Below are 72,089 nucleotides of genomic sequence, written 5' to 3'. Positions count from 1 at the left end.
TCCTCCTTCACTTGGTTCTTATCGTCTACACCTCTTACAAGCACACATACTGAAGAAGGCTATTGTTTCTAATTGCTGTAAAATGTATTGAGCTATATATAATTCATGGTTTAAAAACAAATTAGCTGGAGTTCCTTTTGTTCAACATCTGGAAGAAAACTATTATCTTTATTCTAGACTAACACTGTTGAATCAGCTTTCTGCAATGGTGGAAATATTCCACATCAGTGCAACCGAAACTGTAGCCACGAGCCACAGTGGGGCTCATGAGCGCTTGAAATGTGGCTAGATTTTAAAAATTTTATTTAATTATAATTGATTTAAATTTAAATACTCAAATGTGATTAATGGCTACTATATTGGAAAGCAGCTCTAAAGGTATGGTTTGGATTTAGAGATGAACAGGAGAGTGTGAGCCTTAGCTTGGCCACTGTTAGCTGTGTAATATAGGCAAGTTTTGTAGACTACAAGATTCATTCATTTTACTCTTAAAGTAGGAAAAATATTCATAGTTTCATACCTTTTAGGATACAATGTCTTGGATAAAATAAACACTATACATGTCAACTTTTCGTATAATTAACTTCTCCTTGCATGTCTAAAGCATAAAATTGTACAAATTCAGAAAGATGTGAATATTTAAAAAGAGCATCCTTGGTATGCAGGGAAAAATTACTTTGCTAATAGACAAATCTTCAACCTTCCCAAATCCAGAAGAATGGAAATAACATAACTATTTATTACAGGTGTCTGTGAATATAAGTTCATACCACTGGGAGGCAGTATAATACATTAGATTAAACAGGATTTTAGTACAGAAACAGATTTGGGTTCAAATCTCAGCTACATTATTCAATGATTCCGTGAACTCAAGCAAATTGTGTAAGCTCTCTAAGTCAAGTATAAAGTGGAAGTAATGATGTCTGTCTTGACTACATCACTTTAGAGCTAAGAGAATCACTTAAGAATGTGTTAAAGCATCTTCAATTTTACCATATTATACAGGAAGTCCCCATTCTCCAAACTTTCATTCACAGAATCATTGTAGTTATGAGGTTGTATAAGGAAGCAATAAATGTTAAAAGCAATAGAAGCCAAATTATTTACTGATGAGCTGACACTTGCAAATTGCCTGCCACTCACTCACCCTTCCTACCTGGCATTAGCCTTCCTTCATCTGTGTCATGACATCAAGGACATTGTGGACTGCCTTTCACCAGCTGTCAGACGCTAACACTTGATAATACTGAATACAGTGTGTACTATGGCAATTACATTTACTTTCAAAGTAATTCAGATTTTACGAAAGCCATGAAAGTAGTAGTAGAGATTTGTCTAAATCAAAGGCAAAGTTATTGACAAATGGGAGAACATCAGAATTAAACACGTTAATGATTTAAATATAGAAAATCAACAGGGACACTAAGAAGATTGGCAGGTGCTTCAAAGGAGAATGAATTGAAGCACGAAGTAGTAAGAGGTGCTCTTGGTAAAAATAAAATCCAAAAGTATTCTATTTTTTTTGCAAAAATGACACATTATACATGTTACAGAAGTCAAACAAGAGTTAGAGTCGTGCTACTCCGCTATTATAAAATTAGGTTGAGAAATAATGGCCCTCTCAACCCTTGATTCTTTCTCAGTCTAATAATTACTGCATATACACAATTGTAGCTTAAATCTTATTTATTGCTGCGTTGGGTCTTCATTGCTGCTTGCGGGGCTAGCGGGGGCTACTTTGTTGTGGTGCGCCGGCTTCTCATTGCCGTGGTTTTTCTTGTTGCGGAGCACGGGCTCTAGGCACGCGGGCTCAGTAGTTGTGGCTCGCGGGCTCTAGAGCGCAGGCTCAGTAGTTGTGGTGCACGGGCTTAGTTGCTCCGTGGCATGTGGGATCTTCCTGGACCAGGGCTCAAACCCATGTCCCCTGCACTGGCAGGGGGATTCTTAACCACTGCGCCACCAGGGAAGCCCCTTAAATCTTGGAAGTATAAGGTAAACTTATTTTCACAACGATTTTTTTTTCAAGATAAAGCTTACTGAACTCCCCTGCCTCACCATTTATTATGAAATATTGGTCTTTCTTTTACATTAGTTCGTACAACTGGACTTTATCTAATATCAGTTATACAATGAGGACTTCTAGTACATATTAAGGTGACTTATTTAGGAAAAAATAAAATAAGATTTGGAAATTGCTGAAATAATTTGATGTGGTTAGATACACACTTTGGTGGGTTTTTGTTTATGTTTTTATGTTTTATTTTGTGCCTTTGTATCAACTCTGCCTCTTCTCATAAACAAATGGAGAGACAGTCAATGCTCTCAGCTGGGCTATTTATTTATACAATTAAGAATTTTTTCAAATGTTATTGACAGCCTATTTTCTTTTTTCACATATTTTACTTCATGTTTTCTTCCACGTTTCTACTGCTGTTTTTTTTAAGCTGAAAAGAAAGAGCCCATTATATATCAAGGCTATAACTCCTTGTTTTACATATACATTGCAAATGTTTTCCATGTTATTTGTCTTTAAATTTTTGTTATGGTGTAAACGTATTTTACATATGATTGTCAATAAATCCATCCATTTCTTTCTTTATTGTTCCTGTCTTTTTTTGACAGTTATAGAAAATTATTCTCTATATAATTTATTTCTCTTTTTGAATGTTTTGGTCCAGTCTCTAGATGACTAAATTGTTCTATGGCTGTACAAAGACCACTTTGCTCTACTTTCTTGGTCTTGGAGACCCTAAATTTCCTAATGCTTCTTTTGATTGTTTTACCTATCAAAATGTTGCTTCCTCAGTAACAAGTAATTAGGAGAATATTATTCTTGGTTGAACCAAATTCACAGTAGGTGATTAAAAAGGATGATTATTCACACATTAATATTCATGGTAAAGTTTCTCACAGGATAAAGGAAAATTAAGTAAAGACACTTAGGTGGTATAGAATAAGTATCTTCGGGAAAATTTTTTTTCAAGAAATGATGTATTTGTCTCTCTCCGTCTGCTCTGTCTGATTTATTTCACTTAGCATAAGGTCCATCTGTGTTGTCACAGATGGCAAAGTTTCATTCTTTTTTATGGCTGAATTATATTCTATTGTGTATATACCACATTTTCTTATCTATTCAGCCATCAGTGGACACTTAGGTTGTTTCCATATCTTGGCTATTGTAAATAATGCTGCAGTGAATATGGGGGTGCATATTCAAGTTAGTGATTTTTTTCTTTCTTCTTTTGGCTGTGCTGCATGGCTTGTGGGATCTTAATTCCCCAACCAGGAATCGAACCCGGGCCCTCGGCAGTGAAAGTGCAGAGTCCTAACTACTGGACCACCAGGGAAGTCCCTCAAGTTAGTGTTTTCATTTTCTTTGGATAAACATCTAGAAGTGGGATTGCCAGATTGTATAGTAGTTGTATTTCTAATTTTTTGAGGAACTTCCATATTGTTTTCCATAGCGACTGCACTGATTTACATTCCCATCAACAGTGCACAAGGATTCTATTTCCTCTACATCCTTTCCTGCACTTGTTATTTCTTGACTTTTTGATAGTAGCCATTCTAACAGGTGTGAGGTGATAATCCTTGTGATTTTGACTTTCTTTTTCCCTGATGATTAGTGATGTTAAACATCTTTTTTTGTATCCATTGGCCATCTGTATATCTTCTTTGGAAAATGTCTACTTAGATTCTCTGCCCACTTATAAATCAGATTGGATTTTTTTTTTTTTTTTTTTTTTTTTTTGCTGTTGAGATGTATGAGTTCTTTATATATTTTGCATGTTAATCTCATATCAGGTATATAATTTGAAAATGTTTTCTCCCATTCAGTAGATCGCCTTTTTATTTTGCTGATGGTTTCCTTTGCTGTTCAGAGGCTTTTTAGTTTGATGTAGTCCCACTTGTTTTTTTTATTTCCTTTGCTTTTGGTGTCAAATCCAAAATATCATCACCAAGACTAATATTAAGGAGCTTATTGCCTATTTTTAACTCTAAGAGATTTTTGGTTTCAGGTCTTACATTCAAGTCTTTATTTCACTTTGAGTTAACTTTGTGTATGAGGTAATATAGTGGTTCGGTTTCATTAGTTTTTATGTGGCTGTCCAGTTTTCCCAACACCATTCACTGAAGAGATTGTCCTTTCCTCATTGTATATTCCTGGCTCCTTTGTCATGAATTAATTGACCATACATGTGTGGCTTTATTTCTGGGATCTCTATTATGTTCCATTGATCTGTGTGTCCATTTTTATGCCAATGTCATACTGTTTTGATTACTATAGCTTTGTAATAAAATTTGAAATCAGAGAGTATGATGTTTCCAGCTCTGCTCTGCTTTATCAAGATTGCTTTGGCTACTCAAGGTCTTTTGTGGTTCCATACAAATTTTAGGATTGTTTGTTCTATTTCTGAAAAATGACTTTGTAACTTTGACAGAGATTGCATTGAATCTGCACATTGCTTTAGTAGTAGGGACATTTTAACAGTATTTATTCTTCCAATCCATAAGCATGGATTATCTTTCCATTTATTTGTGTTCTTTAATTTCTTTCATCAATGTCTTATAATTTTCAGTGTATAGGTCTTTCAGCTCCTTGGTTAAATTTATTCCTAGGTATTTTATTCTTTATGATACAATTGTAAATGCAATTGTTTTCTTACTTTCTCTTTCTGATAGTTTGTTAATAGTGTATAGAAATGCAACAGATTTCTGTATATTGATTTTGTGTCCTGCAACTTTACTGAATTCATTTATTAGTCCTAACAGTTGGTAGAATCTTTAAGGTTTTCTGTGTACAATATCATGTCATCTGCAATAGTGTCAGTTTTACTTCTTCCTTTCCAGTTTGGATGTCTTTTCTTTCTTGTCTAACTTATCAGTTACTTATGTTGAGTTGCTCTCAATGTCTTGAGAGAAACAGAAAATTTTTCTAATGATGCTTTTTTTTTTTTTTTTTTTTTTGCGGTACGCGGGCCTCTCACTGCTGTGGCCTCTCCCGTTGCGGAGCACAGGCTCCAGACGTGCAGGCTCAGCGGCCATGGCTCACGGGCCTAGCCGCTCCGCGGCATGTGGGATCTTCCCAGACCGGGGCACGAACCCGTGTCCCTTAGCATCGGCAGGCAGACTCTCAACCACTGCACCACCAGGGAAGCCCCTAATGATGTTTTTAAAGAATGCCTTTGTATAATGGCTCCCTCTGCTGGAGAGAGTCTGCACTGCTTGTTGTTATCAGCTACAACTTGTGCAGGGACAAGCTAGCCAAGTTCCTAGAAATATCTGGAATTTTCCAGGAAATGAAATTTCCTGAAACCACTGCTAGCTGCATTGTGAGGGTGCTGGAGATAGGGTTGTTCTGCGCTTTCAACATTGCAGACATCTTCTGTTAAAATGAGGGCACTGATTAGGAAAGAACGAGATCTTGAAAACTAGAATGGGCACATAGGGGAAGACTCCAATCAAACTAGGGATATGAAACTAAATTCTATCGAGTCCTTTTTGCCATTAGAAGTATCCCCGTGACCCCTGTGTGAGGAAGTTAACTTTGTTTTGCCTGAAGAAACTGTAATGGCCTCCCTTAAGCAGAAGAGTCCTGAGGTGAGTGAACAGGGGGCTAACTTGAATCAACAGACCACTGTCCCCTCAATCAATTCCTAGACATGAGTCAGTTTACAGAGCCAGAACCTCCTTAATTAAGGGTTGGGGGGCAAGTCCCTTGAGGAAGGGCCCTGCTAAACTGACAAACTTTTTATAGTTAATCTTTTCCCCACGTTTCCCCAAAGAGATCTATGACAATTTACCTGGGTGACTGTGCATTGCGAAAAGAATCAGACTTTGGGGGAGTTATGGGCACTGACTCTGACCTGACATTAATTTCAGGAGACCAAAGACATCACTGTATTACACTAATCAGAGTAGGTCAATATAAGGAGATCAGATGATCAATGAAGTTGAGGCTTAGATCCACCTCACAGTGAGTCCAGTGGGTCCCAGAACCCATCATGTGGTTTTTCTCCAGAATCTGGAATGTAAAATTGGAATAGACCTACTGGACAACTGGAAGAATCCCCACATTGATTCAATGACCTGTGGGGTAAGAGTTGTTATGGTAGGAAAAACCAAGTGGAAGCCACTTAGAACTGCCTCTTTCAAGGAAAATAGTCAACCACAAAATACTGGAGGGAACACAGAGACTACTGCCACCATAAAGGACTGAAAGAAACCGGGGTGGTGATTTCCAACAAACCCTCATTCAACGCACCTATTTGTCCTGTGCAGAAAAAATGAATCTTGAAGAATGACAGTCAATTATTGTAAACTTAACCAGGTGGTGACTCTTATTGCAGCTGCTATTCCAGATGTGATTTCATTGCTTGAGGAAATTAACACATCCCCTGGTACCTGATATGCACCTACTGACCTGGTAAATGCTTTTTTCTCAATACCTGTTTGTTAGTAAAGACTACCAGAAGTTGAGATTACATAGCAAGACTTTAATGCCATTTGGGCAGGTAAGCTTTGCACCTCTGCTGTGCTCAGCTGTATTTTCTTCTTCCTCTCATTTCACCTTTGTCTTCTCTCTTTTCCTCTCCCCCTCCTCCTGCCTCCTTTGTGTTGGCCTCCTTTTATCTTTTCCTTTGTCAGATTATCCTTCCAGGTATTCACAATAAATTTATATTTTGTACAAGGATTTTGTTGTATCAGGCTTTGTTTTGTTTTGTTTTGTTTTTTGCAGTACGTGGGCCTCTCACTGTTGTGGCCTTTCCTGTTGCAGAGCACAGGCTCTGGACGCGCAGGCTCAGCGGCCATGGCTCACGGGCCCAGCCACTCCGCGGCATGTGGGATCTTCCCGGACCGGGGCACGAACCCGTGCCCCCTTCATCAGCAGGCGGACTCTCAACCACTGTGCCACCAGGGAAGCCCCGTGTTGGCCTCCTTTTATCTTTTCCTTTCTCAGATTATCCTTCCAGGTATTCATAATAAATTTATATTTTGTACAAGGATTTTGTTGTATCAGGTTTTGCATCCTCACTGAATCTGACTGGCTTTCATTTTCCTCTCCAAAATCAGGTTTTTGTTCCCAACGTCTTTCCCCATCACGTCCAGTCACTGTTTTGGTTTTGGCACCATCAATATCAATTGTACAAATGGTTTTTGCTAACCAACACCAGGTATACCTGATGTTCAGATGGGTTCCAATAAAAACAATAAACACAAAAGTTTGCTTTCAGCTGGCAAGGCCAGCAATACATCTTCACTGTCCTACCTCAGGGATATATCGCCTCTTCAGACTTATAATTTAGTCTGCAGAAATCTTGATCACCTTTCTGTTCTACAAGATATCACACCAGTCCATTTTAATGATGATGTTTTGCTGATTGGACCAAGAAGTCTCAGCTAATCTAGACATATTGGTAATTTGCATGTCAGAGGGTGGGAAATAAATCCAACAAAAATTCAGGGTTCTTTGACCTTAGTGAAATTTCTAGGAGTCTAGTAGTGAAGGGCATGTCAGGTTAACCCATCTAAGGTGAAGAAGTTGATGCATCTTGACCCTCCTACAACCAGTTTTGGAGGCAGTATATGTTTTAAATCAGAATACAAGATATCATTCTGTTTTTCCCATAGCCAGGATTCAAGAACCCAGGAATCAAGGAGTGGAAATGAGAGTGGCACCGCGCTATTACCTCTATCGATTCACTGGAAAACTTTTGCTTCCTATCCCTGTGACCTTAGTATGCTTTACTTGTCTATAGGTCTTAGTTCCAAAAGGAGGAATGTTTCCATCAGGACCACAGCAGTGATTCCATTAAACTGGAAGTGAATACTGCCACCCAAGCAGTTTGGGTTTCTCGTGCCTCTGAATCAATGAGTGAAAAAGGGAGTTACCATCCTGACTGGGTTAATTGATTCAGATTCTGAGGAAAAATTGGACTGCTACAACACATTAGAGGAAAGGAAAAGTATGTCTGGGATACGGGAAATTCCTTAGAACATCTCTTAGTACTACCATATCCTGTGATTAAACTCAAGGAAAATTACAACAGCTCAATTCAAGCAGAATTTGTGGAATGAATGTTTCAATCACTCTACCAGGTGAAGAATTACAACCAGCTGGGGTGCTTGCTGAGGGCCAAGGGAATATGGAATGCATAGTGGAAGAAGGTAGTTGTAAATACCAACTATGATCATGTGACCGGTTGCAAAATGAAGATTGTAATTGTTATACTGTAATATACTGTAATTGTTATAAGTATTTCTGCATTATTTTGCTATGAATATGTGAATGTATGTATATTTACACATAATATTTGTTGTTTTCCTCCCTTAGCTTCATATCCTATGTGAAATAAGATGTATTTATAGTAGTTAACTTTAATCTCAGTATTTAAATTCCATGATTGTCAAGGAGAAGACTGAACATTGCCCAAGGACTTTGCATCCTCTTCTGTGGAAAGCTTAACATGTTTTTAGTTGTAGGCAAGATAGTTGTATCATATTAGGCAGAAGCATAACTTTGTTATTGTCTTTATTTGGAGATGAAGTATGGTTTAAGAAGATTAAATATGGGTGCCAAATCGACAAAGCATGGGATGTGATGGTAAGTTTTGTGTGTCAGCTTGGCCATGGCTAAGGTATAGCACTCCGTCATTCAACAAACATTAATCCTGGTGCTGCTGTGAAGGTATTTTGTATATCTCATTATCATCTATAATAAACAGGCTTTAAGCTAAGAATATTATCCAGAGGTAACCTGGGTGAGCCTGATCCAGTCAGTTGAAAGGCCTTAAAAACGGAACTGAAGTTTCCTGAGGAAGAAGAAATTCCTTCTGTGGACTGAAGCATCAACTCCTGCTGGAGAGTTTTCAGCCTGTCCTTCCAATTGTCTGGTTATAAATTTTAGATTTGCCTAGCCGGCCGCCATAACTGTGTAACCTAATTCTTTGCAATCTATCTATCTATCATCTGTCTATCTATCTATCTATCTATCATCTATCTATATCTTAAATTATCTATCATCTGTCTATTTTTAGCTCCCACAGTGCATAAGCAAATTTCTTGCAATAAATTTCTCTGTTTCTGTATAGCTATCTATCTATCATCTATATCTATCCTACTAGTTTTGTTCCTCTGGTGGTACCCTGGCTAATTCAACTCTCTTCATTGAGAATTCAGGTGACCCTTCTTCACCACAAGAGGAATGTCTGCTGTCTAATGAGTGGCTCACGGATCCCTTCTGCTGCTTACACAGGGCCACCAATTGGGAACAAGTAAAACCCATACCTCATAGCAATCAGGCCCCATGAATCATGAGGTCCTGGCCATGGGGCCCCATGTATCCTTTCAGGCTGCCACTAGAGGGTGACATAGGGTCTTTGAATAAATCATATTTGATTGTTTATAGTAATCTTTTTATATATTAATAAATTAGTTGGGATTTTTTAATCTATGACTGAGGTTGACCTTTATTTCTTTTCTTTATTTATATCCTTTGGGGTTGAGTGTCACAATTTTTTTGATGTATAAAACAATTTGGGATATTTTGCTTCTCAAATAATCTCTGAAAGAGATTGTGGAAGATTTGCTTTACTTTTTTTTGTTTTCCAGGGCCTGGAATTTTGTAGAAAGTTATAATTTATAGATCCAATTTTATTATAGTTAAGAAAACAAAATTTAAGTTTCTTCTTGTATGAAGTTTTGTAAGTTGTGTTTATTTTTCTAGAAAATGTTCTAACTAAATTTTCAAGTTTATTGTCATAACATTGTTTATATTATCCTTTTATCTTTTTAACATGGACAAAATCTGCTGAAATGTACCCTTTTTATTTTTGAGATTGCTTATATGTGTTTCCATCTTCTTATCTTTATCAATCTAAAAGTAGCTTTAACAATTTAATTGGCTTTAAAAAATGCAACTGTATTTCATATCTCTATTTCATGTTCAATTTATTATTTTTGCTCTTAATTTGGTAATTTCTTTCTCCTTTATCTTGGATATAATTTGCTGCTTTTTATATTTTTGTACAAATGTTCAGATCATTGATATTCAGTATGTTCAGAATATGCATTTCTTATTTTTTTAATTTTTAAATTTAATTTAATTTATTTTTTTATACAGCAGGTTCTTATTAGTTATCCATTTTATACATCAGTGTATACATGTCAATCCCAATTGCCCAATTCATCACACCCCCACCCCATCCCCCGCCACTTTCCCCCCTTAGTGTCCATACGTTTGTTCTCTACTTCTGTGTCTCATTTTCTGCCCTGCAAACTGGTTCATCTGTACCATTTTTCTAGGTTCCACATATATGTGTTAATATACGATATTTGTTTTTCTCTTTCTGACTTACTTCACTCTATATGACAGTCCCTAGATCCATCCACGTCTCTACAACTGACCCAATTTCGTTCCTTCTTATGGCTAATATTCCATTGTATATATGTACCACATCTTCTTTATCCATTCGTCTGTCGATGGACATTTAGGTTGCTTCCATGACCTGGCTATTGTAAATAGTGCTGCAATGAACATTTGGGTGCATGTATTTTTTTGAATTATGGTTTTCTCTGGGTATATGTCCAGTAGTGGGATTGCTGGATCATATGCATTTCCTATAAGCATATATATTTTTATATATATATATATGCATATATATATGATATATATTTTCCTATAAGCACAACTTTAGATTTGACCTCCAAGTTTTGATATACATTATCACTCAGTTAAAATTATTTTGTAATTATTATTGTGATCTTTTAATATGATCCAGACTATTTTCAAGCAAGTAAATTTTTTCATATTATATTTTTGTTATTTTTTCCTTTTTTTTTGTGGTACGCGGGCCTCTCACTATTGTGGCCTCTCCCGTTGCGGAGCACAGGCTCTGGACGCGCAGGCTCAGTGGCCATGGCTCACGGGCCCAGCCGCTCCGTGACATGTGGGATCTTCCCGGACCGGGGCACGAACCTGTGTCCCCTGCATCGGGCATGTTCAGGCGGACTCTCAACCACTGTGCCATCAGGGAAGCCCTATTTTTTCCTTTCTTAATATTGTTTAGTGATATTGATAAGATATATATTTTATGATTTCAATCCTTTGTAATTTGTAGAGCTCTTTTCTTTTCTTTAATAGTCCAGCTGAAAGTCCATTTTATAAATGTCCTTTGTATAATTGAAAAGAAAACTGCAGTTGTTTCATGTACTGCTCTTGATAGGTCAATTCTGTTAGATTTGTTAATTTTTTTTCAAATCTTTCACATACTTTTGAATTTTTTGTTTGTCTTAGCCATTTTTTGAGAGACTAGCTTTTGTTTTCCTTGTTTTTAAATATACCCTGACAATCTTTTTTACTTGTAGTATTTGTTGACTTACATTCAACATAATTACTTTTATATTTGGGTGTAAATCTCTTAGCAGTTGCTTTTTTTCTTTTCTTTTTTTTTTGTCTGTGTTGGGTCTTCTTTGCTGCACGCGGGCTTTCTCCAGTTGCATCAAGCAGGGTCTACTCTTGGTTGTGGTGCGTGGGCTTTTCATTGCGGTGGCTTCTCTTGTTGTGGAACTTGGGCTCTAGGCGCACGGGCTTCAGTAGTTGTGGCACGCAGTCTCAGTAGTTGTGGCACACGGGCTTAGCTGCTCCACGGCATGTGGGATCTTCCTGGACCAGGGCTCAAACCCGTGTGCCCTGCATTGGCAGGCGGATTCTTAACCACTGCGCCACCAGGGAAGTCCCAGCTGTTGCTTTCTTAAAAATGAGTAATGAGACATCAAAGGGAGTTTTTGTCAAAAAAAATAGAAAGTATATGAGAACAATCAAAGAACTCTTCTTAATGGAATTAACCCAAATGCATTGCTATATATAACATTGACTGCTCTTGTAAGAAATTGGGTTATGTTAGTGCGGGTTCCCAGATGCTCTCCAAAACATGGTGGATTTGTGGGGTCAGACTAATATAGGGACTTGACAGAGGTGGATTTCTCCTTAAAATGAATGAGAAGAATAAAGTGTTAGGAGAAGGGTGAATACCTGAGAGAGCGGGACCAGAAAAGTGAGGACCTGAATGGTTGGAGATGGGGGGGGAGTTGAGACCATCAAGGGCAGAGTACAAAAGAGTCTTGGGGGAAAAAATCACACTTGGAGTATGATGTGCATTTCTTTCTCTACATGTCACCTTTACCCTTACTGTATCAGTTTTTGCTAATATTTGTGAAAGACATCAATTAGGTAAGGGAAGTCTAGGCTCAGCCCCCAGCAGATATGGATTCTATATTGGTCCTGCTGTCTTCCCACTTTTCTACATCGATTATGTAAACTCAGAGAGACAACCAAGACAGAAACTCTTAGAAAAATAATAGGATATCATTCTTCTCAGGAGGTAGATTGCACAAGGCAGGGGTAGTATGGATAGGAGCTTTCAGACCATGTAAGTATGGTTTAGGGCTCCAGAATGAAATCTAAACACAGAAGATTCAATGGCCATGATTTATTACAAGAGTTCAGGATACTTGCAGAAAGAGAGTATTTTACCAATATTAATCAGTCACCCTCCCATATCGGGTGTAATCAGAGGGAGAAGTTGACTTGGATTTTGGACAAGTGGTTTCATTTTCTTATGTCTTTGATTCCTAATTGAGAAAAACAAAAATAAAAACTAGACTCCATACCACACAGAATTATTGTGAGTTTCTCATAGGATAATGTATATAAAATCACTTTGTGTATGATAATACAACACATACACACACACACACATCTCACCCTTTCGGCATTGACCATTTGACCTTGTATGCTAAAGGTTGGAGATACCAAAGTCTAATCTCTTAAGGGTTTTCCCCAAGGACTAGTTCTACTCAGCCTCACGTAAGATGATAACATAAGTGATCTTGAACACTTGTGATAGATTCTCTTGGTTTCCAAGCTTGGAGAGCTTGACCCAAGACTGGCTTTCTTTTCTAAAAAAATGATGAATTTACTTTCATTCTTTCCTGTATCCTTTTTCCTCACATGATATGTGGAGTTCCAGGGCCCCAGCACAGCTTGGGTTGACATTGAGTAGGGGAAACCACAGGAAAGGCAACATGAAGAAAGCCCTAGGGCGAGAGTGAAAGGATGTGGTGAAGTCAGGGATATTGGGAAATATGAATCCTGCTAGGATGGCCGGGTCCTCCAGTTCCTGTTCTGCTTCTGGCTGGAGCTTGTATCTTCTGTCTCTTGCAGCCACCGGAACAAGCTCTACCTTAAGGGTGGCTGCTGGCAGCTCCTGCAGCAAGATCTCTCCTGTAGCAATGGTGGAAGCTGGGCTGTTGTGTAAGGAACCTGTGCGGGGAACTTCTTTGGCCTCCACAACTCTGTCTTTAGCCTTCTCTATCTCTGGTGTCCACCCTCTCAGCAAACACTTCGAAGTCACTAACCACCCCTGCTGAGCACTCTCTAGTTCTGGTCTTTCTGTCCCCTCTTTTCCTGAGTGCTCTATAGGGCCCTTCTGTCCTTATTGGTTCCTATCTCAGCTGTGATCTATTCTCCCTCACTATCTCCCTTCTTTTCATTTTGTCATAACTTCACTCTGGGTCTTGCTCCCAAAGAGCTCCTTTTACTCAATCATTGGGCTTCCCTGCCACCAGACACCACTCTGACATTGGTCAGCACATACGGACAAATCAATTTCCTTGTGCTGCACCAATGGTCTTATAACCTCTGCCTTGAGTCTTCTTGGCCACTGGGTTCTGTTAAACTTTCATGTGTTCTTTGTTGACCTTCATAATTGTTTTATGAACACTACTGTGTCCATAAAATAAAACATGTTTTTTTGTTGTTGGGATGTAGTACCAACATGCCACAATGTAAATGCTTTGCTTACCAGTTTATACACAATGTCCAACTCAGCATATATAAGGTGGTTTGTGTTATGAGATAATACAAAGAAAACTTGTAAGGATATAATCAAGGTAAAGAGGTGAGCATAAACATCACAAAAATGTTTGTCTTTGAAGCACTTAACCCTTCTTATAAACTTCTTCGGTATTTATAGGATTCTCTTTCTATATCAGTCACAGAGCAGACAAATACTTGGGTTTTCAGTTGACTTTTTTTTTTTGCGGTACGCGGGCCTCTCACTGCCGTGGCCTCTCCCACCGCGGAGCACAGGCTCCGGACACGCAGGCTCAGCGGCCATGGCTCACGGGCCCAGCTGCTCCGCGGCATGTGGGATCTTCCCGGACCTGGGCACGAACCCGTGTCCCCTGCATCGGCAGGCGGACTCTCAACCACTGTGGCACCAGGGAAGCCCCCTTCAGTTGACTTTTAATGACCTAACAATTAGACCTCCATCAGCTGAGTCTTCTTCTTTTGCACCCCATCTCCCTAGCCACGTATCAGCATTTTACTTCTGTGATCTCTTAGAGAAAACTTAATATAATAAATATTTTTTGAGTAGTTATTATGTAGTAGGTAATTTAAAAGGCACTAAAAATATAAAAACAGATATTGGGTCTTTATGTGATTTACAGTCAAGTGAGGGCAGAGGACATTAATCAAATATTCACTCAAAAGACTTGTATAGGTAAGACCTAAAATGTGGTAAGTACTGGGGAGGGGAATATAATGTCAGAATATTTGACCTTGTCATGGAGCTCAAGGAAAAGGTCTTAAAAACTGAGCAGAGATATAGAGAATATTTGGGAGGTAACCTGATGGAGAAGAGAAGAAGGAGAATTTCAGGTCTAGAGAACAACTTCTGTGAAGGCAATGTGGTGAAATACAGCATGAGTTCCAGAAATTAGTTTAATGGAGTTGTGGTCCTGAGAGTTTGGGTGTTTGGTGTAGGAAGAGACAGAATAAGTAAGGAAAGGTTAAACCTGATAGGGATTTCTAGGCTATGTTATGGAATTTGGTATTATTATAAGGAAGATATTGTGGTATTTTTTAAAGGGAAGATTGCATTGTCAGTATATATTTTTAAAAACATCACAGAATTCAAGGCAGGGAATGATTGAAATGGAAGAAAAGTAAAACAGGAAGATGTTGTTATTGCAGTTATTTAATATTTTAGTACCTTTGTATTAAGATCGTGAAAGGGGTGATGGAGAGAGGAGGACAAGTTTGAGAGAGATTTAATAAAAAAAATAAGTAAAACTTGGTGATATGAGATGGAAAGGGGATAGCAGCCTAGAGCTGTGTGTGAAAGAGAGGGTTATAACAAGACCACAGCTGGTTTATAGATGGCATAATTGTCTTGTATGGCATGTCCTTTATTGAGATATGGAGTGCTGGAAGATGGTTCCTTTTATGATGAAATTTAATGAATTATTTTTATATGTTGAGATCGGAGTACCTTTGAGATTGTAGATTTGCTACGTTAAACAGGCAGGACGGTATACAGGTCTAGTGATCAGGGAATGATCTGGACTAGAGATATAACATTGATAGGCATTGCATTGTATGTGGTAGTTGAAATCATGAGAATGTAGGTGATTAGCTAAGGATATCATAGAGGGAAGATGCAGAAAAGATAAAGACTGAAGTTCCAAAAATACTGGCAAAACAAGACGGATGATTGAATAACTACATTGATCATTCACATGTAAAAATCTATTCATCATAACTACTCATTTTCTAAAACATTTTCTCTATTGCCCTTTCCACACTTCTGAGAAATATTACTATACCCACATGAATCATAAATGGACACACACACACACACACACACACACACAGCCCTCTAGGACACATGCAACCCTCTGAACTTTCTTATGATCTGAGCTCAAGCTTCATGTGGTGTCTCTCAGTCAGACAGATGGAGACCAATTTTCTGCCGAGTGGATTACAGTTGACAAATCCACTGATGATGCTTCTCACAACTTTCTTCAGTTATCTCGGTATAAGACACCAGGACACATTTCATACTCCTGGTCCGTGGCTTTTTTTTCTTCTTTGAAAACCTATAGAAAGAAAGCAAATGGTTACCTTTACGTCAGCCATGAATATATGCATATGTCAAGAGACTTAAAAGGAAATATTTTTTAATTTTTTGGTGAAAACATAATCATTCAAACAATTTAAATACACAACAGTATGATGGGTAGAGCAATTCTTCCCACTTTTAGCTTTATTTCTCAAAACCTCTCTCCAGAGAAGTTCATAGTTCATTAGAGATAGCTAAAATATTACCTCTGACTTTTTTATCATTTGAAAATTGATCACTGTAAGAAATAAGCAGGAAGTTATGTTTCGTAAACTAAACCTGTGCACTCATAAGAGAGTTTATACTTGCTAATTTACCTTTTAGATAAAAAGACAAAATCAGGCAGTGGGGCAAATCCTGTTTCTCACATAAATCTTCTGAGTGGCTGGAGGGAGATTTCTTTTCTTTCTCAACTTTCTGTGTGAACCATTTTATAGAAATATTTATCAGAGTGTAGGAAATTTATACCCGTTCTATCAGTTCAGGGCCAACAATGTCAAACGTCTCTATCTTGTCACATACAATATGGGATTAAAACCACAAAAAATGCAACAAAACTTACAGCTGGGGGTCAAAAGTGCTATTGTCCACCCAGGTCCATAATTCCTCTCCAGGAGGGATCCTCAAACCAACCCAATAAGAGGCTGAAGCCTGTAGGTTCCGCCATAGGAAACTCTAAAGAGAATAGGAAATGGTACATGAAACAAAGTGATTCTGACAGATGCAAGAAAAATAGCGCAAGTGCACCTTCTATGTGCTTGGCACTGCACTAGAAGCTGGGAATGAACAGGTTAGACATGCTCCATGCTTTCAAATAGATCACAGTGGAGGGAAATTTTACTGCAACTCAATGGGATGACTGCTAAACAACAATTACGTACAATGTTAGTAGATATCAAAGCTGTGGAGTCCAGCTCCCTGATTTGAGTCCTAGCACTACTATTTACTACTACACATCTTTGCACAGTTATTCAATCTTTTTACTTCTGTATTTTTCCAATCACTAAAATTCAGATTATAATAGTACTATCTCAAAGAGCTATTATTGATTTGTTAATAAATAATAATATTATTAAACACTTCCTGGCACATAATAAATGCTCCTTGCATAAATGTTAATGATTACTACTAAATACAAGTATGAAATAATATCTAGAAGCAAGAGAATACACAGGGAAAGTTACAGAAAGAAAGCAATCTCTGAGCTGATGGGACACATACTGTTCATAGGTTTTTTTGTTTGTTTTTGGTTTTTTTAAAGATTTTTTTGGTGTGGACCATTTTAAAGTCTTTATTGAATTTGTTACAATATTGCTTCTGTTTCGTGCTTTGGTTTTTTGGCCAGGAGGCATGTAGGATCTTAGCTCCCGACCAGGGATCGAACCCACACCCCCTGCACTGGAAGGCAAAGTCTTAACCACTGGACTGCCAGGGAAGGCCCTGTTCATAGGTTTTTTTTTGTTTTTTGTTTTTTGCGGTACACGGGCCTCTCACGGTTGTGGCCTCTCCCGTTGCGGAGCACAGGCTCCGGACGCGCAGGCTCAGCGGCCATGGCTCACGGGCCCAGCCACTACGCAGCATGTGGGATCTTCCCGGACCGGGGCACGAACCTGTGTCCCCTGCATCGGCAGGCGGACTCTCAACCACTGTGCCACCAGGGAAGCCCCATAGGTTTTTAATATCTCTTTTTGTACTGTGACATAACCCCTGAGCCAAAGTATATGGCCAGCCATAATAAAGGTGACATTTCCCAGCCTCCCTTTTGGCAAAGTGTGACAATGTGACTGACCTAATTTCTGACTAATGGGATAGAATCAAAAAATACTGAAATTCTAATTCAGCATTTAAAGAGTAAGTTCATATCCTTCTATTCATCATTTTCTTCTCCCCTGATGGCTAGACTGTGAACTGTGATTGGTTCTAGTGGTGAACCAATCAGAAACAAGTAGACACAGCACCCTACTGATGGGAGCAGAAATCTCATAGCAGTTTAGACTACAGTGTGAGTGACATAACTTATTACATATATTCGAAGATAGATCTTTCCCCTATTTTAACACTTTGACTTTGGAAACATTGAACAATCTAATGGCTTATGGTAGTTTCATTGGCAGCTTCGTTTTTGCTTTTTAATTGCACTATTTCTTTTAAGGGTACTAATGATACATCTTATCATTGAAAGTGTCTTAGATTCAATGAAGAAAGCAAACATCCATTTGTTTCAGCTACAGCAATTCTGGAACTCTGTCACATGCAGCTTAACTCCTATGCTAAATGACAAAGCTGTTTGTTGGAAAATAGTCATTAGGCATATAAAAGAGAGAATGGTGTTTCTCCACTGAATTATCTTTGCACTACGGTCAAAAGAAATCAGTTGACTATATTTGTGTGAGTCTATTTCTGGCCTCTCTATTCAGTTTTGTTGATCTATAACTCTCTTCTTTGCCAATACTATACCATATTTATTAATTTAGGTTTATAGTAAGACTTGAAATTGAGTAGTGTAAGTCTTCCATTCGCTTGCTTTCTTTGGGTTAGTTTGCTCTTTTCATAGGTTTTTTTTTTTTTTTTTTTTTTTTTTTTTAACATCTTTATTGGGGTATAATTGCTTTACAATGGTGTGTTAGTTTCTGCTTTATAACAAAGTGAATCAGTCATACATAAACATATGTTCCCATATGTCTTCCCTGTTGCGTCTCCCTCCCTCCCACCCTCCCCATCCCACCCCTCCAGTCTGTCACAAAGCACCGAGCCAATATCCCTGTGCCATGCGGCTGCTTCCCACTAGCTATCTACCTTACTGCGTTTGTTAGTGTGTATATGCCCATGACTCTCTCTCGCCCTGATAGGTTTTTTTTTTTAAGTAGAAGCTTAGAGTAATGATTCTACATTATCTTCTTTTCAAATATAAGCATTTGATGCTATAAATTTCCCTCTAAACTGCTTAAATTGAAACCCATGAATTTTGACATTATAGTGTTATTTTCATTCAACTCAAAATATGCTTTAAAAAAATTTGCCCTGATGCTTCCTCTTTGACCCATACATTATCTAGAAGTGGGATGTTTAACTTTCAAATGTGTGGGATATTTCCAAACATCTTTCTGTTTCTAATTTGCACTTTAATTTTGTTATGGTCTGAGACATACCCTGTGTGATATCTGTATTTGTAAATTTTTAGGTCCCAAAATATGATCTGTCTTCATGAAAGTTCCTTGGAAAAAAATGTGTATTCTGCTGTTGTTGGATAGTATTCTGTAAAATCCGTTAGGTGTAATTGGTTGATAGTGTTGTTCAGATTCATTTATTTATTTATTATCTACTTGTTTTGTCAGTTACTCAGAGAAGAGTGTTGACATCGCCAACTATAATTGGGGATTTATCCATTTCCCCTTTCAGTTCTATCAGTGTTTGCCTTGTTGCATTCACGTGTATAATTGATCACCATAATGGGCTTTAAGGGCTAGAGCCCATGCTCCGCAGCAAGAGAAGCCACCGCAATGAGAGGCCCGTGCGTCGCAAGGAAGAGCAGCCCCTGCTCGCCGCAACTAGAGAAAGCCCGCGCTCAACAACGAAGACCCGACGCAGCCAGAAAATAAAAAATAAATTTATAAAAATAAAATCAATACTGGCCTTATTTAGAAGGTTTAGTGTCCAACCTTCTTGTAGCAAAATTTCAATCTAAATTAAGCCAGAGCTAGAAAAATACTTGTTTTCTTCAACAAAGAGCAAAACCTAATGAGAAGGATTATGCTGTATTTCCTTTCCCCCAACATCATCTTTAATTTCAGCTGCCATGCAATCTGATTACAACCTTTGTGAGCAATGGGTTAAACTTGGGAGATGAGATAGATATTTTATGTCATACATTTAAAATGAAATCTGGTAAGCAGTGGAGTCCCTTGTAGAGAAGAACTTAGGTATATAATACCAAATGAATTCCTCTTATACCTAGCCAAAAAAAAGCCTGAGATAATAATATAGTTCAATGATTCATTCAACCAATAATTGTGTAGTTAATAGCAATGAGGTTTAAAAAATTTATTTCACAGAAATTTTCAAATTTGTAACACAAAGATATTGCAGTTGTGAAGGATGCTATAATCTCCAAATTTTATATCTCACCATATCAATGAAGTCTTGGATCACCATGAGATGTGAATTTTTCATGACACAGTCATTTTTACTTTCATTCCAAGATTTCTCACTTTTAGCAACCCAGTAACATTTCCCCCCATGTAGCTTCCAGTCTTCAGAGGGGCATGATTTACTAGCAGTAGAAGAGTTGAAATAACCTGGAAGGAAAAAGGATAAGTAATTAAAAGGAACTTGCGACTGTATCCCTAATACTGTGTGTATACTAATTAAAGATTCTCAAAATGTGTTAAATTATGGCCTAAGCTTTCTTTGACAAAAGTAAGTGCTTTCCTCCAGGTGGATTTTGAAAAAAAATAAAGATTAACAGAATTGCAATATGTGTATATTGTTTCTTTCTCTCTTTCTTGTTTCTTTTTTCTTTCTCCATTTAGTTTAATTCTCTTAAAAATATATTACGCTTTCTATCAGCTAGGCAATGCACAGACACTAGGATAAAGCAATGGACATCCAAGCCTCAGGGAGATAAAAATTTGGAGGAAAAGTAGAAATTAGAGAATTTAATTAGTGGTCTGCCAATGAACCAGACCTTTTGAGAATTATATATCACACTGGAAGAATTTTTCTTGGGAAAAAATTGTGTAATAGATGTCCCCACAAACTCATGATCTACCCATGTACAAATGGATCCTGGCATCCAAAAATGTGCTGGTAACAAATAGATCTAATTTATAATATTTGCCAGTAGATTTAGATGATGACACATAGGTATCCTACACATACCAATAATTTATTGTCCCCTGAAATAAATATTCTTTAAAAACACACATATACATACACACAATGACTTGAAGCCATTGAAGAGTAAAAAAAGCAGGCAGATTTTGGAGAGTAGCTGACACTTGAAATAAGGTATGACAATTTAGAAATTTCCTGTTTTTACAACTTTTAGCCTAAGACAGACCAATGTTGGTGCCATGTAGAATGAGTAAAATTTTGGTAGACAATTTGAAGTCTCTCTAGTCTGAATAACCAAAGAACAGAATTGGGGGCAACTACAGATGTTGAAAATAAAGAGTAAATTCCATAAAAGAAATAAACAAAAGGTGTGCATCAACTGCTGTGTATAAAAATTTTCTAAGTCCCTGGCTGATGAATGTGGAAGCTAGATTACAGATAAAAATTAAAAAAAAAAAAGAAAAAAAAACTGACTTGAGATTTAAACTGCTGCCCCCAAAATAGAAATTTAAATGAATCAAACCATACCAAGAAAAATCAACACTTTTTGGAGAAATGTATCAGGATCAGTCAAATTTTAAAAAATCAAATACTTTAAAAAACAAGCCAACATTTTTTAGCAGGAAATACAAACAAGAGATTTGGTCACTGAGGACTTTAGATATTTAAATAATTATATGTATCATAAATAATAATGTTTACATTATTTTAAGAAATAAAAGAATAAATTACAAAATGATCAGATAACAGGAGACTATCACAAGCTAACTGGAGGGTTTGAAACTAAGTCCTTAGGTTTGAAAACTATAATCATTCAAATTAGACTCAGTGAATGAGCCTACAGCTTAGAAACAGGAACAGAGAGAATTTGTGAACCACAAGGTATATCTGAAAACATTGCCAAGAATTCAGCACAAATTGACAATCATGAGGACAAAAATGAGAGGTTAAGTGAAATGGAAGATAGAAAGCAAAGGCCTATCGAACATCTAATTTAAGTCCTAGAAATAAAATACAGAGAAGGTAGACAAAGAATTAGGAATGATGGCTGACTAGTTCTATTAAGTTATACTTCACATATTTTAAGTTTATTCTATTATTTTATTTATTTTTTATTTTTTGAATTTTATTTTATTTATTTTTTTATATAGCAGGTTCTTATTAGTTAAGCATTTTATACATATTAGTGTATATATGTCAATCCCAATCTCCCAATTTATCCCACCACCACCCCCCTGGCCACTTTCCCCCCTTGATGTCCATACGTTTGTTCTCTACATCTCTGTGTCTATTTCTGCCCTGCAAACTGGTTCATCTGTACCATTTTTCTAGGTTCCACATATGTGCATTGATATAAGATATTTGTTTTTCTCTTTCTGACTTACTTCACTCTGTATGACAGTCTCTAGATCCATCCAAGTCTCTACAAATGACCCAATTTCGTTCCTTTTTATGGCTGAGTGCTATTCCATTATATATATGTACCATGTCTTCTTTATCCATTCCTCTGTTGATGGGCATTTAGGTTGCGTCCATGACCTGGCTATTGTAAATAGTGCTGCAATGAACATTGGGCTGCATGTGTTTTTTTGAATTATGGTTTTCTCTGGGTATATGCCCAATAGTAGGATTACTGGGTCATATGGTAATTCTATTTTTTGTTTTTTAAGGAACCTCCATACTGTTCTTCATAGTGGCTGTAACAATTTACATTGCCACCAACAGTGCAGGAGGGTTCCCTTTTCTCGACACCCTCTCCAGCATTTGTTGTTTGTAGATTTTCTGATGATGCCCATTCTAATTGGTGTGAGATGATATCTCATTGTAGTTTTGATTTGCATTTCTCTAATAATTAGTGATGTTGAGCAGCTTTTCATGTGCCTCTTGGCCATCTGTATGTCTTCTTTGGAGAAACGTCTATTTAGGTCTTCTGCCCATTTTTTGATTGGGTTGTTTGTTTTTTAATATTGAGCAGCATGAGCTGTTTATATATTTTGGAGATTGATCCTTTGTCCTTTGATTCATTTGCAAATATTTTCTCCCAGTCTGAGGGTTGTCTTTTTGTCTTGTTTGTAGTTTGCTTTGCAAAAGCTTTGAAGTTTCATTAGATCCCATTTGTTTATTTTTGTTTTTATTTCCATTACTCTAGGAGGTGGAACAAAAAAGATCTTGCTGTGATTTATGTCAAAGAGTGTTCTTCATATGTTTTCCTCTAAGAGTTTTATAGTGTCCGGTCTTACATTTAGGTCTTTAATCCATTTTGAGTTTATTTTTGTGTATGGGGTTAGGGAGTGTTCTAATTTCATTCTTTTACCTGTAGCTGTCCAGTTTTCCCAGCACCACTTATTGAAGAGACTGTCTTTTCTCCATTGTATATCCTTGCTTCCTTTGTCATAGATTAGTTGACCATAGGTCAATACAAGCCTACCTCAAGAAAGAAGAAAAATCTCAAATAAACAATCTAAACTTACACCTAAAGGAACTAGAGAAAGAAGAACAAACAAAACCAAAGTTAGTAGAATGAAAGAAATCATAAAGATCAGAGCAGAAATAAATGAAATAGAAACAAAGAAAACAATAGTGAAGATCAGTAAAACTAAAAGCTGGTTCTTTGAGAAGATAAACAAAATTGATAAACCATTAGCCAGACTCATCAAGAAAAAGAGGGAGAGGACTCAAATCAACAAAATATTATTTTATTAAGATGAAACAAATTTAGAGTTGGTATCCTTTCCTGCTGGATTGAAACTAGGATTCTAGGGCCTGTTATAGATAGGATTATCTGTAACAATAGAAGGATTAGAAAACAAGTTAGACAGAATTTAAAGCTAGAGGCTTTATTAAATACCACTGTTACCACCTGTATCAAGGGTATAGGAGTACAGTAATACGCTTTTGTTCTGGGGATAATGTCCCACAGAATTTGTCCTCATAGTCTCACTAGTTAAAAAAAATTAAAGTTTTTAGAATGTGGTCAAGGGGGCTTGGGAACATCAAAATCTATTTTAAAGTTTTAATGAATTCCTAGAATTTGAATGTATCCTATAACATGGACTGGTGAGTCTGTCTAATAGAATTATATATGCATGTTCAAAAAAAGAAAGGTATATCGTTTTTCAATATAGAATTAAATTAACGGATTAAAAATAATAAAGAAAACAGCTGGAAAGAAAAAGAAAACAGAAAGGACAAATGACTGAGTGTCTTCTCGACTTTAAAAAGTAGGTAAATACATTCAGATGAGAAAGCAAGATAAAGGTTACCATTTACAGTTTTTTACATGTAATGACATTAAAAATGGACAAAAAACTACCTGATATGATCATGAATTTTAAGAATGAAAATATTTTGATTACATTCTGCGCCTGCACATGTCCCAAAAGAAGAAAATGCAATTATTCCAATATAATACCTCTAAATTCATTTACAGCTCATTATATAAGCTTATTTTTCTCATTTGTCTTGGATCTTTAAATATTTTTGTCAAGGACTGTAATAGGTCCCTGAAAAACAATGATCTATACCATCCCTCTGTAGGGGTAGAGGAATCTCCTCTTTATTCAGATATACCCAAGTAAAATCCACACTACTGTCCATACTTGTTTACTCAGGAATTAGGCAATATAAAATAACATTACCTATTGACGTGCTTGTTTCAGATTTATTTTGCCCAGTACAGTATTTCTCTTTTGATTCATTATTTACTTTAGTATGTCTTGCAGATTTGAACCGGATAACTAATAAAAGAAGAAACATATTTTCTGTATTAAATACAAAGCAGAAATTCATTGGGTTCTAGAGACTCTGAAGTTCATTAATGTGGAAACTCCATAGTAATTTAAATGATTAAAAATTTAGAGGGGGGCTTCCCTGGTGGCGCAGTGGTTGAGAGTCCACCTGCTGATGCAGGGGACACGGGTTCCTGCCCCGGTCCGGGAAGATCCCACATGCTGCAGAGCGGCTGGGCCTGTGAGCCATGGCTGCTGAGCCTGCGAGTCCGGAGCCTGTGCTCCACAATGGGAGAGGCCACAACAGTGAGAGGCCTGCATACCACAAAAAAAAAAAAAAAAAAATTTAGAGGGAAAAACATTACTTTTTCCAAGATTTGGACGTTCCTTTGCAAGCATTCTTGTTAACCTTATTAATGCTAACTTTAGGGGAATTGGAAAAATATGACCTGGGACCAGAAGGATACTCACTTTTATTTTTCGGACTTTTCATATTTATTTTAATAAACACAAAATAACCAGCTCTGGATATAAGCCTCATTTGGATAGCTTGTATTTTGGGAGTTCTTATTCACTGTATCAGGTATCACTTGATTCATGGAAAGGGTTTTATGTGTTTTGACTTCAGTTCATGATTCTGTTCCTTTTGAGATTGTGCATGTAAATTGTACACATAGAAGGGTAGGGTGAGCCCAGAGTATTTTTCGACCATGAAGAAGACAGCTGTCTTTCTGATGGCCACTTAACTGAAATTAGTTTTGGTAATTTATAATGTCACAATAGTGTGTATTAGGCAATTAAATCTTTAAAATCTATTGTAGTAACAAACAAATCTGTTTTACTAACAAAAAACTGTTTTGATAACAAATCTATTATCTTATAACAAAAGGAAACATAGCAGAGATGGTTTCTTGTTTTTTGTTTTGGTCCCGCTGCCTGACATGGTGGGATCTTAGTTCCCTGACCAGGGATTGAACCCATGCCCTCTGCAGTGGAAGCGTGGAGTCTTAACCACTGGACCACCAGGGAAGTCCTAACAGAGATGTTTAATGCTAAGTATTTTTGCTTCCTCCCCTCAATGTTAAAGCCCCAATTCAGCCATTGACTAGTTACATTAAACTAGTCAAACCACCTATCACTCTGGGTTTTGGACTGTTCACCTCAACTGGAGGTTTGACCTTGCTGATTTCTAGAGCCCCATTCAGTTCTGAATTCTATGACTCTGCCTACTGACCTCGAATTACTAATGACATTCATAATTACTAATATCATTCACAAGGGCAACATAGGCAGACACGGCATTTGTCTGTTCTAGAGTTTGGTTTAATCTGGAAATCTGAATTCCTTAGAATATATATATCATCTGGGAGTTTTTCTCCAAGCATTTATTCAATAAAATATTTAAATAATTGTCACATGAAATTGGACTATGTTTAGCTATATCCACAGTATATGAGTATAATTTTAAAATACTTGATTGAATTGATTGATTTTAGACAAATTTCCCATCCATGAATACAAGATTGATGATGATGTCCAGGAGTAACTAATATGGGTAAGCTTAAACAGAAATATGCTTCATTATTTAATTTGCTTTCATTGACCGCAGCTTCAGAGAAGATGGTGTATAACTCACAATCAACAGCATTGGGAAATACATTGTGCATAAAATGCACTCTATGATTTTGGTCATAAAATATAAATCTAATCTCTTTATCAATGAAATGAATCCATAATATGTATTATATCACAATCTGAAGTTCTATGGAAAATCTCTAATTTTAATTGTGTATCAAATTTCATGCTTTTTGTGAAGTTATAATGTATAGGAACCACTTGAACAGCAAACACAATTACAATAGGTGGTGCTAAAATACTTTGGGATAGATAAATGGTATTGATAATTACTTACCAAAAATGCTCAGCACAGTTACTATTACAAGAAGGATGATAATCATTGCACATTCGACTTTCAGGAAAATTCCATGGTGGTGAGAATCTATAAAATTGGATAGATTTCACTAATAAGCCCAGTAAATAATTCCTTAGGTAGTAAGAGGTAGGGAAGGGCTGAATAAACTTTGTCAGTTATGCTCTTGAGTTACTTTCCTTTGAAATATGTAGATCCAGCTTCCTTTTACACACACACACACACACACGCACACACACAGCATATTTGGTCCCCTGGTTTGTGAAAAGGGTGACCTAGAAAACTGTGAATAGATGTAAATTTTTCCTTGTTGATTTACCATACATATTCCTCAGTATTAATCTTAACTATAATTTACTCTCTGTATCCCTAAGTTTTTATATAAGACTGTGAAATTCTCCAGTCTCTAATAAGCTTACTGACAACACTCGCTTATTTGGATTGATCCGTTCTTTCATGCCTCCTCCTTTATACAATACACCTGTTTCCTGTGACATGTAATTGTAATTGCATAAAATCATACATTTTAAAATAAAAGTAATTTTAGGGATAATCTTGTCCAACATTCGCATGTTAAAAATGGGGATTTCAAGTCCACAGTCACACAGTTACCTGATAGCAGAGCTGAGACTGTACCTTGGGTGTCTTGACTACCAAAATTAGTACGGTGTTCACTATCTACTCGATCTCTTGTACTTGAAAGATAAATAAATCATAAAAAGAAACTGGCATTTTTAGCTTTGGGTTGATAGTTAAAACCAATAGGCTCTTATCCCAAATAGTTACAGTATATCAATTCCACTAGATATGTGATATATACACACACACATACAATATACTGAGAGTGCACTACTATAACTGATGTTGAAATATAACCAATTACAAAACCAAGTGTCGAGACATTAACCTGAGTGTTTATTTAGTGGAATCCTATTATAGAGTGTTTTGTCCACATTATTATTGTTATTAAGTAAAGCATCTTTAGTGAGAATTTATTAATTCTCAAAGCACTAAAAGAAATCCATGTATTTTCTTTTATTAGGCAAAACAATGCAAAGTATACCAGTCAAGGCCATCGCCAGAAGAATGTGATAATATCCCAACACACATTTCTAGTGTGAAGAACTGGGGTTACAGACTTAAAAAGCTGGAGAATAAAGCATCAGAGTTCATGAAAGGACTAATATAAGGGGTACTAGGTCATTCTTTTAGGCCCCTGAAGTAAAGGTTATAAAGGCATGAATTTCTGAATCTTAGCCTGGGATATTCTCAGTGGAATCATACTTTGTTACTGAGATTTCACTCAGTGTCATGGTGATAGCCCTCTTTGCTTTATATCTTGGAGAACTGATGAACCTACAATATTTAAAGTGTTTAGTACAAATGAAATCCATTTATTTAGTCATCCATTTATTCATCCGCCTACCCAGCATCTATCGATTGCCTGCTATGTACTTAGTACTGTGTGAGGTGCTGGGTATACAAAGATTAAGAGATTAGGGAGAGGGTTTCAACACATATGAGGCTCTGAAATGGAAAAGAATATGGTAATTTTAAAGAGCAAGAGAAAGCCAACAACCAGAGCAAAATAAGTGAAATTTACCGAGTTAGAAGAGAAAGACCAGGGATAATTGTGTAGGACTCTGTAGGACATTACAATCCAATGTATCAAATAGTTCTTTCCCTCTTCAATGATATGACACATGAGAACAGAAGTTGCGTTTATCCACAACAGAGACATGCAGTGAAAGAGTAATATGATATTTGACTTCTGGTCATAAGCGTGACTGCAGGTAGATAATTTAATTTTTATATATTCATATTTCTTCATTTTTAAGATTAGAATATTGGACTGGACAGCATTAAAGATGTTGTCCCAAAATCTTTAAACCAGGAAAAGAGTAATGCTCTTTCCAAACAGAAGAAATTAAATCCTGGAATGTAGAATCAAAAATACTGGTTTTGTTGCTTGAACTGAGTTAAAATAACCTCTGGAAAAATGGACCAATTATATGAGATTTGGGGGGAATGGGGGGAATAAGAGTAAGGTTCTAGTCCATGTTATTTTTCAAACGAAGTTCTGTTAACTCGTATAAAATGAAAGCTCCCAGTCTATTGAGAAAATAAAGCAGAAAAGCCTCTATTCCACAAGTTAAGAGAGAGAATATTTAAACACAGAAAATAACAGACTCTTGCAACTGGAGAAAGCAACTCACCAGATCCACCTGAAAACTGCAAACGCATAAATATAGAAGAAAAAAATACATTCTTGGGAAATAATAGAAAAGCAAAACATCAGATCCACTCCACAAGGACAAAGCACCATGAGGAGACTTTAAGTTATTTAAACATTTTTATAAACTTTACAATATAAAAATTCTTACCCTAGAGAAGAGAATATAAATGCAACATGGACATTTCCCTAAGGTTTCATGTAAAAATACAATGGATTTGAAAATCTATTATTTCTGAGGTGGTTTGTGTTTAAGGTTACAATCTTATCTTTAGCTGTGTGCCTATCTATTCATGTTCCAAACATATTCTATTACTCAGATAGTCGTTAATTCTAAACTTCTATGAAAACCAAAAGCAAAGTTCTACATATTAAGACTAAAGTTACAATTAACTTTATAACACTTGGTGTCATTAAAAACATTCACTCTTATTCTTGCATTCAGTAACTTTTGCTTTGAATCCAGTCTCCTAATTCCGGTAAGACAAATACAGACACAGGACAGAAATAAGGGAGATTAAAAACAAAACTTTAATTTTAATAAGAGGTCTAAATCCAACTTACCAGATCTCTGACGTGAAGATGAATGTTCTGAAGATGAATGTTTGATATCAGCATAGATTATATCTCCAGCCATTGCATATATTAAAAAGAGAGAAAAGTCACAAGTAGTAGTCTGCTGAAGGAGTTCCGTATTTTTGCAAACTTCCTGTAAGTGAGATAAATTGAGATGGATGATTTCCTCCCCCTCTCCAGAGTTTGGTGGGTTTCCCCTGTGAATAAAAGATAAGAGCAATGTGTTCAGCCTTATCAATCAAGGCAATAGATTTTTGAACACGTGCATGATATGGAAGAAAACTACTATCCATGCAGTATTTTCTTGCTCTTCAGTTAGTTTGGAATAATTTTAACTTTTAGTAATACTACAGAAGATATTGCCTCACTTTCCTCTGTAAACCACTTGCTCTTTTAGCTAAGAAATATTCTCTGGCAGAAGCTCTTTGACCTCCAGCATTTTCTCCAAAGTGGAATAGCAATTTAGAAGGGAGGACAAGAAAAAAAGAGGGTTTTTAATATGAATGTAATAGAAAGAACTGATAGACTCCTCATCTTGAAATGCACTGTAATTAATTAGGTAATACTTTAAAAATACCCTTAAAGCTATTTCTTCTCATCTATGCTTTATAATATTAACATCAAAGTAAGTTGAGGCATAGATTATGCAGTGGATTTCCAAACTGCAAAATAATCTATATGAGACAGAAATAACCCTATGTCAAAATAATTCAAGGTTCTGTCATAAAAGAAAATGAATCTCATTTTTAAATGAGGTTCACAGAAATTTAGCACTGAATGCAATGTATTAAGCATAGATTTTAATCTCTCATTTCTTCTAAAACTCCACTAAATTTATATTAAAGGAATAAAAATGTATAAGTTCAAAACAATTTAAAAAGTGAATGGGTTCTAACAGATGAAAAAATTCAGTGAATTCCTGGAAAATGGAGAGTAGATGGAGATGTGATATTTGATGGAACAAAGCAAAAGAAAGTGAAGCCTAGAATATTTAAAGGTAAATAACTGAGGAGATAGCCCAGCTACCCATGAAACCCTCATAACACTCAGAGCTCAGAAATGGCAGGTATGAAAAATGACAGGAGACCTTAGCTGATAGCCAATAGGGTTGATTTCCTCAACGTCCACCCAAATGCACTGCATACAATTATTTAAACTGTAGTCATCTCTCCCAGACCCCAGTCCAAGTAATTTAACCTACATTCATCAAATAGCTAGAGAACATATCTTGGCTTCTTGACATGTAGGGGTCTCTCAGTATAAAGACTAACCCCACAAGGCTTCTGACCTTGAAGGTCAGCCTTGAACACCAACCTCTGTCTCCTAACACCACTTTGACACTCCCTCTTTTCTGGGCTGTTATAACACTTTATATGTTGTTCTGCATTTTATGTATGAAAAACTGACTTTGAGAAGTTACATGCAGATGGTTTGCGTAACCATTTTCAGAGTGAGGATTTGAACTCATCACAAACTGAATCCAAAGCCTAGGCCATAATACAATAATGCTTTCTAGATTTTGAGGGTAAGAATCATGTTTTATTATTCTTGCTATTTCCATCATTCAATCTATGCCTGAAACATAATAGACACTTAGTAATTACGTGTTGGATTATCAAATCAGTTAATGCTACACTGAATTTTATTACTGGACTATAACATTCCATAATGAGAGCAATTACCTTTCACTAAAAAGTAGACTTCTAATCCTATGAAAAGTAATATTGATGATCTAGCCATGTACAACTAAAACAAATACTAGTATGTGGAGAACCTATTATAAGTTATATAATAAATCCTTGGAATATACAAATTTAATATTAATGATCCCTGTCTCTTCTCTCTGCTCCCAAGTAACAAAAGGTATGCATTCTGTAGTAATCTATAAATTCGATGAGATATGGCTTTTAATTGAGTGTCATAATCCCTATAGGTAGGGCTCGCTTAGCCAGAAAGACCGTTTATATAAAGTCAACTTGTGGATGAATTACATAATGGAATGTTAAAAGTAGCAGTGCCTTGGAAAGCATGTTATTAAGTAATACAAATAAAACACATCTGGAAACAAAATAAATCTGTTTAGTTAAATAGTCTAAACTCATCAAATGCTCATCAGCAAAGATGTGAAAGGGTAACAGATATTTAGTTAAGCTGCTGTATTTTAGGTATTATGTGTCCATAGTGATATTCTCAAATTTGGTGACACAACTTTCATGGGTATAACTTTTTTCAATGTCAAGTTCAAGCATTAGTGTGGTGTTATCATTATTGATAGATACTACTTCTAAATAATGGAGTAATATGTACTTGAAATAATCTTTATCACTGCCCTAACATTAATAATAATTTTGTCAATCACTTTTCTGTGCATGGATTCCAAATCGAATTCTCAATCCCAGCCTATTTCCTGGAGTACAAGTCCTCATTTCCAACTGCTTTTTGGTATGTCAAACTCGAAACAATCAAAAGTAACCCAGACTTTACTGCTCTTTCCACTGTGTCACCTCTTTCTTTTGTTGGCTCCCTTCCTTTGGAGAAACTCGGGCTTAATATCTTTCCTTTGATTCCCGCTTCTCTCACTTTTTGAAGTTATGTGTGGGTGAGTGAGGTAGGGTGGCATGTAATAAGTCATTCATTTGAGTTGAAGGAGTCTTTTTCAACTTAGATGAACTTGTGACAAAGAACATGCTCAGAGAAGATACTGCCATCTGGAATCAGGAGGAACTTAGTGAATGATTGAAAGTTTACCAATCAGAAAAGTAATTCCTCCTGTGCTTGCTGGCAAGAGAGGAAGGCAGAAAGTGTTTTCTCTGAATACTTCTGAGGGGAGAGAAAATTTTATTTTTCAGATAAATATCTACTTTGGAATACGAAGACAGGAAAAGAATTATGTGTCCTATGCTATATTTGTATTCGTGTGTATGTATGCGTATACATTTTTAAGGTCAACAATATGATATATATTTTTTAAAAAGCATATGCTTGTATGCATGCATGAAACGATTTAATTTTATATAGAAATGACATACCTTTTGCCTTTTTCAGTAATCTACAACACTGTCAAATATTCTAGGCTAGTGGTTCTCAACCTTGACTGCACATTGAAATTTCCTGGACAGTTTTTTTTGTTTGTTTTTTTAAATACAGATATCTGGACTTCACATGAGACTTTAAAAACTTTTTTCATTTGTCTGCATCAGAATTTTAAAAATCTCTCCTATATGTGATTCTATATATAGCCAGAGTTGAACACTGTCGAGCTACCACACATGAGTTTAGAGTGATGTACAGGTTCAGCAATGAGGAGAAGAAAAACTCAGGCAGCTGTAACAGGAGCAGAAATAGCAGCAGCACTGATGAATAAGAGACCACGTTTCCTATATGCCAAACCAACAACAATGACAAGGTCCATCATTTTTCCCACACCAGGGGAACTCCTTAGTAGTAGAGACCAGATCTGAGGGAAAAACCTGACTCAAAAGTTGGCCTTGATTTCTTTTTCAAAACAGGATCCACAACTCAATGTGAACTAAAGGAAATGCATCCACGGATTGGTTTTGGTCCATGGGTGCCCAGGTGTCTCCATGACCTAGAGACTGTGTCTTGGAAATTCAATCTACAGAAATAAAACAACAGAGGCAGTGTGTATAGCAATAACACTCACCTTATACTGGAGGAAAAGTAGATAGATGTTTGAGAATTTTCATTGATTATTACAGCACATTAATTAATTTGAGAAGTATGATGTTGCATGTTACAGGTCCTAAATCTGCAGATCCTAAATTTAGTAGGAGTACAGGATAGTCAGTATTTTCTTATTTCAACCACCAATTTGCACTCTGCTGTGGCACAGCAATATTTTTGGAAGTAACTGACTATATGTTAACTTAGATGGGCCTTAAGGATCTGTTTACTTAACGTTTACTTAGGGACTTTTAAATAAAAGATCAAGATGTTTTAGTGTGTTGCTTACTTCTGGAGGAGTTCACTCTATCCCTAAAATAATGGAGGTGCTGAAATCTAAGTTAGCATCCTTGAAAGAAAAGAAGGTACAGAAGCCACCTAAGAGATGTGGCTACTAACCCCAGACAGGAAATACTTACCAATGGTGATTTAGAGCAGTGAACAAAGAAGTTCTTCTGAGAGGAAAAATAATAGTACAGCCAGTTGCATTATATTTAAGTAACATTTTCATACTGATATAATTCTCATGGTGTGTGTATTCTGGACAATTCATATGAATGGAATCATATAATATGTAGCCTTTTGTGTCTGGCTGTTTCATTTAATGTTTTCAAGGTTCATCCAGATTGTAATATGTATCAGTACTTCATTCTTTTTTAGAGCAGAATACTATTCCATTGTATGGGTATACCACATTTTGTTTACACATTCATCAGTTGATAGACATTTGATTTATTTCCACTTTTGGCCTTCATTAATAATGCTGCTATGCGTTTTTGTGTGAACATGTCTTCAATTCTTTTAGATATATACATAGAAGTGGAATTGTTGGGTCATTTGTTAACTCTATGTTTAAACTTTTGAAAAATTGCCAAATAGTTTTCTCCTGAGGCTGCACCATTATACATTGTCATCATCAATGTATGAGTATTTCATTTCCTTCACGTCCTCATCAACACTTGTTATTTTTTCACCTTTTCAATTATAGCTGTCCTACTGGGTGTGAAGTGGTTTTGATTTACATTCCCCTGATCCTTTGGAGCATCTTTTCAGGTACTTATTGGCCCTTTGTATATATATCTTCTTGAGAGAAATGTCTTTTCAAATTTTTGTCCACTTTTTTTTGTTTTGTTTTGCGGTACGCGGGCCTCTCACTGTTGTGGCCTCTCCCGTTGCGGAGCACAGGCTCCGGACGCGCAGACTCAGCGGCCATGGCTCACGGGCCCAGCCACTCTGCGGCATGTGGGATCTTCCCGGACCGGGGCACGAACCCGCGTCCCCTGCATCGGCAGGCGGACTTTCAACCACTGCGCCACCAGGGAAGCCCCCCCTAAACAAGTGTTTTTTAAAAGTGTATATTATATGGCTAAATTGTTTTGGTTTCAATCTTTCTATATTATTTGGTTACAAGTTTCCATCACAGTCCATTGCAAGCATGCTGGATTAGGAATTTTAAAAGCCTGGGCCTGAGTCTTGACTTCAAAATGTAGTAGCTAAACAACTTTGGACAAATTTATCTCTTTAATGCCAAAGTTCTAATCTACAACAGATATAATAATATGAAAGTACTATTGTATGATATAGAACATTATAACATGTAATAAACTATATAAATATTGCTATTTTTTTCCTATACACCACTGGCTTCCTTTGACATTTACCTTACTATTTCTCTAACTTCTTCCTTACCCTTTTATAGTGCTTTATTTTACTTTTCCCCTTCCATTAATCTCGTGTTCTAAAATAGGCATTTTTGTGTTTAGAAAAAGGGACTAAAAATAATAATGCTTAAGGAAGAATGGTTATTTAATAATAACTTGTATGCATTTTTAAGAATTTGGAAAAGTCCCTTTTTCTACCAGTTATTAAAGTACAATGAAGAAAAATAGGATACAACAGCACAGTAAAGATGAATGTCAATAATGGTAAATGTCAAAGACACAGAACAGATAATATAATGTGTTAAGTAATTAACCACATTTCGGGGAGTACCTAAGAAAAGGAAGTTGTGCAAATCAGGAATGTCAGACAGTCACAAAAAGAAGAAATATTTTCTAAAATAAAGAGCAAAATTTTACCTTAAAAGAAACCATTAAATCATCAATTTGAAGTACACACAGAGAGACTGAGTTTTAAGCAGAAGTGGAGGGACAACCAATAGTCTCAACTAGTAACTAATGTCAAAAATACCTGAGACTGGGCTTCCCTGGTGGCGCAGTGGTTGAGAGTCCGCCTACCGATGCAGGGGACACGGGTTCGTGCCCCAGTCTGGGAAGATCCCACATGCTGCGGAGCGGCTAGGCCCCTGAGCCACGGCCGCTGAGCCTGCGCGTCCGGAGCCTGTGCTCCGCAATGGGAGAGGCCACAACAGTGAGAGGCCCGCGTAAAAAAATACCTGAGACATTTATTTAGTTATCAGCGCAGAAAATCGATCAAAACAAGGTCAAAAGATTTTTGTCAACAAAGAAAACATATGAATCAGAGAGAGAGAAATTACAGTTCTCAGTAATTTGTCTGAATGTGTTTTTACACATATGAACTTGAAATATAGTTTGACTGAATATAATTAGATTGGTATCACATTTCCTCTGAATTTTAGTGGTACTTTCTGTCAGATGACATATTGTTATTAAAAAGTACAATATCTTTCCAATTTCTGATCCTATTCCTGGATTTATATGTATGTTGTAAGGTACATATCTATTTGCAGATAGATAGATAGATATCTCCAAATAGTTTCTGCTCAGGGAAACATTGGGTGTATTTCCATTAGTAGATTAATTTTCATGAAATGTTATGTAAAGTTTTTAAAATTTTAACAAATTTATTGTCAAGATATTTACATAAATAAAGTAGCCTCCATTTACATTAAATCTGTAAATATATTCTGGTAATTGTATTAGCTAAAAGCTAACATCTATTAAGATCAGTTTGTGTTTCAGACATTAGCTCATTTAAACCTCATAGCATTACAACAAATATAAAAGCTAGGTGATTTTATTATCCCTATTTATTGCCGAGAAAGCAAAGTAACTTACCTAACGTCACACAGAAGGATAGGAGCTGAGCAGAAATTTGAAACATTATTTGACACCAGTGCATGTAAATTCAATGACTAAACTCATGGGCTTCTCCTAGAACTGGAAGCTGAGATTCAAAACAGTGTCCTCCCCCCAGGGAGCTGAGTTTTTAGTGAATTAGACACACCATTTACTAACAATTAATATATGAAACAAAAAATTATCCAACAGAGCATGCACAAGGTTCTATTGCAGCCTGGAAGTGAGTCAGAGAGAAAGTGAAACTTGAAATGAGATGTAAACATTGAAGAAAAAAGAGCACTTAGCTTTATTAAGAAATAAACCTGATGAATAAGTGGACAAACCACATGGAAATGTGCAATAAAGAAGTGCTTTCAGGATATGCAACAATTTGTGTTAGGCTGGTTTCCCTTGTCATTCCAAGCTTTCAAAAAGTTTCAAAAAAATAGAAACGTACAGTTTGTAGTCTTTTATGTCTAGCTTCTCCCCTCATCAGATTTTCGATACTTATTTGTGCTGTCACAGCACTGTGATGAGTTCAGAGTTTCATAATGCAGTTGCACAACGATTTATCTGTTTTACAGTGGATGGACAGCTGCGTTGTTTCCAGTTTGGGGCTGTGATGAATAAAACTGCTGTGAATTTTTTGCACCTTTCTTTGGACGCGTATCACATTTATTTTTGTTAGCAAAGAAGTGGAATTTCTGGATGAGGCATCTGTATGTTCAATTTTAGTAGAGACTACCAAACCAAGGAAGTAGTCACCAATTTACACTCCTTCCAGAAGTTTTTTTTCCAACTGATGTAAATTCTCACTGGCATTTAGTATTCTTAGTTTTTGTTCATTTCTTTTTATTAAAAAGAATTTGATGTTGCAGTAGGTGTGCAGTCACTCCTTTTAGCTTTGATTTCCATTCCTCTGATGACAGATTTGAGGGTTTTGAAAAGCTGATGTCCCATTCTGATGTCCTTTTTTATGCAATTCCCTTTCAAGTTTATTGCCCCTTTAAAATTTTGTGTTGTCTGTCTTTTTCTTATTGATTTCTCAGTTTTTTAAGGTCTATATCTCACAGTCTTTGCTAAGGGAATCTGGGTGGCTATTGAAACGCAGCTTCAGCACTCAGGCACACAGTTAAAACTTTTCCTTAGCCTTCACTTCCTATTGCTACAGTCTCAAGGTCAGTCGGAGGTGAGACCTTTGGACCTTTTCAAATCATTCCTGGACGCGCACACGTTACATGTGTATGACATTCCAGATTCCCAGGAATAGGTTCAAAGCCCGCTTTTCAAAATCCACATGCAACAACACAAATAAGTATCAAAAATCTACTGATGAGGAAAGTTTTTCCTTTTAAATTTTGGTCAGCTTTTTGTCTCCACTGTTACTATTGCTGCTTTAGAAAGTGAAGCAATAGTCACTGATGTTTTTGACAAACACTTATAGGAATTAGGGAAAGAGTAGTTGGTTTTAAAAGCATCTCATCTGAAGATGAACAGGCACGCTTTAGCAACAGGGTGGAAGCTGAAGGAAAAACATGTCATGTCGGTAGGGGGCGCTGTGTGATTGTGGTTGGCATAAACAGTAGCAGCAATGAAATCTGATATATTCGGTTTTAAATATTCTATATTTTTATGTGCCTATATAAGTCATATTTTCTCAGTGTCAAATTGTCTGGGTATGAGTCCTAGATCTGAAATGTAAAGGCTTTGGGCAAAATACTTAGTTTCCTTATGACTTGGTTTCCTTGCATATAAAATGAGATCTCAATTAACACCTAAATTCTAGGGTTGTTGTCAGGATTAAGTAAATGGATCATATGCGAAGTAGTCCCTGACATACAGAAGCACCAAATAATGTTGCTTAGAACCATAGCTATATATATATATATATATATATATATATATATATATTTTTTTTTTTTTCGGTACGCAGGCCTCTCACTGCCGTGGCCTCTCCCGTTACGGAGCACAGGCTCCAGACGCGCAGGCTCAGCGGCCATGGCTCACGGGCCCAGCCGCTCCGCGGCACGTGGGATCCTCCCGGACCGGGGCACAAACCCGCGTCCCCTGCATCGGCAGGCGGACTCCCAACCACTGCGCCACCAGGGAAGCCCCATAGCTATATTTTTATTATGTTTATTGGAACAATATCATCATTCAATGCAAACTTTTGTTACTTTTATATTTTTGGTGCTTTGGATAACACAGGGAGCAAATGTCCTCAAACTTATCAAAGTAGTGTGAGTTGAAGACTGCACCACATGGAATCAGGTATAATTCAGCAAAATGTAACTAATGGAAAGCGTGGAACAACAGTTAAGGGTGAGAGATATTAAGCAACAAACAAGATTTTAAGCACTCCCCAAGATCTTTGGGAATTATTCAGAAGAGGAGACTTCTTAAAGGCAGCAGGAGACTTCAAGTAGTCTTATTTGGCTATTCCTAAAAAGCATGGATAATCATTCACTAGGTGATACCAACCCTGTCCCCACTGAGAGCAACCTGTAAGGTAGGTAAAATATTTTAAACCATATTAAAGGTACCAGTGAGATAGAAAGTAGTGAAGAATAACATAATGCAAGTCCAAGAGAAAGTTGAAACCTGAAAAGAAGAGCTGCTTTTCCTATAGAAGATTTTCAAAGACAGAAAAAGAAGCTGAGTTCCCGAACAGGGCTTTGGTGTCTTAGAAGCGAGGGTAACTCTGGTCTTCAAGCAGGGGTAAGGGACTGAAAAATCAGTATATCTCACCGAGTTGGTTCACCAAAATCTATACCCAAGGACAAGATTTTCCAACCTTGGAACTACTGACAATTTGAGTCAGATTATTCTTTCCTGTTGGGGGGTGTCCTGTGTGTTGTATGATGTTTAGAAGCATCCCTTCATCTCTTACTTCTACCTTCTAGATGCCAGTAGCAACTTCCCTCCACCTTTACTCCATACCATGTTGAAGAACCAAAAATATCTCTAGACGTTGCTAAATATCCTTTGAGGGACAAAATCCTCCCAGGTTGAAAAACACCACCCTAGGAGTAAGGTTTATTTGAGAGTAGACTGGTCTTTGAAGGAGGAAGAGCTGAACTTCAAATTCCTTCAGTCTCTAAAGAGTTAAAGGAAGCGATCCCAGATTGTTAGTGACTGTGATGATTTGCTGGAAGCAAATTTAACTTCTGCAAGATGTCAAAGAAAAATTATACTGAGTTGAACAGGAGAGGAAGACTTTATTCAAGACTATTGCAATAAGTGAAGAAATCGAGGTCAATTCTGCTGAAACAAACGGCAAGAAGATTTTCAAGTGCTGGGGTCAGAAGGTGCTGGAGGATGTTAGGGGAGCTGGTCAATGTGCTTGGGCCATTTGTATTTACTAATTGGTGCTCATATGTTCATTGGTATTTTGCTCCTAGTTTAGGTCCCTACCCTCCTGCAGAGACTGGGAGGTAGGGGTGCTCTCTCCTTGGTGATCACATTTCGAAGGGATGGCTCACAGGTCCTTCAGAAAAACATTTCTGGGCTGTCAAACCGGCAAAAGGCTGGAAGAAGATTTACATCTCAAAGGGACAGGGAAAGAATTTTCAGTTTCAAGTTTTTTCAAGTAAGTGCTCTAAGAAAAGGGAGGTCAGGAGCCTGTAGTCAGGAAGAAACCTAAGATTTAGTTACAGTGAGAGGAATATTCAGTCCAACTTGGTCAAATAATATAACCTTATTTCAGTTCTCAGACAGTTAATACCATGCTTCACAGACAAGATCTAGCCCTCAACAACAATGACAAAAAAATGGGTATTTGAGTAAATAAGGCAACATGAAAACTAACAAATAGAAATAATAGACATAATAGACAGCTGTTAAAGACCTTCAAGGGCTCCAGAAAGTGCAAAGTGAGACACAGACTTTGACATAAGAATGTTCAAATATAATTTAAAGAAAATTAGATTTACATATATATAATTTCTAAAATATAGATATTTCATATTTTAAAAGTAAATATAAATATTTTGAAATAATAACTTATTTAAAATGAGCTCAAGGAAACAAAATACGTATATTAGAATTTAGGCTGAAACTTGGAAATTATTAAAAAAAGATGAAAGTGGAAATTCTAGAACTAAAGACTATAACAATTAAAATTAAGATCTCAGAAGAAATAGAAGAGATTTTTCTTAACATGATAATATGTATCCCCACCACCACCAAAAGAAAAAAGAACAAAACAAGCAAAGAAAACTATAGTAAACATCATGTTAAAGGTTAAATGTTGAAAACTTCCCCTCTGAGATCGAGAACCAGACAAAACGTTCATGATCATCACGTCTATTTAACATCATTACTGGTGGCCTTAGCAAATACAAAGTTATAAAGATTTGAAAGGAAAAATCATAGCACACATCAGCCATAGACACAGTTCTGCTTATAGAAAACCCAAGGGAATCTACTGATAAATTATTAGAATTAATAAGTGAGTTGAGAAGATCCCTGGATGCAAAATCAATATAAAAAATCAATTGTACTTTTATTCAGCAGAAACTAGCTGAAAATGAAAATTTAAAAATACTTTGTATTAGTTTTCTGTTGGTGCCTTAACAAATTACTACAAATCCGTCATCTTAAAACAACACGTATTTCTTTTCTGGCTGTTTCTGTAGCTCAGAAGTTCAGGCTCAGTGTGACTCGGTTAGTTCTTTGCTTAGGGTCTATGAGGGCAAAATCAAGGTTTCAGCAGGGCCTCCTTTCCTTGTGGAGGACCTCGGAAAGAATCACTTCTAGGTTTGTGCAGGTCGTTGGAAATGCCATTGTCTTTGGCTGAAGTGTTTGAGTCCTCACTTACTTGCTGACTGTCAGCCTCTCTCATCTTCTTAAGGCCAACAACCTTCTGGCCAACAGCCTTCTTTATCCTGCTGCCTGCTCCGTCTTCAAGTCAGCAAAAATGCTTCTCATTTCTTTGACCTCTTTTTCGGTAACTCCAGCTAGAGAAATCTCTCTGCTTTTAAAGGCTCATATATAGGCAAACCTCAGAGATATTGTAGGTTCTTATCCCGGTGGCCTCGGCCTGCAGCGGCTTGAAGCAGGGTTTCTGTTCCCAGCCAGAGGTTGATGTCAGTCCTCGGCAGTGAGAGTGCTGAACCCTAGCCACAAGACCACCAGGGACCAGTGGCCAATGCCAAGGCCCTGTACTGTCTGCTGTGTAGAAATGAATTTCCACATAGAGATGCAAGGTAGTGAAACAAGTAAAGTGTTTATTAGGAGGATAGACACATGGGTGGCCTCAGAGATTCGCACCCTCGTGGTGGTTTGAATCACTTTTATGGGGCATTTCTTCTGGGTTTCCTTTGGCCGATCGTCTTGCTTCACCTGGTTCTGGGTCCGTATTTGGTTCATCTCAGGGTCCTCCCATATGTGTCCACACATCTTTTAGCCAAGATGGATTCTAGTGAAGAGGCCTATGGGTAGCTAGCATCACTTATTAGGAGGTGGGGCCCCCTCACTTTTTGATCTTCAAGGGGCCTTTCTGCGCATGTGTAGTCAGGAAGGTCTCCTTGACTTCGAGAATGAGGAATATGTGGTCTTTTATCTCTCATCTGGGAGGACTCAGCTTCTCCTCTCTCCTGCTATTTTGGAGTATCTATCTGTCGACAGGGGACGGACTCCGGCTGTTCAGCCTGGGGTCCATCTACCTCCTGCCTCAGTTTGGTTCCAGACCACCACAATAAAGGGAATATCACAATAAAGTGAGTCACACAGATTTTTTTGTTTCCTAGTGCATATAAAAGGTACGTTTGGACTATACTGTAGTCTATTACGTGAGCAATAGCAATTATGTCCAAGAAATCAACAAACATACCTAAATTTAAAAATACTTTCTTGCTAAAAAATGCTAGCCATCATCTTGTTGCAGCAGGCAGATAGCTAGATGTGAGCAGAGAAATGGGGGCAGGGGGCAGGAAATCACGCGTCTTGTAAACAGCGGGGGTCCACGGGTAGACAAAGAAAAGCAACGACCTCCGGACTGAAAGGAAGCCAGACATTTTGGGTGGTAAGTATCCTGGAAGCAGACAAAGAAAGGTGAGGAAAGTGGGAATCTCCTGCATCCGAATGTAACGTGTTGCTCATTTTATTCTCATTGCAATAGAATTAGCCTTGCAGATAAGAAGTATCCGTCATGCACTGACGCCATGACACTTCTGGTCTAAGCTAAATAAGGACAAAAATCCCTCCTCCCCTTAGGAAGAAGGAGCTGGGATGAAAATCAGGGAATACGACCCCCAAACTCCTCCCTCCCCAGTGAATATTCCGCTCCTTCATTTGTAAGCCTCTCATAACTGGCTTGCCAAAGAAACCCTGGGTAGCAGTTCCTCACCTGTCTGCTCTCTCCCTCTGAGAACGTATTCTTGCATAAGTAAATAATCACTTTACTTTCTTAACCTCCCCGCTTTGTCTCCGAATTCTTTCACGACAAGGCAAGAATCTTAAATCCACCGGGAACCATCTGAGCCATCAATGAGTCATAATCTTTTTGCAGTAGTAACACCAGAGATCACTGATCCCAGGTCACCATAATATAACAAAATATTTCGAGAATTACCAAAAGGTGATAACAAAGATGTGAAGCAAGAAAATGCTGTTGGAAAATGGCACCGATAGGTTTGTCTGATGCAGGGTTGCCACAAACCCTCAATTTGTGAAAAATGCCATAGAGCAAAGCACAGTAAAACTCCAAGGTATGTTTGTAATTAGTTTGGGACTACCTGGCCAATTCAGGAGAATCTATCTGAAAGTCGGCAACATTAATTCCATCTGAATTTCTTTCCATGTAATGTTACATATTTACACTTTCCAAGTCGTGAATCTTTTGGGGCGACTATCTTGTCTACGTGGGGGAGGGGAAATAATTTTCCCTCTACCCTTCTAGTTTCTTGGTTGAGACACCTCCTGTAATAAAAGGCAGATTAATGGGAGAAAAGCAAGCAGAAGTTTAATAACATGCATACCTCCTGCGTATGTGGGAGAGAACCAGGAAAACCAAGTAACTCCTGAAAACGATCCAAACCATAACCTTAAATAATATTTCCAGGTAAAGACAAAAGAAGATGTTGGGGAGGGAGAGGGCGGCCTGGTATGGAGGCCACCAGGAAAAGCACAGTAAACAAGGGTAAGGTTGTTACACAGATTTAAGCTGTTGCCTTCTCCACTAAGATTTTCTAGAGTCCCTTCTCTTCCTGTACAGAAAGGGAGACACCCTTACAAATGGAGATTTCTCTTATAAATGTAAATGTCGCTTACTAAAGGGTAACTTCTATTTTCAGAGCTTCACCTGTGAATGCTGTTTTTTTATTTTTTTTTAAATAATCGGCGTAACATGATCCTTAAGCCAAAGAGACATATTTTGAGGTGACACATCCTGCTCCCCTTCACCTACCAGATACCATTTGCAATGGTAATATACACACGTAATATATACATGTATATATACACATGTAATATACCTAGGAATAAATTTAAAGAGACATATAGGAGTTGTATACAAAAATCTATAACGTATAGAAAGAAATTAAAGGTAGAAATTAAAGAAGACTAAAATTAAAGAATTTAATGGAGAATTAAATCATGGCATGGAGTAAAAGACTTAATAAAGATGTCAATTTTTGCCAACTTTGGTTTTTTTTTTTTTTTTTTGCGGTACGCGGGCCTCTCACTGTTGTGGCTTCTCCTGTTGCGGAGCACAGGCTCCAGACGCGCAGGCTCAGCGGCCATGGCTCAAGGGCCCAGCCACTCTGCGGCATGTGGGATCTTCCCAGACCGGGGCATGAACCTGTGTCCCCTGCATCAGCAGGCGGACTCCCAACCACTGCGCCACCAGGGAAACCCAGCTTTTAACCTTTTAAAAATACTTTTAAACTTATTGAATCCCTATAATCATCTGAGATAAGCAGGTAAACTATTACTCCCCTTTCCAGAGGAAGAAATTGAAATTATGTTGGAAAAACCAAATAAAACACAGAAAAGTGATAGTTAAAAGTTTGAATACAGGACCAAATAAAGTAGGATATCTGTGATATATTTCCACAGCATCCTACATATTCCCTGCTATAAGGCTCCATCACCACCATAATATAACACTTTACTGTTTGTTTTAGAAATAGACCATAAATTCCCCAAGACTAGTTTTCGTGCCAAATTTGCTTAGTGTTTTAACTTTACTGTCCACCACAGTGTTGCTTAATAATCATTCACTGAATAATTTTTTAAAAAAAAAACCCTCAAAAAATGCTATGTAGAAATAGACACATCATGTAGAAATGCTGCTTTTTGCTAAAATTACTTTGAGGGCATGGTGTTCCCATTTATAATGATCACCACTAAAGTTTAATACATCTTTGGGGTTCACTGTGAGCCAGGTGCTCTTCTACGTCCATTTTCATGTATTAACTAGCTTAACTTCTAGCTAATTTTAACAAAATTTCTACCTAATTCTAACTAAAACAGCCAGTCAACTAGAGAGAGGCAGAAATGAAACTTGGACAGTATTTCTCTTTCACTCCAGCTCTCAACATCTACACTTTCCCTTACACATTTCATAGTGCATGGATCCAAGACGTTGCTTCCTAACATGACCCAGGAGTAGACTGTTGATATTAATGATAGGATATCAGAGTTTGGAGCCTGTAGGAACTGAAGGACACTGAGATTAAGAAACTCTATATTATTTATCGCTAAGCAGTGTCTGGAATCCAGATTTCTTTTCAATATGCCATACTAGTGACAACAGTTTAAAGATACTACATATAGCATACATTTCCAACTTTCAGAGAAGGAGAATACTGTGAAATACATTCATAAAACAATTTTGAAGATAGTGTTATTTTTCCTTATTGAAAAATCTCATGAAGATTATGGAGTGCCTTATTTCTATTGAATGAATTATTTTATGTAAATTACTATGAGTATAGCATTTCAGAAATGAATAAGATGCTTTCAGAACATCAGTGATGAGGACAAATTATGCTCTCTTTTGGAGAGAGGACGAGCTTATAAATAAATCCTTGCAAAGTGACTTTAGCCGCCTCCAAATTTCTCTGTGCCTCTTCAGGGTGATAAACAATAAAAGAAAGAGAGAAAATGGTAGAGTCAAAAATTCTTAAATGACATAAATTCCTCTAAAGTCAATTAGAATATTTACTGAACTTTTGCTGTTTACAGAAAAGTAGATACAGCCCTTTGAAAACACACATGACAACAACTTACAAAGCACAAACCATATTATAAATCTAAGGTTTTACAATAGAAGTGTCTTTGAAAAAAAGTTACGGTATTCTGTTTCTTCCTTTCTAGCATGAGATATGTTTTAATATATTTTGAAGGAGTGACCACTTTTCAGAAACCATTTTGTTTATTCTACTTTCATTTTAACATACATAAAAGCAGGTTATGATTGTACTGGATACAAAAGACAAACAAATAAACACACGTTATTGCACTTAGAAAATACTTCTCATGAAGTATTGCACATGATAGAATAGATCAGGAAAGGAGAATAGATCAGGAAAGGCACAAGGTTATAAACAGATAGGACTAGTATTATTCCAGATTTGAACAATACAGACTTTTTCCTGATAGAGATTTGCCACATCACATACTGCACATTTTCCAACACTTTTATCTGTTTTACAAATATTCCTCATATTCTTTGTTTTTGTCCTTATCTCTGTAAAACACTGTGTATAAGGCAATAAATTATGTACCATTGAAAAAGACAAGTCTACGCTGAAGAAGTGAAAAAAAAAGACTGGCGTAAATATATGATCACCCCATTCTTTGGGGGGCAAATGACAAAGTAACTTGACAAACTTCTTTAAAAAGAGAGAAACATTACAAAGCTTCATTTCATAAGCATTTGCCCATTGATAAATGTCCTCTGAGTTCAAGAAAAATGCATTTAGACTAAATACCTCTGTTGCCAGTTAAAATTTCCTCTGTTTACATTCAGCTTTTAATACTACTATTTAATTCCTTCATCCAGTGCAAATGCATGAAGGGCACACGTTGTTCACAGTCATTCAACAATAAATAATAACTCTAAACTTAGTTACCTTATTATTTCTGAATTAAAAAAATATAAAGTGCATTCAAAAGCTTTGAAGTCATTTTTCTCATTCTTGGACAAAATTAGTCAACCTGTAACATTTTCAGCTCGTGGCAGAAGTATTCCACAGTGCAGATATTCCTGGAATTTTTCTCCCTTTTTCCCACAGTCTTGTTTGGAAGAAAATTTCCAAAATAGTAAAAAGTTTTTTTCACAAAGTCTTTCTGGGAAACTTCTGACCATAGAGCGCCATTCGTCAACACACATTTCCTTGAGTTCCATGATAGAATAGTATATAAGCAAATATGATTCCTCTTTAGTTGGAGGGTTTGCTACATATCCAGTGTAAATTCTTTTCACATTCTGTGCTGCTGACCTCTGTGCTGTTCAGAAATGCACAGTTCTCAGAGCCTGTAAGGTTGAACCTGTCAACAATAAAGAAACCAGAATTATTGTCAGTTTATCACTTCCGTTCAGTTACATGAGAATCAGCTTTGTGGTGGTGGAGGTGGTGGTTTCTGCTTTTTTTTTTTTCTTAGTAGGAATGCATGAGGCCAGTGTGCCAATCAAATGATCACAGAGTAATCTGCAGAGACAGTAGACAAAGACCCAAAAGAATAGTATGTGGTGAGAAGATACAAAATTAAGAGTAGACGTCTCCATTTGTTTGCTTGGTGTGTCACCACAGGAGTGACTCGTTCATTTTTGAGTTCACACACCATTCCCAGAAAGTATAAACATTCAACAGTCATGTGTACTAGCGCATAGAGTTTTAGAGGGTAACAGTCCCTGGTGCCCATTTGTGGGTGTGAAACATACCAAGGATTCCTTTTCTAGAGATTTAAACTAATTTTCTGTATCTTTAATTTTCATAAAACTATTTAGGGAGCTAGAAATTGTTTCAAGTCTGGGTTTTCAGATGACAAAGATTAACACTAAACTTATACGATGTCCTTCAAACTTTAAAATGTACAGGTAATGGCCATAAAGTCAGCATCTTTAATTCTGGGGCAGGTTTTCTCTCAGATCCATAGAAGCTTCTAATTAGGTATTGAAAATATTGTTCTTTATCTCTGTGGAGAGGAGAACTGGCAAAGCAAAAAGGAATTACTAGCTTGTCAATAAAATATAAATATGAGATTGGAAATGTTGGATTTTTTTCCCATCATCATATTTATACCTGGAATATTTCTGAGTTTTATTCCACTCAAATTTGCTGAGATCGAGTTACTAAGAAGCATTTATCGTATGAATTCCAAGCAGATAAAAAGAAAAAAATGATAATATTAAAGCCCTTCTTTAAAGAAGTCCGTAGAGTATAACATACAAAAGAGATTGTTAAAGTTCTGCTTATAAAGAGCTCAATCTTCATGTAGAATAGTACTTCTAAAGGAAAAAAGGAAAGTGCTTCCCTTGAGCTGCCATCCTGGGGAGGATAAAGAGATATCTTGAAACTCACCAGTTATTAAATTTTTTGCCATTTGACCATTTCCACATCTGGTCAGCTTCATTTTTCAGCCCAATCCAGTGTTCAGTTCTACCCACATGTTGTTTTAAAAAGATCTTGAAGAAAGCACAAAGGAACTGTATGTTAAACCACCCCTCCTGATAAGTATGTAATAAATCTTGTTTCTTAAATCTGCAACTCGTAGGCATGATAGCTAAGCTGATTATTTACTAGTTCTATGTAGGTTCAGCTCATGTGGATTTTTGGCCTTTGAGGCTAAACAAATCACATTTAAAGACTAAATTGAACTCTCATTTTGACCTCAGACTGATCATGTGGCTTTCTGTGACTAAATTTTCCTGGGTGAGAGACAGATACAATGTCTTCCCTTAGAAGGAAACCACAGAGTAGCTATATAAAATAGAATAGCAATATCTTATGGAATTGTTTTTGAATACTATCTTACCATGTCCTCTTCAGAATCAATGACAGCAAGAGTGGCACCATGTTTGGAGCAAAAGTTTTGGGCCAAAGTCCAGTTCCTTGTTTTCTTGGAAATAAGATAGCATTTCCCCTGGTATACTATCCAATCATCTGAGCAAGAAGAAACGTGGGTGTTTGGTGACACCGAGGACATATATTGGCCTGGACAGTTGTACTGGCCCACTGTGAACAAGAAAAGTGTTTGTTTTAGTAACACAAGCAACCGAATACCCACAGTGTGCAAAACTAGTTCAGGGGATGCTGTGCTGTGCTGGGTGATAAACGAAGAGAGGAAAGAAGGTGAATTCTTTTTTTTTTTTTTTAATGAATTCTTTTTAAAAAAAAATTTTGTTGAAGTATAGTTGACGAGAGATGTTATATTAGTTTCGGGTGTACAACATGGTGATTCAAAATTTTCATACATTATATATGCTCCATTTAAAATTATAAAAAAGGAAGGTGAATTTTGGAAAGAGTAATAAGAAGGCAGTTTCTCACTTTATCTGATCTCTCATTGTGCCTAATCATCATGGTACTAGGTATAAGAAATAAGAGGGAGTCACTTTGGTCAGAAAGTGGAGGGTAAATTTTAAAATCTTGAAAATAGTCTTTGGACTAGAAAGGCTAAAATACATTAAACTTCCAAGTAAGGTTTTGTATCTGAATGCAGATGGGGAAGAATTTGAAGACATAGTATATACAGACCTATACTGGAAGGTAGAGGAGAGAATACTTTGCAGAGGAGCAATTCAGAATACACAAAAATTTATGTTTGGGGATGTGTCATAAAACTGTAAAATTTCATGTTTGTATAAGACACAAATGTATCTTGGTATAGCTGTATGTTTCGAATACCATAACACAACTGACTCTCTGGGAGCTTCTAGATATATTCTATATCTATATCTATATTCTGTTCCTTTTGAGATAAGAGACTGACCAATTCCTGATTAATCTATGGCTTAGGTATTATTCTTTTCATTAACAATGAACGTGCAGCCCACATTTTTCCAGTTAAACGTCTATATATTTAGACTCTAAATCGGCCCCTTTTATTCCAGATTTAAACATCTGCTCACATGTAATTTTATCCCACAGTATTGTATAAATCATAAGAACTTTTAATATTTCTAAAGCACTAGAAAACTAAACAAAAGTATTGCATCAATTATTCAAGGAATGTGGAATCATATTTAGCATTTCCTAGGAAATTGATCATGTATGAAAAATGAGATTGTCCTAAATTAATCAGAACTTTTGATGAATTCATGAAGTGCAGACCCACCTGATAAAGCAATGAGAGCTATGATTAGAGTGGTGATGAAGACCACGTTCACTACAGCACATGGGATGGGAACTTGAATGGACCCTTCATGATATGCCGCAAAATGAAGCCTGGTGGCATTATCTGAAGAGAGAAAGTAGATGATGAATTCAAGCAGGCTATAGAAGTAAGAAAGAGACATTTGATTTTCTCTTGAGGCATTTAAAATAAAAAAATAGCTATGTGTCTCCCTATCTTCTTATATGAAATTTATAAGTTAATTTCCCTCAAGTGTTGAGTGAATTTGGATAGTTTATTTTTGGCTAGAAATAAAACAATCCAGTCACAATAATGATATCATAAAATATCTCCCCCAAATACGTACTCAGTAGCTATGAAAATTCTAAATATATCATAATTGTATTGTTTTAATCACAATAAGAACATTTAGTAAATATCTGATTACCCTAGAAGACATATAAAAAGAACATCCTATGTACAATCCCTTAAATTCTTTGTAGTTACTGTTTAAGGGAGATGGTATAAATGGGTATAAATGTGGGTGATATAATAAAAAATGTTGAATTGATATAAAAATATATACAACTGGAATGACTAAAAATTTAAAAAAAAGATGGATGGTAATTTTTTGTGAATTTGGTAGATGTGAAGCATTGAAATTTCCATATTTTACTGAATGGGAGAGTAGAATGGAAAAAAATACTTTGGAAAACTATTTCTTACATAATTAAATATACACTTATCCTATGATCCAGAAACTCTACTCCTATTATTTTCTCAAGAGAAATGAAAATACATCTTCAAAATGTTTTATATAAGAACGTTCAGAGCAACTTTATTCTTAACAACCAAATCCTAGAAATAAACCAAGTATCCATCAACAGGAAAATGGATAAACAAATTATGGTATACCCATACAAGAAATTCTACTCAGAAATTAAAAAATTGGAACAACTGATGCATGCAACAAAATGGATGAATCGCAAAAAAAAATGTTGAGCAAAAAAAATCCAGCCACAATTATATACTGTATATATTCATTTATGTGACATTCAGGAATAGCTGAACTAAACTTGATGATAGAAATGAGAAAAGTGATTGCTTTTATGTGTTGGAAAATTAATTTGACTGGAAAGGAACACAGGGAAACTTTCTGGGGTGATGGAAAATGCCAAATGTTGGTTGGAGTTGTAGTTATAACTCATTAAACTGTATATGTATGATCTGTGCATACACTGTATGTCAATTTTACCTCATTTAAAAATAACAGGTGACTGAAAAATAAGATGTTTGAATTTTCCAAGAGAAGTTAAAATAATAGAGGAAATTTAACAGTACTATAGACTAAATATTGGGTAGAAATAGGTTTTTTCATTTATCCTTTATCCTTAGTATAATGCTAAAACCAAGTAAAAGTTTTATTTCATCAATGAGAAATATTTTTGTGGAAGGATTTAGAATATGAATATGATGTGAATGATGATTCTTAGTTACCAAAAAACACCCACCACCAACAACAACAAAGCTAGAAAGATATCTGTTCTAGATTAGAAATAAATAATTGAGAAAGGAGAGAGGGGAATTTTGTGACTCAGAGTTTGAATTTGATTTTTGCTAGGATGAGCTATCAGGATATTTAAAATTCGGCCTCACAGGAAATATATAGATCCCTATTATGCTCTCAAAAACTGAAATGTAAAATAACTACTTGAATGATATTAAAACTTACCATGAAAGATAGTCTCAATATGCAAAAATATCCTATTTTTCAGTATGGGTGGCTTTCATAATTAAAAGGATGTCTATACAGACACAACTTGAAATTCGTGTATTTTTTTTCCTTAAAGGCTTTCTTTAAGGTTAAACTAGGCAAAGAGATGCTGCTTTCTTTCACAGTAATTTTGCTATGTAATGGATGTCAGCATCAACTGTTGCTTCTTCTGAGGATTGTTTCTCCCAGTATAGATCTGCATTCAGGTTTTGCAAGAGAAGGCTTTACTTCACTCCCATCTGGTTCTATTTCTCTCAGCTTCTTAAAGCAAACCTTCCTTTTTTCACCAGCATACAGCTGTCACCGGAAGCAGCCTTTCGTAGCTAGGGTAGCAAGTTCAGAGCTCTCTGTCTAGTTTCACTTCTTACCGCGTGAGACTCGATCATAGGGTTCAAACTCAATGCAGGAACAGCTCTGGCTCTTCAGCAAGTGCCAACACATCCAAGTAACTCATGGACGCCAGAGCCCATTGGCTTATCCACTGGACTCACTCTATTGGCTTATCCATTGGGTAAGCTATGGAGATGATTCTCAGACTGTACTTTATATCCATTAGTGAGGGCTATTGTTACTCACAGTTTGACTTATCACCTAGGTAAGAAAACACTCCCCTAAGAGCATACTTCTGCTCGGATTACAAGCCCTGTCCATTAATGGAGAAATTGAAAACAAATCCACTAGTACATATTGAATCACCAAGGGTGGTGCTCAATAATTGTTTATACTAATGAAGCAAGCACAAATAGCAGCGTAGACTAAACATTCATAAATTAAATATTCAACAGAAAATTGGAATGATCTCAGGAAAAGTTAAGAATTACTACAATAGCTCCTTCTTCTTTCAACTATGCTGTTTATTGAGTGGTTTTACTCTTAAATATATTTTTTCTTTTGGGGCAGCTCAGCTGAGCCATCAAGTTATGGCTATCTGGTTACCAAAAAATTTTTGTGGCTTGTACGTGTTATCCACACTTGATTTTGTGTTCTTAAGTGAAAGATGGGTTTATCAGAGGTAATGAATGCTTTTCTAAAGCAAACCAGTCTAGTAGACCCATACTCAGAAAACAATCCCTTCCTCTAGATTTTTTTAGCTCTGCTGTTCATAACACATTCTTTGTTACTGGTTAGGTTTGCTTACAAGTAAACTCTAGTTCCTACATGCTGGTGCTTGGGGCACCTCATTAATTAGAGAGGAAGAGAGAGAGAAATGAAACCAATCAAGAAAGCCTCACCAAAACAAATTATTGTAAAACAATGGGACAATCCTGGTAATCGAAAATGAAAGGTCTGAGGACAGAATAGACAAATAGAAAAGAAGAAAAAGCATATAGCAAAGATGATCATGTTTTGATGAAAAATAAAAGAAAGGAAGAAAAACATCTGATTCATGTAGAATTTGAAGCCCACGATTAGAAGGGTGAAATAGAAGAGCGAAATGGAGGAAAAGAGTTCCATAAAGAATATAGAAGATTTCATTTTCAAGAATTCTTTCATGACTTTCTCCTAATAAGTTACCATTGGGCACTGTAAATGTTCAGATGTTTATATGGATATTCTCTCAAAAATTAGAAACCTTTGTTCCCAGCAACTGGAGGATGCTGTCTTGAGAACACCAGAGAAGGCCCACCCAGAAAGCACAAAATGGTACAAGGTAAAGGCAATCAAGAATGTAATTGTTTATGTGGAAAACAGAGTTTTCCATAAAGAGAGTCAGTGCTTCCTATAGGATGGATATGGGAAAATGATGGCCAGTTCACTGGGCTAGGGCAGTGAGGTTTCTAATTAAATATGAAAAATTGAGATGATATAAACTAAAACAAAGAAACAAACCTTTAGAGAGCTTCTGAAATTCACCCTTGTGATTTCCTCTCAAGTTTCTATTTGTCTTCTCATAGAAAAAGAAATATTTACTTCTTCCCCATTTTCTCCTTTATTCCAACTGAAATAGAATGTAACCAAGTTCTTCAAAAGACAAGCTTCATTTCCCCCTAACTACCGTTATATATCATAGATAGATAGATAGGTAGGTAGATAGATATAAATATAGATATATTGATAGATGCTACCAGTATATGAGGAGTAAGACCTGACTTACTTTGTTGTGCTCTTTTCAGATGCAAGGAGCTGGTCTCTGTTGCAGAACAATCTTCAGAATTCATCTTTATCCTCGTCACGATCCCTTGGTTAATCGCAGGTCAAGCCAGTCTGCAGTGAGTCTTTGCTGGAGCTCTTGTTCAGTCTCTGAGTCTCTGAGATATCTTAGCGTTTATATTCAGTTACATTGTCTCCACCCACTTCCTCTCACCTCCGGATCTTTCAGCTACTCCTGTCCTCTTTAATTCATGCTCTAGTGGCCCAAACAGTTTACAATGCGGTGTTGTGGTGAGCTACGGGTTTTCCCTGCTGTCTGAAACGTGCTTTCTCACAATTGTAGGTGCAGCGTGAAGAGACAAGCGCGGTTTTCCCAGAATCCGAGATATCCTTTCTTAAATTTGTAGAAAACAAATAATTTAGGAAACAGAATATCTAAGCAAAGAATTAAAAGTTAGGGATTCCTATCTTTGAGATGGAAATAATGTGGGGAGGAATATATCCCTGGAATCCCATTCATTCATATAATCATATACTTAACAACTATTGTTTTATTGAACATCTACTATGAACTTGACACTGTCTGGGGTTAGAGGATTTATTGTTGAATAAGAAAGTTACCACCTCTATTCTCATGGATCTTTCTCCAGTCTGGAAGGGTTTAACTTAGCAAGCTATAAACTGGCTTCCAGAAATGTGTCATTCGATTCTTCCCTGGGGACTAGTTTTTCAAAGTATCATTTAGTCAGTAGCTGGTTTAATGGAGGAAATAGACCTTGTGGCTGGTACTTCCTTTCTATGCTCTAAAATTGTTTATCTTAAATGATCTGTTTCATTTATCTCCTGTTAATTTTCATGTCATATTTTACTGTCATTTAGACTGCCCTATTTCCCCTCAGTAATATCTTATTCTATTTTTCTCCAATCTTTTAGATTATTATTTTCCTATATCTCTGACACTCTGGACATCTGAGAATGATTATTATAAAAATATACTGCCATAGTATTAATATCATCCAGATAAGTTATTAAGGTCAACACAAAATGAATGTAGAATATCTGTGTCTAGTGATTTAAGGAGGGGATAAAAATATCACTCTGGTTAATAATCTTAGTGCCCTCAAATTTTATCATTAATATGACTAGAGTACAGATATTCTGTTTTCAGAATAAAGCCTTTGTGAAAATGTTATGGTTAAGTGGGTAGAAAATTACCATCTACTGTAGGCTAGTTAGACCGTCATATTTATTTGTTTACCTAAGACATGAAGAGGTACACGTTGGTCCTAAAACTCTCTTTGTTCTTCTTTATTTTTCACTCAGTTCCTAGTATGTTTTCCACATATCAGCTAGACGGGTTGCTTTATAATTAAGTAGTATCATTTTAGTGAGAAGTTCACTTCTTCACTTCTCCCACTAGACTCGGCTTCGTATCAAAATTACCATACAATGCAAAGACCTTCTTGTATATTTGAGAAGACTTTGCCTTATCCATGATCTGGCCCCTGGCTACCTCTCCTACCATAGCCACTGCCCTCTCCAATAGTCACAGCTTTGCTGTTCCACAAAAATGTCAAGCATCCTCCCACTACAGGGTCATGCATTTTCTCTAAAAGGTTCTTCCTCCATCTAGTTGCATGTTTTGCCCTCCCTTTAATTCAGTTCACTCACTGTTCAACTATCATTTACCCAGAGAGGTCTTCACTTGCCTTCTCTATGTAAAATAGAACCTCCTACTCTATGACTCCACATGACTTTATCTCTCTCTGTGTCACTTGTCAAGATCTGACATTACATTATTATCACCTACTTTCTTTACCAGACTGTAAGCTGCTTGGGGGTAAAGACTTTTTCTGACTTGTCCCTTCTGTGACTCTAACATGTGACATAGTAACAGGAACCTAGTATGTACTCAGTACATATTGTTGAATGAGTGAATTAATAAATATGAGTTAATGAAAGAGTATGTATAAAAAACATAAAAGTTCCAAAATATAAAGTGCTGCTCAGGGAGGTTAGTGGGATCGTAGGGCTGAGAAATGAATGCCTTTACACTGCCAGTGGGTAGCAAGGGCATACTTGAGTACTGCTGATGAATGACAAAGGGGAAGTGAAGTTTGGTACTTAAGGGAATAGCTGATGTTTTTACTAATTTCTTTGGGTTAAAGAAACTTCGATCTTTTAAATGTTTATTTCATCTCCTAGAGTTGGGAATCTGGGTTAATGTCCGCACTTTGACACTAATTACACACAGCACGTTGTGAAGAATGCATGAGAAAAAAAATATATATATATCTATCTATCTGCAATCTTCCAAGTCCATGGGATATAAAGAGAAGGAAAGAATACATACTTATACACACTGATAACCTTTGCTGTGTCTCTTCCAGTGCAAAGCAGGTTGTTTCAACAGCTTATTGGACTGACACAAAAGCCATGGTCCAGTTATACCATTTTCCAGTGTACGTTTTCCCCTCTGATGATTCCCATGTAAGTGTGAAACTCTAATTTTCTTAGCTGGACACAGACTACCTGCGAAGTTTGAATGTTTCAGAACAATTAGCAGGCTAACAGGCACGCAAAATAGAGTAGTGTTTACAGATAGTTGTCTCCCACAATGTTGCCTCTTACTCCTTATAGCCCAGCTGTGTTGACTTTCACTCTGTTCTTCGAAAAAGCTGAACTTATTTTCATTTTATAGGCTGTGCTCTTGCCCTTATTCCCTCTGATCTCAGATTTTTCATGGCTAAGTCTTTCTTCTCATCTATATTTACCTTACATGTTACCTACTCAGTAAGACCTTCCATGACCACCCGCACAAATTACCTCCCATTGGTCATGACTTATTACCTCACTCTTTTATTTTATAGAACATAATATCATCTGAGACTTTGTAGTTCAGTTGTATATAAATATATATATATAGTTTTTAAGATAATAATTATTAATATTTACTTCCCTTACCGGAAAGTAAGGTCTTTAAGAGCAGGGACATGGCTGTCTTATACAACAATGAATAACTTGTACCTATAATAAGGCTTAGAACATAGAGGGAGTTCAACGACTATTTGTTGGATATATACATGAAATAATGTATGTGAATATCAACTCAAGCATTTGTTAGCTATGCAGATTTGGGAAAGTTATACAACTCCACTGGATTTTGGCTTCGTTATGTGTACAATGAAGGTATCAGCATCTAACTTACAAAGTTTTGGGGAAGAAAACATCATAAATGAGAAAATTAACTTTCTACCACAGTGTTTGTGTAGATTAGGTATTTAGCGATAAGTAAAGGATTAACAGTTTGATTCAGGTCATGAGAAAGAAAAGTTCCTCATTTCATGTAAGATGTTAACAGATAATAACTGAGCAGTCTCAGCCTAATTGCTGATATGATGTAATGTGACGCTTGTCTGTCTAGGTTACAGACAGACAGAGGAAGCTGCAGTCTCCTACAACCAACTGTAACAGCTTTTGTGACACTAAAACACTTTCTTATGTGTTCAAGTTTTCTTGCTTCCAGAGCCATATTCAGGTGAATGGATATTATATATATATATATATATATATTTACATATGTCTATATATACAAACACACACATATACATTTATATATTAATGTATAATATATGTAATAATAAATGTATAATATATGCAATATATGTTATATATGCCATTGTGTAATACATGTAATTGATGTTATATATAACATATATATGTATAATATATGTAATATTTGTTTTATATTTCCTTGGACACAGGAAAGTGATGTCTAGAGATCTTACTTTATGAAAATAAATATTTTTAAACATTATAACATTGATCTATTAAATATTAAATATTTTTAAACATTATAACATTGATCTATTAAAATCTATTATTTTTGTTCTGAAATCATTTTTCTCTACTTGTTTTTAGGAGAGCGGCCAAAGTATTTTGTTGAAATCAGCACTCATACAGGTGGCAGTAAGCAGACATTGAAAACATAAAAACCGGCCAAATTACCAAGAACATATGCTATCAGTGGGCTTTGTAGGTATCCACTGGCCCTCATGCTATTCAAGCCCTCCACAATAACTTTATTGCAAAATTAATTATTTTCTTATTACTCCTCCATCCCCTTTCACAATCAATTTTTTAAGTGTAAGAAATCTGCCTGAGAAAGCAGTCAACTTAAATCCATGCAGAGGCATGAACAGTGAATAGGGGTTGCCCAGCACAGTCCTGCTTGATACCTGTTGTCCTGATTATTAAAAGCATGTTATTTCACTTGCAAGAGTGTCTTCCTATGTATATATAATGAATTACAAGTTTACATTACTAATCAGTATTTGTTAAATCAAAGGAAGGTATCTCACCTGTGAAATTACACTAACTAGGACAAAGCAAAGTGTAGAGGGTCAGGATGCAGTGTGGTAGAGATTTTGGGGTCAGAAGGTTTTTCGGTTGCCTCTTTATTTATCTAAATGTGAAAGCCAACTTCCTGTGTGGTCAGCCCTGATGGCTTCAATTCTCTAAAGCAAAGAAACACATCAAGAAACCTAAAGAAAGAAAACTTGTGCAAATAAACTCTTTAAAATCTCCTTACAAAACACACGTGGTCATAATACATAACTTTCAAAATTTTCAGAGATATTTTCTATGTTTTATTTCATAAAGAATACATCAAAACATTAAGGGATATCCACAGGGCAAAGATGATCATTAAGATCTCATAGTTCAGTTGAGAAAGCCGAGTTTTAGAGAGAAATTAGTGCCTGGACAAATTTGGAAGAAGTCACTCAGGACACCAGAACTCAATGCACGTCTCTTTCACGTTTGACCTTATATGAAGAATCCGGAGAAAGGTTCCAGAAAGGAAATGAAGTAATGTGAGCTGCATGCAAAGTGATACAAAGGAGACAGGATATACAGTCCTTATCAGGCAGCAGCTCGGCAGGATGCTCTGGTGGCCCACGTTCACAGAGACCGCAAACTTCAGACCTGATAGAATTTCCAGAGGCTACCTCTTCATCTTTTTTTTAATCATCTTTTTTTCTTTCAGTGGGTGAATTGGGTTTCTGAATGGCTTTTAATCTCCTTGGGAATCAAAGCTGCCATTTCTAATGTCTTACCTATTGAATTATACAAATTATGTAAATTGGTAAAATTTATTTTTAAATCACAGATGTGTGTGTGCTCTCCCACTGGTTATTGTAAAGGGTCAGAAGAGGGAACCATGAGTAAGTAAGTGGGGAATTTCCACTTCTAACCACTTTCCAACCTTCTCTCCTCTCTGAATTCACCCTTTGAACTTTCTAATTTTCCTCTTTGGTAGAACATCTAAAACATAGAAATGAGTTCGTTTGGAAAGTATGAGCTGGTATGTTCCTTCTTCCTAACTTGACATAGTGATAGTAAAATACAATGTTCATGAATACATAAACTTGGACTCTGAAAAATCTGACTATTTTTCAAAGTAAAAGGCATAAAAGAACTATATCAAGGATGAGATATACCTTTATGTAACTTAATTCCAGGCTTCTTATATGTAGGAAATATTTTGGGGGAATATTCTCAAAGACAATAGTGTTGAAATGGCAAATATAACATGTAGAAATTTTAGGCAGGTAAGGGCCTGTGTCACTAGGTGATGAAAAATATATATCCATTTGTATCTGAATCTTGATAGATACACAATGAAGTTGAACAGAGCTGCTTCTCCCACCTCCTGTGGATACGTTTGTACCTACTTACATAGAGAAAAATCTCCAGGTAGAAGACATTCAGGGATTATTACCACACTTTTGCCCAATAAATTTAAAGTTTGAATGTATGTATTAAAATATTTTTTGATGGATTGAATTAGCCTTTACTGAGGCAAGATGTTAGGAAAGGAAAATGAAACCCATGGAAGGGAATTTGCCAGAAAGTGGGAGAAGTCGAGGCAGACATGAAAAGTCATAATAGTGTATCATGTATAATTTTAAGCTAACATACTTGACAATTTAAGTAAAATGGACACATCCTAGATAAACACCTCTTACAAAACTGAAACAAGAAGAATTTTTAAAAATCTTAATTGTTTTATAAATTTTAAAATAAATTGAACCCATAATTAAATACATCCTCCTTGGGAAATAAATAAAACATGAAAACATAAGTAAAAAACTCCATGCCCGGATAGTTTTACGTTCCCACCTACCAAACATTTAAGGAAGAAATAAGAAATTTCAGATTCTTCTAGAGAATATAAAAAGATCAAGTCAGAAAAACACTGCATTCAGTTCAATGTCCTTTTAACTTTTCTTCAGATTTCCCATTTGATCCATGAATGATTTAGAAATGTGTTGTTTCATTTGCAAATATTTGTACAACCTAACACCACTGGGCATTGGTAAAAGTCCTCCTCTGACACCAGCTGCTGGGTAGGAGAAGTCTAGCTTTTGCACAGAGTTGCCAGTGACTCCCTGGGGAGGGAGGGCATTCATTACTGCCCAGTGAGAATGAATGTCTGGGGCCCTTAGGTGGCTGTCTCTAACACCATCCCGTTAGGAGTGGGGGCAGTTGGAGTGTCTTGTTACAGACAGGCAAGTGTGGCAATTCAGGTTTGCACCTTGGACTTTGCTGCTGTGCATGACGGTGGGACCATGCTTTTTTTCTGTGGTGCTTGGCTGGAGTAGAGTAGTTGTTAGCTACAAGTTTTCTGTTTTGCTAGGCTGCCCTTTTCCTGGATTTTTGGTGGAGAGCAGGATTTTGTGGATGGTTTTCTGTTTTCACTGGTTGGCATTTCTGGGTTGCTGGCTTCTTCAGCTCCGTGTCGGGGATAAATGAGACAAAAAGAAAACCCATGGCACTCACCACCGCACCACTTTTCTAGTCCTGAATTCTCCCGTCAGCCTTATCCTCACCATCTTTCACTCTTCTTATGGTTATTTCATATGTCATATCCAGGGATTTTGTTGTACTTAGTTGGGAGAATAGGGAAAATACTTCATATCTTCTCAGAAGTAGATTCATAAATTTTAGTTTTCACAGTTGACATTATTGAGTACATAAGAAACCCCAATGAATCTATAAACTGTTAAGTAAACTATTAGAATATTTAAGACAGTTTACCTAATTTTCTTGATAGTAGAGGAATAAATGTATATATAATTGAATTTATATAAATGAATAAGAAATATAAGATAAATTTTTTAAAAGAGACATTCTCAACTGTATCAAAAAATCAAATATTAAAGAATAAGTCTAGGGGCTTCCCTGGTGGCGCAGTGGTTGAGAGTCCGCCTGCCGATGCAGGGGACATGGGTTTGTGCCCCGGTCCGGCAAGATCCCACATGCCGCGGAGCGGCTGCGCTCGTGAGCCATGGCCGCTGAGCCTGCGCGTCCGGAGCCTGCGCTCCGCAACGGGAGAGGCCGCAACAGTGAGAGGCCCGCGTACCGCAAAAAAAAAAAAAAAAGAATAAGTCTAGCAAAAGACATTTAACAAAACTATGAAATATTGACACAAATAATAAACATATCCTGCTTAAGGATTAGAGAACTTAATATTGTAAGCTTGACCGTTCTTCTCAAATTGATTTTTAAATTCATTGTAATCCCACTCAAAAATCTTAACAAGTTTTAAACTGAAAGTTGACAAACTGGTACTAAGTTTAGTTAACTTTTCAAAAGTCTGTAAGTGGTCCAAGCACTCCTAACAAAGAACAAGATTGCAAGACCTGCTTTACCAGTCATCAATAGTTATAAACCTACAGTAGTTTAGAGAGTGTGTGTCATGGTACAGATAGAGAAGTTGATATACAGAGCAGAGTAGAGATACCCATTCGTACGCAAAGACTATTTTATGATCCAAGTGATATGGCAAGGTATTGACTAGGTGATGCCCTTTCCAATAAATGTGCTGGGACATTGGATGTCCACGTGAGAAAAAACTAACTTGATCCCTATGACACACACACAAATTGATTCCTCATGGATTGTAGACCTAAATATGAAAAGCAAACTGACAAGGATTTAGTATTATTGTGATATTTATCCAGCCTAACTTTGTGTTTATGATAAAAGAAGGATGTTATAGTTCAATATGATATATTTACAGAAGCATAAGCTAAAAGTCCCTGCTGTGAGAATAATCAACCTCTCCCATTTCTCCTACAATATTTTCCTATACAAAACACACAATGACACACATATAAAATCATGCTGAAAGTGAATATATCTGGCAACCATAATTCATGGATATAGCGTTTCTCCCTATATTCAGTTTGAACTTTTTTTGACTGCTTTCTAAAAGCCACCTCAGAGCTAATTATCCTTTATTGCCAAGCCCATAAATTTTATTTCTTGTCTACTGACGTTACTGCTTAACTGCTGATTTTATTTTCTTCTTCTATCTTCTATGGTTTTCTTCCCCACTCCTATGAATGGTTTAATCTTCCTAATTCTTTTGCATAATATCTTTTCTTCTAAACATCTTACAGTATCTATTGCTAGAGAAATATTTCAATTATATGACATAAATCTATATCTAAGAATAGTTTCTATAATAAAGAAGTAACTGTAAGGGGACAGAGAACAGTGAAAGGGAAAATATGAGAAATATTAAAAAAACACAAGCTACTTTTAAATAACCACATTTAATTCAATATTTCACAATTCATTCAGCCAGCTCTATTTATATTGTAAACACTGCACAGAAACAAACACAACAGGTTTTTTTTTTTTACCTCAAATAAATAAATAACTTGCTCATTAGAAGTACATTTTATTGGGCTTCCCTGGTGGCGCAGTGGTTGAGAGTCCGCCTGTCGATGCAGGGGAAGCGGGTTCGTGCCCCGGTCCAGGAAGATCCCACATGCCCCAGAGCGGCTGGGCTCGTGAGCCATGGCTGCTGAGCCTGCGCATCCGGAGGCTGTGCTCTGCAACGGGAGAGGCCACAGTAGTGAGAGGCCCGTGTACCGCCAAAAAAAAAGAAGTACATTTTACTAAACAACCTGACTTTTGAACCCATGTTTTCAACTGTTGTTTCACATACTGCTTTTGTCTGTGTGGCTGTCATTGTTGCTGCATTTCCATACTGCAAGATTATTGCCCTCAAGTTAGGCAACTAGAAATTTATTATGTAATCAAATTATTTAAGGACTGGTACTCCAACATTAACAAACTGTAAGGTAAAAATCACATCATTTCAATAGATGCAGAGAAAGCATTTGATGGAGTTCAACATCCATTTATGACAAAAACTCTCAACAAAGCGGGCATGGAAATACGTACCTTAACACGATAAAGGTCATATATGACAAACCCACAGCTAACATCGTACTCAATGGTGAATGCTGAAAGCTTTTCCTCTAAGGTCAGGAACAAGAAACCCTAACAACTCCACCCCAAGAAACTTGCTAGAAGTAGTAAATGAATTCGGCAAAGTCATAGGATTCGAAATCAATATACAGAAATCTGTGGCATTTCTACACACTAATAACAAACTATCAGAGAATATAAGTCCATTTTCAATGGCCCAGAAAGAATAAAATACCTAGGAATAAATTTAACAAAGTAGGCAAAAGATCTGCACTCTGAAAACTATAAGATACTGATGAAAGGAATTGAAGAAGACACAAATAAATGGAAAGATATCCTGTGCTCATGTATTGGGAACTAATATTGTTAAAATGTCTGTACTACAAACAGTCTACAGATTCAATGCAATGCTTATCAAAATACCCATGACATTTTTCACAAAACTAGAACAAATCATCCTAAAGTTTGTATGGAACTACAAGAGACCACAAACAGACAAAGCAACCTTGAGAAAGAAAAGCAGCACTGGAAGTATTACTCTCCCTGATGTTGAACCATACTACAAAGCTATAGGAAACAAACATATATACTATGGTACTAACACAAAAACAGACACAGAGGTCAGTGGAATAGAATTAAGAGCCCAGAAATAAACCTGCATTATTATGGACAATAGATTTATGACAAAGGAACCAAGAACATACAATGGAGAAAAGATAGACTCTTTAGTAAAATGATACTGTGAAAACTGGACAGCTATATGCAAAAGAATGAAACTAGACTACTATCTTATATCATACACACAAAAAAACTCAAAGTGGATTAAAGACTTAAATGTAAGACATGAAGCCACAAAATTCCCAGTGTAGGCAGTACACCCCTTGACATAAGTCTTCATGGTGTTTTTGTGGATCTGACTCCAAAAGCAAGGGAAACAAAAGCAAAAATAAACAAATGGGAGTATATTAAGTTAAAAACTTGTGCAAAGCAAAGGAAACCACTGTCAAAACAAAAAAGGTAACCTATTGAATAGTAGAAGATATTTGCAAATCACATATCCAACAAGAGGTTAATATCTAAAATATATTATCAACTCATACACCTCAAAAAAAAAAAAAAAACCACCCAAACAACCCAACTTAAAAATGAGCAGAAGACCTGAATAGACATTTTTTCAAGGAAGACAGATAGATGGCCACAGGAACATGAAAAGATGTTCAGCATCACTAATTATTCATGATGCAAATCAAATGAAAAGCACCATGGGATATCACCACACACCCGTTAGAATAGGCTATCATCAAAAAGGCAAAAAATAACAAATGTTAGAGAGGATGTGGAGAAAAGGGAACCTTTGTACACTGTTGGTGGAACTGTAAATTGGGGCAGCTACTATGGAAAACAGTATGGAGAGTCCTCAAAAAATTATGAATACAACTACCGTATGAGCCAGCTATTCCACTTCTGGGTATTTATTGGAAGACTAATTTGAAGAGATATATGCATCCCCATGTTCATTGTATCATTATTTACAATAACAAAGATATGGAAACGGCACAGTGTGCATCAGTGAATGAAAGGGTAAGGAAGCTGTGATATAGATACACAATGGAATACTATTCAGCCATAAAAAATAATGAAATCCTGCCATTTGCAACAATATGGATGCAACTTGAAGGTATTATGCTAAGGGAAATAAATCAGAGGAAGAAAGACAAATACCATATGATTTCACTTATATGCGGAATCAAAAAAACAAAACAAAATGAACAAAAATAATAAACAAAAACAAACTCACAGGTAAAGAGGTCAGATTATTGGTTACCAGAGGGGAAGGGGGTTGGTGGGCTGGGTGAAACGGTTGAAGAAGTTCAACTGTAAAATAATGGTTGGTATTTAGTGATCACTTTGTAGTGTATACAGGCATTGAATTATAATGCTGTACACCTGAAACTTATATACTTATAATTAAACAAATTTTCTACTCCTTTCCACCCCTCCTCTCCTCTGAGGCTCCTATATACCTAGATTGATATGCTTGTTAGTGTTCCACAGCTCTCTGAGGCTCAGTTCATTTTTCTTCATTCTTTTTTTTTTCTTCTGTTCCCCAGACTTGATAATCTCAGTCAATTCACCTTCAAGTTCACTGATTCTTTCTTTAGCCAAAACTGCTGTTGAGCCCTTCTAGTCAATTTTTAATTTCACTTCTTGTAATTTTCAACTCCAGAAATTCTATTTGTTTCTTTTTTGTGATTTCTATATCTTTATTGAGATTTTCTACTTGCTGAGACGTTATTCTCATACATGGTTGAGAACATGGTTGCTTTAGTCCTTTGAACATATTTAAAATAGCTGATTGAAAAGCTCTGCCTTAACCTTTGCTTGCACAGAGCCTTAAGGTCAGTCAGAAGTGAGAATTTAGGGCCTTCTCAGGTCTTCCTTGAGCATGTTCACAGCCATACACATGCACGAAGCATTCCATATTTTTAGCAGTATGTTAAATTTTTCAAAGCCCTCTATGAGCATCTTATCCCCATGTTTCTCTCTTAAGTTTTTTTTTTAATCAGCCTTTTCTTTGCCCCAACACTTATTGCTACCTCAGGAAGCTATAATGTTCAGCAATTGGTACAGATCGTTTTTGACAAATGCCCCTGGGGAAAAGGCTCTTTGCACTGAGCAAGTTATGTTTGACTCTCTCAGGTCAAGAAAAATCATGCCCTACAGATGGGAATTTCCAGGGAATCCAGCTAGTTCAAATAATGACTACTCTGAGATTCATTTTTTGAGGACTTCCAAATTCTTTCTGTCCCCTCCAGTTCCTGTTCTGCTGCTGGTTTTCACAGCTACTGTAGTTGCAAGACTGTTGGTTTTCAAGGCTACTATGAAGCTGAGAAGAAGGGGATGGGAACAGAGCAAGTGAAAACTCCACAACAGTCACTGTTCTTGATGAGATGCAGCTGTTTTCTTGAATAACTTATAGTATATTTTTGAAAGTCTTTGGTGAATTTCCAGCATTCTGAGAAAGTTGATTTTGACATTTTTTGTCAATGTTCTTATTGACTTTATAAAGGGATAGCTTTTCGTAGATCATAATTCCATTCCCGCTGATGTTTGGCTAGAAAATTTTATGTGTAATTATGATGAAGTATGTTTATTATTTTGATAATAAAAATAAAGAGAGCTATAGAAACATATTGGGGAATTTCTCAAGTATGAGAATAGTTTTATGTAAAAAGTAGTATTTAATATGAGGCATAAATTTGAACATAGATTTTCCAGGTAAATAAGACAGAAGAAGAGCTTTTAAACAGGGACAAATAGTACAAATCTCAAATATGGGAGGAGGAATAGCCAACTAGAGGGACTGACAGAAATCCAACAAGCTGGAATGAAGTGAGATGAGAGAGTGAAGCAGAGGACAGAGTTAAATTACAAAGAACCAAAATAAATGTTGTTAAATGGTTTAGAATTATTCTAAGTACAGTGGTAAGTCTCTAAAGTATTCTAAATTGGGTACTAACTGGGATCGGATATTCATTTTTAGAGGAATCACTCAGGCTGAGTAATATAGGATGTACTGGAATAAACTGTTGCCATAAAAAGGTGATTGTATTCAAGACAAGTGTGTGGCAGTAGAGATGAAGGAAAGTTGTCGAATTAAAGACACGATTAGTAAAACAGTCTATGATTAACTGGATAAGGGAATTCAAGGAGAGGAGATGCAGAAATAGAAGGTCAGATATGGTCCTCGTGTTTTGATACAGACAATGTGGGCAGTATTCCTTAAATAATATAGAGAATAGAGATTGGACTCAGGGGAGAATCAAAGTGATGAGGTCAGTTTCTGGACTCTGGGGGATTCACCTGGGTATTTTTAATAGACATTTAGATATATGGTTCTAGCCCTAAGCAAAGGGTTCTAATCAAGAAAATTATATATATATATGTATGTGTGTGTGTGTGTGTATACACACACACACACACACATATATATGTATATATGTTCCGACTTTTCTATCTTTTGATTTAGAAAGTAATTTTCTATCTGCAGCGGATGCAGTGTCATGGCCCCATTCTCGACTGAAGAATTCACTCCCTCAGTTGATAGGAGTTGGCACCTCAGAGTCTTCAGCTGAATCTCTATGGTATGGCTTTTTGCCAAAAGATACCACCTTCTCAAAGTCACGCTCCCCCCCTCAGGAACAACTGCATCAAATGACTATTTCATGTGAGACTATAAACACCTAGACCTCTCGCCTTATATCAGGACAAATTAAAAGGACCACTCAGTTTCAGAGCTCCCTATAGTGGCAACTGAAGCTTTTGTTGGAAATGAATCACAGTTCAAAGTTTCCCTCTACCCAAACAGAAGTTTCTCTTTCTCACACACAGGTGTTGATTTGGAGGTACCTCCCGAATTAACGTCCTGTATGCAAACCTCCATCTGAGAGTCTGTTTCCTGAGGAAACTGACCTGAAACACAGTCTGAAGAAATACTGGGGGCAAAGCTTAGCAAAAAAAAAATGGAGTTTCATCCTTGGTCTATTTATTTTTTGCATGATTCATGTAATCTTTTCTTCTTGGGAGCAATACTACAAAGGAATGAGAAAATGTAGAATTTTTCTGTAGCCTGTATCTTGACAATAGCTGCTTCTCCAACTCTCTTGCATTTGACATTTTGGAGGATACTTACAATGAATGTTTTGACTCTCCAATAAACACATGGAAATGCATATTTTTGCATGAAACACCCCACATTTGTAGAAAATATAAAAATGACTCATACAGAAGAAAAGCAAACATGGTTCTATTTACTGAGGTCAGAATATATAGATCCATATTTTTTCTTATCAGCAGCTTCATCCATCCTTTTTTGTTGAGATATAATTGACATAAAACACTGTATAAGTTTAAGGTATACAATACAATGATTTGACCTATATACGTCATGAAATGATTCCAACAATGGGTTGACTGAACATTGATCATCTCATATAGATACAACATTAAAGAAATAGAAGAAGAATATTTTTTATTGCGATGAGATCTCTTAGGATTTACTTTCTTAACAACTTTCACATGTAATGTACAGCAGTGTTAATTATCTTTGTTATGTAGTACACTACATTCCTAGGGCTTATTTATCTTATAACTGGAGGTTTGTAACTTTTGATCTTCTTCATACAATTTCCTTTCCCCCCACACCCCCCAACTCTGGTAGCCACTATTCTGATCTTTTTTTCTATGAGTTTGTTTGTTTCTGAAGTATGGTTGACTTACAACCCTACGGTAATTTCTGGTACACAACATGGTGATTCAATATTCCTATAAATTTCAAAATGACCCTCATGATAAATCTAGTTTTCATCTGTCACCGTACAAAGATATTACGTAATTATTGACTATATTCTCCACACTGTGCACTTCGTAACTGTGACTCATTTATTTTGCAACTGAAAGTTTGTGTCTTTTTAAAATTAATTTTGTTTTATTGGAGTACAGTTTATTTACAATGTTGTGTTACTTTCTGCTGTACACCAAAGTGAGGCAAGTTTGTATCTTTTAATCTTCCTTACCAATTTCACTCCTCCACCCACTCCCCTCCCCTCTGGTAACCGTTTGTTCTCTGTATCTATTACTCTGTTTCTGTTTAGTTGTGTTTGTTCATTATTCTTTTAGATTCCATGTATAAGTGAAATGATACAGCATTTGTCTTTGTGTGATTTATTTCACTTAGCATAATACCCTCCAGGTCCATCCATCTTGTTGCAAATGGCAAGATTTCATTCTTTTTGTGGCTAATATTCTATTCCATCTTCTTTATCCATCCATCTATCTATGGGCATTTAGGTTGCTTCCATATCTTGGCTATTGTAAATAATGCTGCTGTGAACATAGGGGTGCATACATCTTTTCAAATTAAGTTTTTCATTTGCTTCAGATAAAATGGAATTGCTGGATCATATGGTTCTATTTTTAATTTTTGGAGGACTCTCCATGCTGTTTTCCACCATGGCTGCACCAATTTACATTCCCACCTACAGTGCACCGGGGTTCTCTTTTTTCCATATCCTCACTACACTTGTTATTTGTTGTCTTTTTGATAACTATTCTGACAGGTGTGAGGTGATATCTGATTGTGGTTTTGATTTACATTTCCCTGATGATTAGTGGTGTTGAGCATCTTTTCACGTACCCACTGGTCATCTGCCCTTTTTTAAGAAATCACTTTAACCAGGAGTATGGTATAGTCTGGCTGACAACCTCCCAAGGCCATATTATGTGTGCAGATGATTTTTCCAAAGAAATAGGAAGAAAAATGCTGGGAAAACAAAATTTATGTTTATAATTATCATAACTGAGGCTACATATCTATATAAATTTGTTTCATTGACCAAGTGACTAATTGGTTTGAATGATAGGTGGACTGAATTGAATATGATTGAATGGTAAAGTCAATAAGAACCTAATATCCAAAACTACAACAGAACATATCCAATATTAAATTGATGAATAAAATAGGAAATATCTTTATTTATCCCGATTTTCAACTGTAAAGCACTAGTGTCCCATGCTTCTCAAAAAATATCAGAAAAATAAGAACCATGAGAAGTAGATGAAGGCCATGGTCCCTGCCCTGGACATCTATAGTCCAATTTAAGATATAAACCTTATAAATAAATCATTTTACCTGCAAAAGTATAATTCTAAAATGACATAATTACCCAAGTTGGTAAAAAGGAGAGGTTTAATAATAAGCCTTGCTAAGGGGCTGTATAATAAACCAGTTGTAGACAATATAGGTAACAATCTTGCTTTCAATGTTGGAACAACTTTTCAAGTTGCCAGGTTTTAGGAAAACTCACCTTTCATTTTTCATTAAAGTCTCAGAATTTATTTGCGCTCAAATAAGGATGTAACTTCTACACTTCCGTTTCCTTTACATGTTTCTCTTGAGTTCACCACAAAAGCTACGTAATTTATAGGAAGTTAATTGAACTTCTTTTCTTAGAAACAAGAAGTTACACATTTAAAGGGTATTTTTTTAGGGGTACTGGAAGTTTACAATTTCATTCAAATCTCAAGATAAAGAAGTAACTAAGGTCATAGTTTGTAACTCTAATTATAACTTATTATAATAAGTTACAGTTTGCAACACTATTATAATTAAACCCTAATGCAAAACATAGGTCAAAATAGCAAATAATTGAATTAATTGAAAGGATAATAAAATGAGAAGGATGATAAGGAGTATAAATATAGAACCCAATGCACCTTAAAATCCAGTGAAGCAAAAAAAAAAAACTTTTTTCTTAAATGTTTGTATCTGTATGAGCACAAACTGGGATTGTAAATTTCTTTTAGTAACAACAGAATCACCTTTGCATGTTTCTTGTCATAGCTAGGTGACTTAACCAATATAATTTGGTTATTCCTCTGTAATTTAATCCACTTTTGTGCCTACATTTTACCTGTGCCTGAATAGATCTATCTAGCTGGGGAATAACACAAAACCACATTGGAATGTCTCTTTTTAGAAGTATATACAACTCTAGATTTCTTTATCTCTCTCTCCATCCCTCCTTCTCTCTCCCTTGCTCTCTCTCACTCCCTCTCTCTATTTGACTTGCATGAAACTCTCTCTGCTTCTAAGTTACTGGGTACTTCTTCTATCTGCAGAATCCTTTCTTTCCTCTTTTGTTTTCTTTTAATACTCATCAGCTTCTTAGATGAGCCCATTCAGCCTAAATGCTGCCTACATTCTCATTCCATACCTCTCCATCAACTGCTCCCCCAACCTCTCTACTTCAAAGTCAGATAGGCATCTTGTACTTAAAATGTTCAAAACTAATCTTCACATTTTGCCTTTCATACAGGGTCATTTTCCAGTTATTGATGTCTCAATTAATGGTATTTTCATCCCAGTAACTCAGACCAAAAAATCCTGAAGCATCAATGTCTCCTCTCTTTGTCTTCAATACTACATCTAACCCATCTGTGAGTTCTTCCTTTATACACACAGTCTCCAGCTCCAGTGCTACCACTGTATTTCAACCAACTCTTGCCTGTCATTGTAACAGGTTTTTAATTGTGATCTTTCAACTTCTGCCCTTGCAGAAATTGCAAACCCCCTGCCCATTTTTATGCTGGGACCTTGCTTTATTTTCCTTCAAGGCATTTCCTCATCAATTATATAGTTTTTTGTTTGTTTGGTTGGTTTGTTGGTTTATTGCTTATTTCCCTCCATATGCGTGTAAGCAGCAGGAGATCATCAGTTTTGTTGTATTCAATGCTCCATCCCCGGTACCTAGAACATTGCCAGGGAATAGATGTTCACTAATTATTTTTTGAATTAATTAATAAATCAATGTGTGCGTATGATAGCAACAAAGTGAGTAGATTGAGGGTGGTCATATTAGAAAAGCTGACTTCTCTGAATCATTCAGATTTCTTCTAGACTTCAGATTTGTGGCTACAGTAGGGCCCAGGAAAGAATCAGACACTGGAGAAACAATGTGCAATACCAAGTCCAAGAATAAGACACAGAAGCCTTTTAGCTTTGGGGTGCCATGTGCTTTTTCACTTCTACCTTGCTTTGAAAGATGCCATGACTCTGTATCTCCCAAACAACTTCATTACCAATGCTTCGTTATATACCCAGCTTGAGCCTGTGGAAAATCTCCTACTCTTTTTTTTTTTTTTCTGGGCAGATGATACTGGTGGATTTGCAGGGGATCTAGTCTGAGTAATCACAGTTTTTCATACGGTTTGTATTGCACTGATTTCTCTTCTTGTGTCAGTTAACCACCAAACATTTATTGTAATTTAAGTTTCTATCCTCAAGACTTTTCATACCTTTTTCATAGGAGAATGATAGAAATTCAAGGAGCAGTGGTATGTAGATTGCTGACCTACTGTGTGATGAACAGGTTGGCCTTTGCATGAGTTTTTGGCAGATCTACTTGATTGACGTCTAGTCTTCACAACCAGTCTGACTATTCAAAAATTAAAAATTGAGCTGAGACCTATATGGTGATCGTTTTTTAGTTTGGGAAGATATTAACATTATTGCTGTTGTTATCGGTGTTGTTATTATTATCATTTAATATCTGATAGCTGAAGATACTACAATGTTATTTCTTCAGGGGGAAAGTAATCTTGGCTTTTCTGCTGTCTTCTTCTGGATAAATCTTAAAATCATGTTTCCAATATTGTCATGGTCATTATTGACCTATTGCTATATTCTATATTCGGTACTCAATTTTCTTCTGAATGGACTTCTCAGAAGAATTTGATATAATGATCTTATCCTTTCCTTTATAAACTTTCTTTGTTTGCTAGAGAAGTAGGACTAATAATATCATTAATATCGAAATTCCCATCTTCACTACCTCTAGCACTCCCTCTGACTCCACCACTATCATTTTTCTCATGTGAAATATGCATAAAGGTTATTCTTTGTCCCATATGAACTTTCTTGGAAGCTTTATTTATTATATTTAGATTAGTCATATTTGTAATTGTAATATGTAGCCTGCTATGTGATCTGAAATGACAGTGGAGGATTTATGTAGAATGTTATTTTCATGAGTCTGCATTGAAATTTCATACTCACTGGTGAGATTTTTGTTAATTTTCTCCCATAAGTATATATATAT

The 72,089-nt window shown here is 36.4% G+C and overlaps 2 protein-coding genes across 2 annotated transcripts; both read right to left on the bottom strand.

Moving 5' to 3' along the window:
- Positions 1–13,670: 13,670 nt before the first annotated feature.
- LOC115840973 (killer cell lectin-like receptor subfamily F member 1) lies at positions 13,671–29,379 on the bottom strand. The gene is made up of 6 exons (XM_030834483.3): positions 29,257–29,379; positions 26,442–26,528; positions 24,440–24,538; positions 20,094–20,263; positions 16,531–16,643; positions 13,671–15,945 (listed from the first exon to the last, which is right to left on the bottom strand). The coding sequence occupies exons 1-6, from the start codon at positions 29,327–29,329 to the stop codon at positions 15,828–15,830; spliced, it is 660 nt and encodes a 219-aa protein (XP_030690343.1). The 5' UTR covers positions 29,330–29,379; the 3' UTR covers positions 13,671–15,827.
- Positions 29,380–45,214: 15,835 nt separating this feature from the next.
- On the bottom strand, positions 45,215–53,273 carry CD69 (CD69 molecule). Its single transcript, XM_030834482.2, has 5 exons — positions 53,147–53,273; positions 49,281–49,403; positions 47,979–48,178; positions 47,525–47,628; positions 45,215–46,490 (listed from the first exon to the last, which is right to left on the bottom strand). The coding sequence occupies exons 1-5, from the start codon at positions 53,208–53,210 to the stop codon at positions 46,382–46,384; spliced, it is 600 nt and encodes a 199-aa protein (XP_030690342.1). The 5' UTR covers positions 53,211–53,273; the 3' UTR covers positions 45,215–46,381.
- Between the last annotated feature and the right edge of the window lie 18,816 nt (positions 53,274–72,089).

The sequence above is a fragment of the Globicephala melas genome, chromosome 10 (assembly GCF_963455315.2).
Source record: "Globicephala melas chromosome 10, mGloMel1.2, whole genome shotgun sequence".
Taxonomy (NCBI): Eukaryota; Metazoa; Chordata; class Mammalia; order Artiodactyla; family Delphinidae; genus Globicephala; species Globicephala melas.
Note: the sequence above shows the minus strand (reverse complement) of the source record. Positions and strands in the feature narration are given on the sequence as shown.

Bases quoted from the DNA above. Each gene is read 5' to 3' on its own strand.
- LOC115840973 (XM_030834483.3), bottom strand. From the start codon at position 29,329: ATGGCTGGAGATATAATCTATGCTGATATCAAACATTCATCTTCAGAA. The intron at 20,264-24,439 runs GTAATGTTATTT...TTTTCCTTCCAG, and splicing joins TGAAACAAGCACGTCAATAG to GTTATTTCAACTCTTCTACT. The intron at 15,946-16,530 runs GTAAGTTTTGTT...TTCTTTCTATAG, and splicing joins AGCACTTTTGACCCCCAGCT to GTTTTCAAAGAAGAAAAAAA.
- CD69 (XM_030834482.2), bottom strand. From the start codon at position 53,210: ATGAATTCTGAAGATTGTTCTGCAACAGAGACCAGCTCCTTGCATCTG. The intron at 49,404-53,146 runs GTAAGTCAGGTC...TTCTCTCTTCAG, and splicing joins TCTGAAAAGAGCACAACAAA to ATAATGCCACCAGGCTTCAT. The intron at 47,629-47,978 runs GTAAGATAGTAT...GCTTTCTTCAAG, and splicing joins TTGATTCTGAAGAGGACATG to ATCTTTTTAAAACAACATGT.